At 38.8% G+C, this 72,089-nt stretch overlaps 3 protein-coding genes across 3 annotated transcripts; 1 reads left to right on the forward strand and 2 right to left on the reverse strand.

The window, feature by feature from the left end:
• The first annotated feature begins 596 nt into the window (after window positions 1-596).
• LOC117299512 (CCR4-NOT transcription complex subunit 6-like) lies at window positions 597-16,456 on the forward strand. Its single transcript, XM_033783059.1, has 9 exons — window positions 597-689; window positions 5,918-6,342; window positions 8,342-8,539; window positions 10,455-10,631; window positions 11,797-11,982; window positions 12,974-13,054; window positions 13,719-13,838; window positions 14,674-14,931; window positions 15,283-16,456. The coding sequence occupies exons 2-8, from the start codon at window positions 6,106-6,108 to the stop codon at window positions 14,884-14,886; spliced, it is 1,212 nt and encodes a 403-aa protein (XP_033638950.1). The 5' UTR covers window positions 597-689; window positions 5,918-6,105; the 3' UTR covers window positions 14,887-14,931; window positions 15,283-16,456.
• Window positions 16,457-16,648: 192 nt separating this feature from the next.
• Window positions 16,649-32,278, reverse strand: LOC117299435 (gamma-aminobutyric acid type B receptor subunit 2-like). Its single transcript, XM_033782971.1, has 11 exons — window positions 32,102-32,278; window positions 31,384-31,614; window positions 28,899-28,962; window positions 27,818-27,907; window positions 26,991-27,147; window positions 26,341-26,473; window positions 24,999-25,106; window positions 23,633-23,758; window positions 22,567-22,712; window positions 19,551-19,743; window positions 16,649-18,008 (listed from the first exon to the last, which is right to left on the reverse strand). The coding sequence occupies exons 1-11, from the start codon at window positions 32,276-32,278 to the stop codon at window positions 17,847-17,849; spliced, it is 1,587 nt and encodes a 528-aa protein (XP_033638862.1). The 3' UTR covers window positions 16,649-17,846.
• Window positions 32,279-32,646: 368 nt separating this feature from the next.
• On the reverse strand, window positions 32,647-54,728 carry LOC117299606 (gamma-aminobutyric acid type B receptor subunit 1-like). The gene is made up of 5 exons (XM_033783155.1): window positions 54,492-54,728; window positions 40,127-40,264; window positions 37,749-37,919; window positions 34,104-34,205; window positions 32,647-32,757 (listed from the first exon to the last, which is right to left on the reverse strand). Exons 1-5 carry the CDS (start codon window positions 54,726-54,728, stop codon window positions 32,647-32,649), a joined length of 759 nt encoding a protein of 252 aa, XP_033639046.1.
• Between the last annotated feature and the right edge of the window lie 17,361 nt (window positions 54,729-72,089).

The raw sequence follows: 72,089 nt of genomic DNA on the forward strand, positions 1-72,089 counted from the left end.
AATTCCACAATGTAAGGAATAAAATGAAGTATACAATGGAGTAGTGTAGGATGTTTCTAAATGGGAGATAATATTATTTGCAATCAAAGTACCTCGCATTTTGCGAAAACTTTGCGTCTTAGACATGTAAGGTGGGCTGTAATGGTGACTGTGATGAGACCCGGGGGGGGGGGTGGCATGTGCACAACGGCGTTCTCTATTTATTTTGTTAAAAAAATTCGGGCTTTTCCCCGGTTTCAAAAGAATCCTTCGATGGGGGACATGCTCCTGCATTAATAATTATGGCCATGGGCCCAAGCCATTTATTCTGTCAAAATGCTGCAGGGTCAGGGGTGAAGAAGGTTTGAGGTCATAATATCATAGAGAAGGTATTCATAATGAATAATATTTACAATGTTCAAGTTCAAAGTTTGGTTTGGTTCTTTAAAAAAAGCGATTTTCTAAGCCCCTTTGTTAGGCAAATTATTGGAGTTACAACCTTGTTCCCAAATATCACGAAAATGTTGCTATGGGACTTAAGTACACATAAACTCACTACCCATGGGAACGAGTGTGAGATTGTTTGTTTGTTTGTGCAACAACACAGCTGTCAGACAGTGCATGCAGTGGGTGTTTGTCGTGTAACAAAAGAAGAAATTGAACCTGTTATTGTATTTAAAGAGTCTTCTTGGGATACAGTTATTGAATGTGTAAGTACATGGAAAGAGTTAAATGGGAAAAGTTTCCGTATGGCGCCTTCACTTTTTCATTCGCAATAAAATAATATAGTATCTAATTTACCTGATTGATATATCCCTTTTTGTAAAAATGAGTGAAAAAGTGGTGGCGCCATACGGAAAGTTATCCCATACAATACATACATCATGTATGTATTACAATTACATAGTCGGAGTAGCCTACTATACTACGTACTAGTACTACCAAACCAACGTTTTACTGGAGGCGTATTGGATATGATGGGTTTCAGTTGAAGGAAGATGTTATATCTATCCTCTCCAGAAACATTTATATCCAAAACCAATAAGAGAATGGAGAGGTTATATATTCTTAAGCAAAAAGCAAAAAAAAGTCAGCAATTATTTTGTAAAAAATCTGTCAGACACACATTTTACAGATATTGAGCTAATCGTATTTTTGCGTGGTTTAAACTTCATTCCCAAACGGTCTACCATCCTACGCCATTCGAAACTGCTTTTCAGAAAAATGAGACTACGCGTTTTAATGGCCGGGAAACAAAGGCAGAGCCTAATACACCCCTTCCGAATGCCATCAATACGGAATCTTCAAGTCACCTTTAACACATACCTAGAATCGTACATTGAAGGTGTACTGGAGGAGTTGTCCAAAACAAAAATTAAAAATGTGCGACAAATTTACTAAAGCAGACGTCAAAGTCAAATAAAACAAAAATTGTCATAAAATCATTTGACAAAGACTATATACATGAGGGGACTAGGCAACTATCCGGTTCGCACTATGACTGAGTTGGTTGACGAGGTTTTAACAAGTGAAATCACAGCTGCGGTCTACCAGGCCGTAACTAATCTGTTCAAAGAATGGATAATATCCAAGGAAATATTCAAGTTTCTTGACCCCGGCCCCACAACCACCAGATGATTAAAACACCCAGCCTATCCTACTGCTGAAGATCCATCAGTGGTTGCGGGCCCCAACTCAACAAATTTCAAAATACATGGATTTTTCCTTGCTTCCAATTGTCAAGCAACAAAGCACATACACACGAGACTCTTTACAGGTTCTCCAAAAACATGACACTTTGACATTGGACAAAGACTATCTCCTAATCAACTTGGATATTGTTTCAATGTACACAAACTGTCCACAAAAAGAGGCTACTCAGTTTGTGATGCTTTAGACGAGGAAACCCAGGGCTATACGCTATGCAAAAAAACAAAAAACAAAACACAAAAAACAACACGCACGTTGTCTTTTGGAACTAGTCAATGGCGCAAACGTCTTTGAGTTTAATAACAGATTTTATAACGCCCCTTACAAATATTCTGCTAGCTCATTGGCTTAGAGTGCGTCACATGACATGTCTTAGTTTTGCTAGACGACGGCCGTGTGATAGTGCATCAGTTTGCCGTGCGCTAGTCCGAAGACTATCACATGGCGTGCAGTACCCAGACGTCCGTTGCGTGTACGAGGATGATAAAATTAATAGTCTGTAATCATTTCAGATTGCACGACACTACATGCAGCACAGTAAAAGTTTTTGTAATCTGTATTCGCGTCGTCCGTGGACTGTAGCATTCAGGTCTGTAACTAAATAATACAGTATTTTAGAAATGTTTGGGGTGTTATAAAACAAATATTGACTGCTTTTACTCGTGCAACGGTTAAAACTATGACTCCCTCGGTGGTCCCCGTAGCGTACTACTTTCCCTCGGCTTCGCCTCGGGAAATAAGAACGCTCTGGGATCACCTCGGGAGTCATAGTTTTAACCATAGCACTCGAAGCAGTCAATATTTGTATACTATAGACAAACGATAGGCGTGGCAATGGGTAGCGGATGCAGTCCAGAAATATGTGATATCACTCTGTTCAAATAGGAAAAAGAAACAATTCTCCCGAACAACCCCAAAATAGTGTCCTACATGAGAGATAGAGATGATGTTCTAATCATTTACAATGGCAACCGAAGCAGGGCAGAGGATTTCGTTAGGACGCTAAACAACTTGCATCCAACATTGATTCATCTCGGAGATATCTGAACAACAAGTTGCCTTTTTAGACCTTGTCCTTTACAAAGGAGAACGTTCTCAAAAAGAAGGGAAACTGGATACTCGAGTAGCTATACATGAAGCAGACACATTCCAATATCTTGCTCGAGATTCAGCACACCCTAAATCAGTATTTGGCAACGTTATTAAGGGTGAAACGACAAGATACAAATGTTATATGTACACACTCAAAAGACTATGAGGAGAAAGTTAATTTCTTCAAGACTAAACTGTCAGAACTGGCTACAACACGGAGAATTAACCCGCTTCACACTTACATGTAAAGTAAATGAAGACCACCGGAACTCAATGTTGGCTGCCTCACCTAATTTAAAACAACCGACTAAATCTAATCCCCCACTCGTGTTCATCCTGCCATACTTTGCACAGATCCATCATTCCACCTTTAAACGGGCTCTCCTAAACACTGGCACCTCTTTGAAGGGAATGCTTATAAATCTCAAAAAAACTCTTCCCAGCCCCACCACTGCTGGCCTACAATTGACATAAAACAAGTAATACGATCTAGATTGCCAGACCCTACAGAAAAAGACTGGCTCAAGAAGTTAGCAATACTTGGCTGAATAAACACAAAGAGAAACAAGACTCAAGTGAAAGGGTTAAGACATTAACCCAACATATAAACACGAATGTTCATCACCTTTCACTTAGAGTCCAACACATAAGGAAGAATGGAAAACCTTCAAATTTCCTGCACACAAGTCTACAAAACGTTAATTGATTGGAGACTGTTTGAGCAAACCTGTGGCTTGCCCCCCCCCAACCCCCCACCCCCTCCATTAAACTCAAACATCTGACCTCCCAAGTCATATAAATGAAGCGTTGTGTAAGAACTGCAGTAAGAACTGATGCCTTGCACTCATCAAACATATAACATGCCGGCATTAAATTTTACGTAATAATAATTATTATGAAATACAGATATGACATTTCACAAGTTATGAGAAACTACAACATCTTACTTGTAATGTTTCTAGGCATACTTCATGGAAACTTCATGGAAGATGTATGCTGTTCCTCACCACACCTTTCTCTTCCCCCCCCCCCCCACCACCACTTATCCAACGCCCTTCCCTCCCTCTGTTCGTTTATAACCAAAACAAGCCTCCAGTAGTTTCAGAATAGCCTGTCCCATAAAAGTGCTCTTCATTTTACAATGATTGCGCCTTAACTATTACAGATATCTGAAACGCTGTGAGTATGTACCGGTTTTACTTTTTCTGTTTGTCTTAAGGCCTTTACATACAGTAACAAAGTTGTTTGACGCACCTGTGTCTTGTGAAAATTACAAATAGAACTGTCTATGTGGCTTCACTGTGTTCCCTATAATTCACAGTATGATTTCACTCTTCTTTTCCAAACACAGTAGGTGGCTTAGAGAATAAACTTGCCCTTTAAAATTGTGCTGGGCTAGTCAGGGCGCTAGTTCAGGTTTGCTTTCTTGTCAGCCATGACTTCTATGTGACCTTCCCTTTAGTAGCTAAATCATTAAAGTAAGAAACGTCACTTTATTCCAATATTCCATATTGATGCCAGCGGTTCCTTCTAAAAAGTCTCTGTTAGGGAGGGGGGGGGGACACAGACACTGGAGCCAATTCCATGATCTACATTTACCTGTACATACTGTAAAAATTATGCAATTCTAAAAATATTTACCCCCCTCATAATATTTCAGGAAACTTGTACATTTGTAATTGTGATGTTTGAAATTCCGAAGATTTTTTGTGGGCGTGGCTAACCAGGGCTAAATGGGGGCACATTATCCCCCCCCCCCCAGTTTCTGGTTTTCTGGTTTTTCAAAGCATATAAAACTAGTTCATGTATGCCAGTTGGGGAAAACTAACAACTTTATACTCGGCTCAACAAAATTTCATTACTGCATGCAAAAGTTGTGCATGTATTTGTAGTACATTGTTGACTTTTTGCTAAAAATGTGCTATTTAACTAAAAAATGGCAGCCATTTGGTAAACGGGCACTTTCCATGTTTTGTGAAATCCTTCCAAATCATAATTTGTATGCAACAGGACAACATTTTTGTATAATAGCTGTTCATTTAGGGTGTTTCTTAAAAATTTCTACAAATAAATAGCCGCCATCTTGAATTTTAGCCGCCATCTAGGATTTCTCGCTTGCGAACCAATATTTTTATGAGAATATTGTTTTTTCTTGGAGAGGGCACCATTCCCTACATTTTGATGTATAGATCTCCCCTTCACCTCTGGGGCTGCAGCATTCTTCTATTTCTAGAGGACTTTTTGCCCTTCGGCCCATGGCCCCCTCTTGAACCTGGTTGGATGAACAAACACACCAGATCGACCGTGCACTTTGTACTGCACAGTGCATGTATAAATATAAAATGTACACAGGCCGTGACTGTGTGTAGCTCGGATGCTCGGACTTTGTCAAAACCTCCAAGCCGTTTCATTCCGCGTGCAATTCTGCGGGAGTCGGCGGATTTTTATAACAAACGTATGGAACGCCAAAGAGGCAATTAATCATCGGCAATGGTATTTTGCAACCGGTGATCGTCATCGGTGATGGTCCTACGCGATCGGTGATCAACTTTAGCAATCGGTGATGCATCACGATCAGTGGTGGCATTTTGCAATCGGTGATCAACTTTAGGGATGGGTGATGGTATTTTGCAATCGGTGATCAACTTTTCCAACCGGTGGTATTTTTTTTAAATCGGTGATCAATTTTAGCGATCGGTGTGCATTTCCCACACAATACGTGGTTGTTCGTCTTTCAGAAATGGTGTAATTGCGGAATACAATTAGTATATTCATTGTAAATGGGAATTGTATTTTGAACAACTATTACCGATAAATTTCATGGTGAAGTTTCATCACCATTGCATGCTTTGTGAAATTATGGTAAAATATAAACATAACTAAAATTGTAACTCAACCCAGATTTTTCACACTTCTTGGTTGTTGTGTCTTTGTGTGTGCGGCCTATAGGAACTGATTATTTGCTCCCAGTCTGCGGCTTGTCTGCAGAGGAACGCTTGGTAGGTTTTGACAACCTACACAACTGTATGTGGCGGGTCACGCATGACCCAAAAGCAGGTTGAACGTTGTTTCCTGATGAATTTTTCAAAAAAGTAGATTGAACATTTTTAGTGTTATCCATTTTTCTGCTTTTCAGTGATTTCTGATGTCTTAGTGAGCAGATTTTGCTAATTTACTACACTGACGGTCCAAAAGTGGACATCTACTGTTCGGGTTTCCTGCAAGCAGAAGTGTGGATTGAACGTTTTTTAGATTAATGTATTTTTCACTTTTACGCTAACCGAAAAGCAGTAAATACGCGCAGCGTGCCATTGTGTGAAAGTCATGGCGTCCACAAGACCACCAGTTTGTCTCCAGAGGGAATGGGCCTATGAATCGCACAAGCAACCGATGCAAACTACCGGAGAGTTCGTCATATTGACTTACAACATTCTCAATCAAGATCTTTGTCAGGAAACCAAGGAATTTGGTCAAGACGATGTGACGAATGGTGAGCGCCATGAACTCCTAATGCAGGAGATAGACAATCATAATGACGCTGATGTAGTCTGCATGCAAGAGGTAGGCATAGGGACATACTCCGCCTTTGTAGTCGAACTTCAAAAACTAAACCCACATACATTATCAGAAAGGCTCAGCTTATCTATAAATATTAGGCTTGTTAATGAAACACACAGCTCTGTGAATATTAGGCTTGTTAATGAAACACACAGCTCTGTGAATATTAGGCTTGTTAATGAAACACACAGCTCTGTGAATATTAGGCTTGTTAATGAAACACACAGCTCTGTGAATATTAGGCTTGTTAATGAAACACACAGCTCTGTGAATATTAGGCTTGTTAATGAAACACACAGCTCTGTGAATATTAGGCTTGTTAATGAAACACACAGCTCTGTGAATATTAGGCTTGTTAATGAAACACACAGCTCTGTGAATATTAGGCTTGTTAATGAAACACACAGCTCTGTGAATATTAGGCTTGTTAATGAAACACACAGCTCTGTGAATATTAGGCTTGTTAATGAAACACACAGCTCTGTGAATATTAGGCTTGTTAATGAAACACACAGCTCTGTGAATATTAGGCTTGTTAATGAAACACACAGCTCTGTGAATATTAGGCTTGTTAATGAAACACACAGCTCTGTGAATATTAGGCTTGTTAATGAAACACACAGCTCTGTGAATATTAGGCTTGTTAATGAAACACACAGCTCTGTGAATATTAGGCTTGTTAATGAAACACACAGCTCTGTGAATATTAGGCTTGTTAATGAAACACACAGCTCTGTGAATATTAGGCTTGTTAATGAAACACACAGCTCTGTGAATATTAGGCTTGTTAATGAAACACACAGCTCTGTGAATATTAGGCTTGTTAATGAAACACACAGCTCTGTGAATATTAGGCTTGTTAATGAAACACACAGCTCTGTGAATATTAGGCTTGTTAATGAAACACACAGCTCTGTGAATATTAGGCTTGTTAATGAAACACACAGCTCTGTGAATATTATTAGGCTTGTTAATGAAACACACAGCTCTGTGAATATTAGGCTTGTTAATGAAACACACAGCTCTGTGAATATTAGGCTTGTTAATGAAACACACAGCTCTGTGAATATTAGGCTTGTTAATGAAACACACAGCTCTGTGAATATTAGGCTTGTTAATGAAACACACAGCTCTGTGAATATTAGGCTTGTTAATGAAACACACAGCTCTGTGAATATTAGGCTTGTTAATGAAACACACAGCTCTGTGAATATTAGGCTTGTTAATGAAACACACAGCTCTGTGAATATTAGGCTTGTTAATGAAACACACAGCTCTGTGAATATTAGGCTTGTTAATGAAACACACAGCTCTGTGAATATTAGGCTTGTTAATGAAACACACAGCTCTGTGCAACAAGGACTGCTCTTCTTTTTCTTGTTGTCAGCACGTTGGGGCCTATCGTAGGTTTTGGTTTTATTTGCCGCTGCTGTACAAATTTAAAGCAATGGATTTGGAGTCTTTTCGAATAAAACGTTGTCTGCCAATGTTAATGGCGTGCGATGAGGTATCTTTTTAAAATACAACTCGTCTTTACAAATTGTACAAATATTTCATGAAAAAAAGGGATTAACTGGTGTTCAAGCAGTGAAATATTAGGGCCCGAACCAAAACTGTTTTCTTGGAGCCCAAGTCGGACTCCTCCATTTAGTGCACTGATGATGCTGCAATAACACCATAAATAGGCACACTTTTAAACCACTTCTAATTCAAACAATTTTGTGTACACCCTAATTATGATTCTATATAGAAATGACTTTGTAAGGACTTCACTCAGTCAAATGCCACTAATTCATTTTTTATTGCCCAATCCACCTTTAATGTTTTCTGCTATGCTTATGATCTGTTGCTCTCTATAGCCTGACTGTCACTGGTCTCCAAAAGCTTAATGGTTTCGCTAATGACTATACATCTTTGAGGTTTTGAGGAAATGAATGAAAATAAAATTTAGGCATACAGAAGTTTCACATTTTAATTATTGAAACATTTCTTCTTTCATGAGGTGAGTTGTAAGTACTATGGTCAGACACTTTTACCAGCGATGAAGCATCGAGGCTACATTGGTGATTACATTCAGCGGCCTAATGACCGGGCTTCTCACGATACAAGACCATGGACCGATGGTTCGGCAACATTTCACAAACAGCAACGTTTTCAGTTGATTAAAAAAAGGAACGGCAATTTCAGAGACGTTTTTCAGGTATTTCCTTTACACATATTCCTGCACAAGTACATCAGTCATCTCTAGTACGTCTTTGTACTTTTCTGATTGGGTGCGATTATGACTCCTTCATGTCTGTCTGTTCTATGGACTTAGATTTCACTATTGTAGCAACTACTTGTACATGTATTGTTTATTATACCATAGTCGATATCAATCACATACCCAGGAAAACAAATCCCATTGATAAAAATCATAAGAATTAAGTGATCCCATTGAGAGATGTATGGGATTTAATGGGATTGGTATAGAATTTGGGACGTATTCAAATGAATTCAATGTGATCCAATGGGATCCACAGATCCATTGAATCCAATTGAATTGTATCAAAACAATGGGATCCCATTGAATCCCAATTGTATCAAAACAATGGGATCCCAAAAAAATATATTTGTGTTGCCCATGGTGTAATGTACATGGGGATTGTATACATTGTGTTGTGGATGCATAACTCACACGCTTTGCGTCCTCCAGAATGTTCAGTACCGACCATTTTTCGTTAATTATTATGTAGGGCCTAAGCATATTTGTTTAGCATTCAAACAAATTATTTTTTAAATATATTTTCTATTGTGTACATAGGAAAGTTATTGTCAGTTTGGTCAGTTTTGTGTCTGATTTTGCGTCGAGTTCCGGTTACATGTATTTCAGGGAACATGCGCGCGCACAATCAATGACCTCGCACAGTAACCTTTGCCGTCAGCTGAACTGAACTTCCGTTTAACTATGCGGGATCAATGTGAGATCATACTCAAGTGTGAACGCGGCACAAAAATGCTTGATCTCGCTTTCGGGATCTGGTCCTCCTTGGATCCTTGTAGGAGGATCTAGTGTAAACGCGGTGTATGTGTAAGCATCATGTGGCTAGGCAAGGCACATTACCGATCTTTGAACCATAAAAGGACCCCAACCTTTTTTGTAGGTACTTTTGATGACCATCGGAGCATGGCTTGCACTTTTGGTATTGTCACTATTCAACTCAGTTCCATTGAGTGCTGCTAGTGATACCCCCCCCCCCCAGATGTCCATTTGAATATTGTTGCAACAAACAACTTTTTAATCTTTTGAACTGAATGCATGATTTATGATATCAGTTCTTCTCGTGTAGCTAGTATTGGTTTAAAACGTGGGTCAGTGACAAGTATATTTTGCACTTCTTGTCACGTAGTTTTGTGATGGAAGCGGTTTGTAAACAGCCACCTTGTGAAATAAAGTCAATCGATTGCTTGTTCCATAGAATAGAATTTAGGTTGGTGCCTGAATTGATTTATACAATCGAATTAGACTTTAGACTGATAGACCCCACACTACATTTAATGTGGTTTAATAGGCAGTACAATGCCAATACTGAAGCATCAACTGGAAGTTCCAACAACTTTGTCCTCTCCGACCTGTTTTCCAAAACGTTGACATACGACGTTCTATACACAGACTACGTTTGTACAGTTTTTATGAAGATACAATGATCATCTACCGTTATTCATACCTTTGCAGACTGAACGTTACTTCATACCCCCATCCACACTTGTGTCCTTAAGCAAGACACTCATCAGCTTCGTCCATCGGATGACGTAAAGCAGTTGATCCCACGTGTTGTTTAACGCAGTGTAAAAGAACCCAGTGCGCTTTAACGAAACGAGAATGGGGTTTGCCCCGGTGTTCCTGGCTGTGACTACTGTATGCGCCGTAGCACCTTGTACAAGGTGTATAATGGTGCAACATAATTGGGTCTCAGAATTCATCACTGCCATAACCTATCTTTCTGAAAGTTTGTACATACTCACCGCCATGAGTAACTTGTTTGGTAGATATGTGCGCTAATAAGACTTTGATATTATTATTATTATATTAACATTGTCAATGAATAATGTTGTGACATTTTAATCCCTGTTAGGAAAATGCGCGAAATGGAGTTACAGATGACAAGGAAACAATGTTGAGCCTTACCGACAGTAGACGCTCATTTCTATTTACTTTGTTCCGATGTCACAAAACCAAGCGTCTCCTCGCCGTTGGTAATGTTCACCTCAGCTTCGACTTTTTTAAAAGAATGGATTTGATTTCATTAGAGGTAATTACTTACAGGAAGTTGAAATTGGTAAATAATTTCATTCGGTTAGAAAAAGTAATGTTTAAAAAAAACATGGATGACACATGTTGTGAAATAGCTGGAAAAGCCCAACCGCTTAAAATGTTGTGTGTTATTTAATCTCGATGTTGAGTTTTTTTTGTTACCCATACACCGATGTTTGTGTTAGAACTGCAAACTCAATACTTTCCAGAGTCCTGCGAAAAAAAATTCACATGCATATTACCCGGGTGGGATTTCAACCCACGACCCTTGCAATTATAGAACAGCGTGTTACCAATTAGTACCGAGAATGCCCGGTAGCTAGAGGCAGTTCGAATCCTATGCTTTGGCAGCGGGTACCGCAACGATATTTCAAAGGACTCGGAAAAGTACTGAGTAAACAGTTCTAACACACGTCGGTGTAGGCCTAATGTAAAAAGCAAATAAAATATTCTTGATCTCCGATGCAAATTTTACATTGTAAGGCCGTGTCCGAATTGGCGACTTCGGCTACAGCTACGGCTAGGGCGCGCGCGTCTGCTATTTTTCAACACTGACAGACGCGCTGATGTAGCCGTAGCTGTAGCCGAAGTCGCCAATTCGGACACGGCCTAAGATGTGCCCCTGTAAGCCTTTATGCAAATTGCCACTTTCATTGTATAAATAGCGCCCTCAAGGGTTAAAAGGCAGTGGACACTATTGGTAATTGTCAAAGACTAGCCTTCACAGTTGGTGTATCTCAACATATGCATAAAATAACAAGCCTGTGAAAATTTGAGCTCAATCGGTCATCGAACTTGCGAGATAATAATGAAAGAAAAAACACCCTTGCTACACGAAGTTGTGTGCGTTTAGATGGTTGATTTCGAGACCTCAAGTTCGTAATAATGATGTCTCGAAATCAAATTCGTGGGAAATTACTTCTTTCTCGAAAACTACGGCACTTCTTCAGAGGGAGCCGTTTCTCATAATGGTTTATACCATCAACCTCTCCCCATTACTCGTCATCAAGAAAGGTTTTATGCTAGTAATCATTTTGAGTAAAAATTACCAATAGTGTCCACTGCCTTTAAGACATGTATCTTCCATTATGGCGAATTATAACAGGTGAGCCTTTATTATTTAGTATCAATAAACACATGGAAAATCTCACAATTATGTTTAGGTATCGTTTGCCATCAACGAACTCATCAAATTTTCTGGTGGCTTAGAAACACCGCATATCCTGTGTGGCGATTTCAACCAGGAACCACATCATCCCGGGTACCAGCTGCTTCATGATAGGTGTTTCAATCATTCCATGACTAAATACGTACGAAGTTTTGATCAGAGTGATAAAGAAACTAACAAGGTCAGTCGTTGTTAAGGAAAACTCAAGAAATAACCTTTTTTTTTTCTTCTAAATCCTGAATTCTAAGTTGAGGTGTTTCCTTCACCGAGGTATGATAAACTCACTGTTTGGTGCGTTCGACCCCGCTGTTCTCATTCGGGTGAGCCCCCGACAAGAACTAATCGAACGATAGCACTCGCCCTCTCGTTGTGACGTCATGCACCTGGGGCCAGCCCCAAGTGACCGGTTCCACGAGCAGGGCGCTTGGGGATGACCTTGGTAAAAGGAACAACGACGTCAAAGCTATTCGAACGTACCGGGGCAGACCGGGTCGACCCGGGGAAGCTGTCTTGCGGGAAAATCTACACCAACCACCATGGTGGTAATCAAACCCAATATATGAGGCAATATCCATGCACTTTAGAACAGATGTCGTATGACGACATTCTAGGAGCTACATAATTATACTTGACGCGTGATAATGAATACAAGTTTATGCAGCATGGGAAGAAGCTAATGCTGAACTGTAAAATTTGTTTTCAACATGTCGGGGTTATTTGATATTTTGATGGAAGTATACATCAGTTGAGTATAAAGAATGGCGACACAGTCTTAAACAGCCGTTTTAACACCTCGGCCGTTTGTTGTTTAGCCACGACCTTGCAATGTCAAAACTCGTTTAGAGGGACACGTTGGCTTGTCAGGCAAGGTTAGAAAGATGTTTTAAAAGCAGAATATAATAGTCCACACAAATATGCCTCGAATTGCATGGTTTTCCCGATACGTCGTGAACTAACACATCACGCCATTTTGTGGATTCCAATTTTTTACTCAAAGGCAACGGGTCCCTCTAATCCCTTATTATTTGCGGGGATTTTGCTTGTATTTATAGCAAGATAACAATGTGCCACACCACTTGAACAGAACAATTAATTGTTACATTGAAACCTTCATGAAACTGTTGATCTTGTCAATGACACTTGCACTGAGTCACAGTATTTGTACCTTGCAGACTGTGTCTTTGATGGATATATTCAACGATCATTTCACACACCCATCGGCAAGTCTCAGGAGTGCATACGAAGCAATACTGGTGAGTACATTACATGTATAATGAGTTAAAGCACCATAAACGTCTTTGTAAACTGCTGACATAAGTTTGTGTTATATGCAATGCATACAATGACTTGTATAACCAAGTAACTTATATTTTGCATACACGATTTGAAAGATAACTGTGAGAAAGTGGCCTATGACCAATTGTGAATTCACTGCAATATTCTCAACGAAGAACACAAACTTGTTCAGTGACGATTCTAGAAATCTAGTACCCTAAAAATTTAGATTTTTTAAAAATCTTTAACTATCATGATTTGAGTCATTGCATGGTGAGTAATCAATAATAAATTTGGTGTGCGGTAACATCCTACCATGTAGTTTGTTTCGAAGAGAACTGTTTTGCTATAAATATCATTACTGCAGAGTAGATTTATCGTGGGTTTTTTTTCGAGAGAGACTTCTCAGTTTGAAAACACTGTCCTGCTTGTTTTAATAACTACTACCTGGGCGGAAGGTACAGACATCAGCCGGGAGTTATATCAGTACATACTTAAGCTTATAGTTATAGAATCGTTATTTACTGCACTACCACGGAGTGAGCGCTTAAGGTTGCTATCAACGTTTCGACTAGCTTGCTCTTAGTCATCGTCAGTAATCAAACGATTAAGACATTGGTTACTTATTTGGTTCTGACATAGGGTCACGAGTTGCCCTTCTCCTGCTATGAAGACTCCTCTGATTTGTACCAGACTCCTAAGAGAGATCGTCCCAGTGATGCTGTTAAGATGATGTTTGATGCAATCCCTAGTCACCCTAAGGTAATGTTTCCAGCCAACTCGGGGCTAGTCTGGGCCAAAGACGACAGTGATTGATAGTGGGAAGTGTAATACGCTCAGCTGTGGTTCAATTATACCACAAGAGGGCGCACTTTGACGATATTCAACTGAGCGTAATAGACCTTTTCGCAAATACCGGGGCGCGCGCGTAAAGCTTGGAATTAGGTGCATTGTGGTCTTGCTGATATCCAAATTTGATCCATATATATCCCACAATGCACCTCATTCAACAGTCTGCGCTTGCGCATTGGTATTTGCGATAAGGTCTATAGACTAGTCGTCTTGGGCCAATACTACCGCAGGGTGAGCTTTATTTGACCCATTGCATCAAGCAAGTCGTTTCTTTCTTATCAAATGCTGTCAAACTGGCTTCATCTCTCTAGTTATTTTTTATCCTTGTCAAAAACCAGTCTTCTCAGTTGGTGTATCTCAACATAATGCATAAAATAACAAACCTGTGAAAGTTTGAGCTCAATTTGTCGTCGAAGTGCGAGATAATAGTGAAAGAAAAAACACCCTTGCCACACGAAGTTGTGTGCTTTCAGATGCTTGATTTCTAAATCTGAGGTCTCGAAATCAAATTCGTGGAAAATTACTTATTTCTTTCTCAAAAACTACATTACTTCTGAGGGAGTCGTTTCTCACAATGTTTTTTTTTACCATCAAGCGGTTGACCAGGGGATCATCGTCATTAAAAATGTCCTCTGATGCAAATCCAGAGGTCGTTGGAGGAAATCCTACTTTGGTAACTTTATTTTGGTCAAACCAAAAATAATAGCAATGACATTATTGTTTGTGTTATTTGAAATGTCCTCAGGTTTATCGAAACGATCCTGAAACGTACGGATCTGCGAAGTACATTGCGACTCTTGACTACATTTGGTTTAGCTCAGACGTATTGCAGTGTAATGGTGTGCTGAAGATGGTTGATGAACACTTGATCACTCCGTTTGCTACTTGTCCCAACCCGAGCTTTCCATCAGATCACCTCCTACTCAAAGCAAGATTTGATTTTCTCACACCACCATAAACCAACTCATCAGACACACATGTGTACACCATTGAACAAGTTTGGGTGAGTGACTTGTTCGACTAGACTTGTCCAGACTAGACTTTTCCAGACACTGTGACGAAGCTCTCGTATTAACCATAATCGACTATCCGGTGTATGGTTCTTTGGGTGCGTTCGTTACCAAGTTTCTATTTTGATGATTTGGGGCCTTTTCGGAGTTATTTTTGGTCAAAAGCTGATTGTTTCTTAGGATCTAAAATACTATTATTTACTAAAATAGATCCGAAGTTATTTGTTCGTATGCAAATGTTTTATAGGGCCACTAGCGAAGTTATTTTATTCTTAAGTCTTATTTTGACCCACTAAATTTGTTCGTTAATTTACTTTGATTATCCTGTGTGTATTTCCCAACAGTTTTTTGTTCTATCAGTTTGCCGCCGTTAACTCCCGTAAACCTCTGTACATCACCGTTACGTCTCACTGTGTTGATTGAAGTGATTTCCCCGGTAACAATTTGTAAGTGTGAACTTAGTATGGTCTATAACTGTTATAATTGAACATTATCAATGTGGTGCAACGAATTTGTTCTAGCCTTTACTAATTGTTTTCTTTTATCTTTCCGGTAACCTTGCATTTTCTTTAATCGTTCCAAAAACCTCTAATTGCTTGTTTTCTTTTAATACCCCTCTTGGATTCTTGATTTCTTGGGTCAATTATGTATTTATATATTATTTATCTCTTGATTATTTGTTATTTTAGTTCACCTTCGAGTCCTCGCTGAGTTATAAAATAAAATACCGGGTTGATTGACACAATATTTGTCTACCGACTGTCCATTGTTTGCATCGTATACCGACTGTCCATTGTTTGCATCGTATACCGACTGTCCATTGTTTGCATCGTATACCGACTGTCCATTGTTTGCATCGTATACCGACTGTCCATTGTTTGCATCGTATACCGACTGTCCATTGTTTGCATCGTATACCGTGGCATAATTCTTTAAGTGAATTCAAATAAAACCGTTAATTTTCCTGTCATTTATTTCTGATATATGTATTGAACATCAATAAAAATGTGTTTTGTTTATCAAATAAATGCTGTCGCTCAGGAAGAGACTGCATCGTATTCGAAAAGGATGAATTTATTAAGTATTAACAATTGTATAACACAGTTGTATACGTTTATCAATAAGTGGTGTTAATTAAAATGTGATATACATAACATCCTGCATATAACGAGTGAGCAAAATTAGACCAACGGATGCAACTTTTCTTGTACTATCGTGACTAATAATAACAGGCGTATAATTGCATTAACAACATAGATTAGGGATAAAGGGGTAGCGACAGGGTCGTGGCCGTGGGATAGAGCCCCGAGCCGAAGGCGAGGGCAACAGTGCATGAAGGAACTTTTGACAGCAAAGTCACTATCTCCTATGCTATTTAATACAATGGGACTAGTTCCAAAAGAGGTCTCTGGTAAGTTTGAAATCTTCAATACAACATTATTAGAGGCACTGGACGCTTTTGGTAGTTACTCCAAATAATTGTTAGCATAGAAACTTACTAGGTAACGGGCAATGGAGAGCTGTTAAAAGTATCTAATTATGTGAGAAACGGCTCCCTCTTGAGTAGCATAGTTTTGAGAAAGAGTGATCTCATTATGTTTGAATTTAATAACAGACCTCAGCTGAGGTCTCGATTTCAAGGCATCTGAAAGCAAATAACTTGTGCGACGAGGAAGTTTTTCTTCAATTATTCTCTCGCAACTTCGACGACCAACTGAGTAAAAAAATTCAGAAGTTTGTTGTTTCAATGCATTTTTGTTTAGAAATACCAAATGATATGGTATTGACATTTTTACTAAAGATGTCCAGTGCCTTTAAATCTTGAAGGTATTTGAAAGAACATGTGGGCTGTAATCGAGGCATGCATGCATGCCTATCCACCATTCGCAGAAAGTATAGTTTAGCGACGAGCAGGCTAGATAGAATAATCATTCATAAATCATATTCCAACAAAGTTTTTGTATAATGATTGTCATCGTCTGACTGTATTCATCCCTAATTATGATGCCCTCCTCCATAGTTTTACATTAAAAAAACCACTATTTATTTTAACGTAAATTGTTTTGTAATTCAGCAGGTATGCCGCAATGGGCGGTCAATTTTTAACAATCCATTATAATACATGAACAAGTCTGTTCTAATTTCTGTGCTCATGTGTAATCATCCCTTGTAGATAGTGCCCTCCATCATTTTCCATTAAAAACAAACTATTAAATTATATCTTTTTATTTTAATGTGAACTGTTTTGTAATTCAACAGGTGTGCTGCAATGGGCAGTTAATAATAACAATTATAATAATACAGACAAGTCTGTTCAACGTTTTTGTGCATGGTTGTTTTATCTCTAAATAAATAAAATAATATCTCTAAAAAAAAATACATGTATAAAACAAAATGATGGTTGTTTTATCTCTAGTTTGTTGCCATGGCCTTGCTATCTGGCCTGGCTTGGTTGCTTATGTGCGGGTCTCTTGGTACATGTGTTGTCTAGCCTTCTTGCTAAGTGATCCCTATATATGTGATTGTGCACATTCTTGATCGCTAGGGAATTACTGTACATCTAATTGTCAGAGATTCAACTATGACATTGAGGACTATGTGGTGTTTCGAGAGAGGACTTTGATTTAGTGAATGACGTGCCTCCGTGTTTCATGTGCCTAGCTCAGAGCCCCGATATCTGCTATTACTATCCTGTGATAGCGGTTCTCTGGGTGATAGCGGTTCGTGGTTGATAGCGCGTCGGGGTGATAGCGCGCCCTCTTGTGACAAATCCAGGAGAGTCTTAAACCAACGCACAGATAGTAGCGGGTCTTTCCACATTATTGTGATATTTGAAATGTACATTAAATGAGAATTAAAACAAAGAAGAAGCTTGTCTGTTTGTGTCAGACTCGAATGTTTACGGAGTTTATTGAGATGGTGTTGCGTCCGCTGCACAACCAGATACAACTTGTGCACTTGTTGTAGGTATCTCTCTGCCAATGGCCGTAGGTGTTGGAATCACAGAACCAAGCTTAATTCCCGTAAAGGTGTTTTCTGAGACCTGGTTTTTGCGATAGACGGCAATTACCTGCAGAAAAAAAGGTTTCAAATATAATAATAATATCACCAGTTCTATCATCCTAGTAGCTTTATCACGGCACTGTAAAACAATTACCCATGTTCATAAAACATCAGGGGACACAATTATAGTGTCGTGACCTCTTATTTACGTGTTGTTTTAATTTTTACTGCTATTTGTTGGTGTCAGATTTTAGAAGAGTGAGAATAGAAGAGTTGGAGGGAATGGTTAGTCAAGTTTAAGTTTCCGGCGTACAAAATAGTATAACAATTGAAGGGGTCAAGAGATAAAGGCATTCTTGGTAATAAAAGGATTGTCAGCCATTCTGTTGAGCGTTGTATTAAAGCCATTGGACACTGTCGGTAAACAGTATTGTCCAAGGCCCACAATTCGTGTATGACAATTTATATATAAATACCAAACCTGTGAAAATTTAGGCTCAATCGGTCATCGGAGACGGGAGAAAATATTGGGAAAACGCACCCTTGTTTCTGCACGTTTCGCCGTGTCATGACAATGTTAAAAAAACATCCGTAATTCTCGATATCGAGAATTGATATTGTTTTAATGTTTTCTCAAAAAGTAAAGCATTTCTTGGAATAAGAGAAGTCTTTCACCATTACCGTCTGTAAACCCCGTAAATTATTTGTAAATCTGTAAACTTTTATTTATTTTTTTCTGTACCGAAAGTGTCCAATGGCTTTAATCGTGTCGCTCAATCAGGAAAGTCAGTGAACCAAGTATCTGATATTATTTGTAAGAAATCTCGGAAAAGATACACTGAAATAATGGTTTTAATATCCAAGATATTCTCTTTGAGCATCAATGACTCCGTACCAGCTAAGTACCTTCGTTCCCACGAAATGATTTTGAGGGAACGAAATATTTTTTCCAGGTAATGAAATTATATTTTGAGGTAACGAAGATATATTCAAGGAACGAAATATTGTCAGTACTGTATATCTTTCCCTTTAGGGACTCAATATAATACACGTTTGAATTGTAATATTTGTTAAGTATCTGCAATGGGAAACTTTAGACTATCTGCCAATCACCTAGAGAGGGCGCTCTTCACCAGGTAATGTCAACAACTTAGGAATAGGAGAAGCATGAGTGACGGTCACTGACAATACCTTGTGTTTTGCGTGTATTTGATTTTGTATATAGATTTAGCCAAACTGTTTTTTATAACACAATGCCAGCATAAACCAAACTGTTCTGGAACAGGACGCACTGGACACTAGTTCCCCAAGGTTAATAAGCGGTGTGCATGAGTTTTTGGGATGTTTCTTCTAGTAGGGTAATTAGCAAAAATTCCTAAATGCTGACCTACCAAAAATTGAGAAGAAATCTGAGGTTTTGTTGGATGACAATGTATCTGATTTAATTTTCAAAAGGCTGAGAGACTTCTAAATATTTTTTGAGTATTTTTGAATTTTTAGCATTTACCATTGTTTGCTATACGAGTTGTGCACCCTTACCTGGTAGGTCTGCTGCCCTCTAGTGGCAGAGCTTTCAAAAAGTCTCCCATTGTTTGTAAGCAACATGTACCTTTGGAATGAAGATCATGCATAGAGATGTCGTTATGCACAGCAGGAGGAAGCCAGAAACGAGGGCAAAGGTCACGCCTACCGATGCCACACTGAGGAAGGATAATGGGACTACAACCACGCAGCATATGACGGTGTTGTAGATAGACAACCCAACGTAATAACTGTCGTTCAATCCTTCCATTTTAATGTTCCTACAATCGAGAAGTATATGAAGACAAATTCATAAATACCTAAGACAGTTTATCCATTCTGATTGGTCGAGAGGGCATCACCTGGGGGTGTTTGAACGGATGATATAACACCAGTAAAAAGTGTTGAAACATGGGCGTGACACGCGAGCTTGCACCTGTGGCTTATAAGACTATACTTCATTACTATTGGTCGAGAGCAACGGCCGGGACAGTTGTGTCACATCACGTGATACGCGCGACGCGCACAGCAATCTCCTAATAAGGAGTTGTTTGCCCGAGGGCCTTACCATTTCATAGCTGGAGGGGTGGGGGTGGGGGTGGGGGTGTTGTGTTGACAGAAATCATTGAACAGTTATTATTGTTGCATTTATTTTACTTTTTGACCAAATAGTGTTGATGTTTTTTGACCGAAAATGTGAATGGAAATCAAAGTGTGTTGAATCGGTTTTCAACAAGTGTTTTAAACCCGCCGAGGCCTGGTTCTTGTTCGTCTCGGTAAAATTATCAAGAACCAGGCCTCGGCGGGTTTAATCCACTAGTTGAAAACCTCTGCATTACACATTGATTCCCTTATTACAAACTGTAAACCATGGTTTTTCCCATCATGATCGATACCCCACAACGAAACGTCATGATGTCACTAGAACCGCAGGATCTATTAGGATTACCATTTTAAAAAGTCACAACGTACGCCTTCCAAAAGCACTGGACACTATTGGTAATTACTCAAATAAATGTCAGCATGAAAATGTACGTAACGAGCAATGGAGAGATGTTGATGGTATAAAACATTGTGAGGTTTTGAGACCTCGCGCGTGAGGTCTCGAAATTAAGCATCTAAAAGCACACAACTTCGTACGTGTTGCAAGGGTGTTTTTTCTTCCATTCTCGCAACTTTGACGACCAATTGGGTTCAAATGTTCACCGGTTTGTTATTTTATGCATATGTGAGATACACCAAGTGAGAAGACTGGTCTTTGACGATTACCAAAGGTATCCAGTGCCTTTAACTTCGTTGTTATACTGAGAGGATGTTGAAGATTGTTTTTAACGAGCTGCAGCGGATCTTCATGTGCGGTTTGGTCCACGTGATCCTATATACGGACAATGGCATCATGGGATGAAGGAAGCAGAGGTAAAGGATCGAGGGGCACTATCAAACGAGATTTACACACGATTCGCAGTTAAGGGTTGAAGGACACTGATGGGGGACATCTCCTACCGCACCTTTTCTTGGGTAAACCATACTTAATAAGGGAATAAAAGGGTAGCGAAAAACTGCCGTTTAAAACCGGCAGGGCCATGGTCGTGCGATAAAGGCCCGAGCCGAAGGTTTTTTGTTTTTGGTTAAAAGGCGTAATTATAAAGTAAGGAACTCCGTAAAACTTATCCGGCGACGGCCTTGAGCTCTCTACGTGTGCTGCATTTCTATGACTGAGACAGTTTTCAGATACGCATTCGTGTGTGTAGTAGGCCTATGCATCCTCGAATTCATGGGCTAAGATGGCATGGCGAGATCGATCACCCATAGGAACGGGGTTTTGGGTTAACCCGCACAAAAGTATCCGAAAACAACCAGTTATAAACAGCTCCAGCTGCTAGTTATTTTGAACCGTTTAAACTCCCCCACGTGACGCGCTCTCCACCCAGTAGAAATAGCGAAACTGTCTGAGGTATTTATAGTACGAAAGAGGTGCCCCACTCGGATTCCACGACCTAACCAACTGGAATGAACAAATGGGGCGACGTCTTCACCAACACTCAGTTTCAGAAATTGCGTGGATCTATGAGAGAAACATATGCTTTATATGTTGTAGTGAAGAATGTTCCGATCCACAAGATCTGAATCTTTGCAGAGACATGTCACACGCGGTGACTTACACTCACTACGCGTCGTCAGTAATTGCAAAATGTGTTATTGATAAGTTGTAGTTTAATTTATATACTAACGTTGGTGCATGTCTTTATTGAAAATTATTAGTCTCTCGGCGTTTTGTTTAAAAAATGAAAAGAAAACATTCATCGACAGAAAATAATACCGTAGTCCATGAAAGGGTTTCCACTTTAATTAAGAAAAACAAACGTGCTAACAATAATATAGAGATGACTATTATTGGGTCACGGAGCAAACAAAGGCAAAAGACGAAGGAAATAAAAGCGAATGGGAAAGGGTTGACCAAAATAAACATTTGAACCACGTACATGACAGGCAAATAATTCTTGAATACAAAACTGCGTGTTTCCTCGTTGTTTTTCTGCTCACTTATTTTTATCCGTAAAACAAACCCATTTGTGAAAATCACAAGGTTGGAAGGAACTTTGAGAAAGTGCACTGACAAAACAGTTCAATACAATAATCACGGTTATTTTAGCCAAGTGGTTGTGTCCTCGGTTTAAAACACAAATTGCACGTGTCGTTTGAAAAGGTTCAGCGAGACAATAAGCTTAATAGTTAATAATAAGAGCGAAGTCTTACATAGCGCACGTATCTACCAAACAAGGTACTCAAGGCGCTGAGTATAATAAACAAACTTTCATAAAGATTATTGCAGTGATGAATGCTGGGACCCAATTATGTAGCACCTTTAGAGTTTACATCAGGTTGCTACGGCGCATACAGCAGCCACAGCCAGGAACTTCTCTTTTCGATAAGTGCACTTGGTTCTTTTACATGCATTACACAACACACGGGACCAACTGCTTTACGTCCCATCCGAATGACGAAGCAATTGTTAAGTGTCTTACTTAAGGACACAAGTGGTACACCAAGGAGATGGATACACATCACAAAACAAAAAGTAAGGTGCTCAAATACTATTGTACCTTGTTGACCAAGAGAGGAAAGCCCCGAAGACGACCACAAATGCTTTGTAGATAAGCATAGCCATAATCCATATGGTGTTGTTTTCCGATGTACATACGATGTTTAACATCTCTCGTATCTGCCGGTGTGAAATATCTTCAGCTGTCTGATGCAATAAGACATTAAAAAAATAAGAACAAAATGATAGAAACATTTTATTAGTTTGTATAAAAAAGAATCAGAATTCATCAGAATGAAATGACAGCAAATTCTGAATAAAAATTGTTTCGGGATTCAAGGCGGATTGAACTAGATATAGTGTATAATAGGAAGTCGACAAACCAGACGGTCTGATTTGAAGATACAGCAGGGAAAGAAATAACAAAATAATAAAAACATCTTGTATATTAACACTGACTGATGGTCACTGGACACGTAGTACCGGTTGGACCATTGGAATTCAATATCTGGTTTGGGTGGACTGAGGAATGTACAGAACTCTGAAAGGGGCTGTTGGATTTGTGGTGGAAGGGTAGACATTTTTGGTTTATCTTTTAGAGAACTACATCTTTTTGACAATACATTTTTTGAAACCTTACAGTTTCAGACAATTGGCAAAAACTGACGATCGTTATTCAAAAAAAGATTATAATAAAAATAAAAAAAACATCAAAACACTTCTGCAAAGCCAATGGTTCAATAAATAATAAATAAATGGTAGGCCTACTGTAAATCCTTACAAGGAATACAGATTACGGAGGAACAGTTACGAGTATGTGCACATCCGTCGATTTCACCAAACTCTGGGAAGAATTCTGTCCCGTATTCGAAGACGTTAGGACGCATTAAACCCATCCTAACTAAGAACGGGTTACTCGTTCTTACTCGAGATAGAGGGATTAATCATAGTCGGCTGCTAAAAACAGACTATTTGAACATACCAAATCTGAAAACAAATAAAATGCTGTCCCAAACAAAATTCGTCCTAAATATAATTCAGTTAACAACAAGTTGATGATTTAAAGTAAAAATTTAAAAAACGGAATGTTTGGAGGAAATTTGATTTAAAGTCTTCAAAGTACGAACCTGATGAAGTGCGAGTCTTTCTTCCTTGACGTTTATTGGATCAATTATCAACCAAGGTAGAAGGATTGTAACATCCACAAGTAACATCACGCATATTATTGCAAATAGAGAACGGTCTCTTATCACCTAGTCGATTAGAAAGAGACAAGAGGGAGTCAATTCCAAAGAGAGTAAATATTAGTCATTAAGAACAGGTAAAAAACACGCCCCATTTAGTTTTTCAAATTTCACTATAGTAGTTGTCTTTAGTCTTTACCGTGTCGTTTGGATGGGAGAACGTGTCTTATAGACAAGTACAGCCCGGATATGGAATTACATTACTACCGTATTAGTTGGATCTAAAGCAGTTTCCATTTTGTGCCGTCGCAATGTTGCGCTGTGCCACCGTAGGGTAACAGTTAAGGTAAGGGAGGGTGGCACAGGGACTGCACAATGTTGCGCTGTGCCACCGTAGGTAACAGTTAAGGTAAGGGAGGGTGGCACAGGGACTGCGCAATGTTGCGCTGTGCCACCGTAGGGTAACAGTTAAGGTAAGGGAGGATGGCACAGGCACTGCACAATGTTGCGCTGTGCCACCGTAGGGTAACAGTTAAGGTAAGGGAGGGTGGCACAGGCACTGCACAATGTTGCGCTGTGCCACCGTAGGGTAACAGTTAAGGTAAGGGAGGGTGGCACAGGGACTGCACAATGTTGCGCTGTGCCACCGTAGGGTAACAGTTAAGGTCAGGGAGGATGGCACAGGCACTGCACAATGTTGCGCTGTGCCACCGTAGGGTAACTGTTAAGGTAAGGGAGGGTGGCACAGGCACTGCACAATGTTGCGCTGTGCCACCGTAGGGTAACAGTTAAGGTAAGGGAGGGTGGCACAGGGACTGCACAATGTTGCGCTGTGCCACCGTAGGGTAACAGTTAAGGTAAGGGAGGGTGGCACAGGGACTGCACAATGTTGCGCTGTGCCACCGTAGGGTAACAGTTAAGGTAAGGGAGGGTGGCACAGGGACTGCACAATGTTGCGCTGTGCCACCGTAGGGTAAGGTAAGGGAGGGTGGCACAGGGACTGCACAATTTTTTTGGGGGTGGGGATTTCTGACGAAGTTTCCGTTTGCCTGTTTCCTAAACAAACCCCTTTTCCTAAACAAACCCCTTTTGTTAACATTTGACAGGAAAACATAGTTTAAAAACCATGGCCTGTAAGTTTGAAATAATAGGGGCCGGGTACTTTAATGGACAACCAAATGGGTGCAAATGCCTTTCTTTTACATGTTAGGCATGCCAACACGATGAAACTTGCATTTTCAAAGTCTTTAACCCCTCAAAGGAACTTAAAGGTTAGGCATAATAGAGTCTAGATTGACATAATATTTACCTTCTTTTTAGTTTTGTTTGTGATGACGATGCTGTATACTCGCCACATCTTGGTGAACATTCCGCCAAAGGCAAAGGTAAATGCCAAAGCGATCAGCCATGAACGAGCCTGCAACAATGACACATGATTTCATTCAAGAATATGAGTGTTAAGATTAACGGACTCGAAATGAAACAAACAGATATACACAAAAGGACCTTCAGTGGCTGTGGCCAGAACTGAGAAAGTTGGAAACTCAAATGACTGAAATCAAATCATAAACCATCGTTTGTGATCTTTACACTCAAACCTCCCGGTTAGTGTTTTTGTCGTAAATCGTCAACTTCTGCAAAATATCCAGTGTTTGAGACAGAAATACGCAAGGGTAGAACTTTAAAAAGGTTATATTGCCCTTTCACAAGAAGCTCTTCATCTGTAAAACTTCAAAAACTTCGGCAGGAAGTTTCAAAATATTCCATTTCAGCTTGACCAAGCAATGAGTCAGGCTAATTTGAACCGGGTAAATTTTTCGTACACAGGAGATTGTTTTAAATCGCAGAAGTGTTTATTGGTCAAACTGATGGCAGTTAAAGTGTGGCTCTTTCGCACTTTTCTTAAACAAGTTATAACCTTTTAATGACTGAGCAAACATCGTAGATACAGTTCAGTAACTTGTTTACACGTTATTGTTTGTGTATTTAGCATAGACCAAAATGCCGTTCGAAAATCCCGCGGCCTGTACAACAGTAATATCGATATAATAATATCGAAGTCTTATATAGCGCACGTATCTACCAAACAAGGTACTCAAGGCGCTGAGTATATACAAACTTTCAGAAAGATAGGTTATTGCAGTGATGAATTCTGAGACCCAATTATTTAGCACCTTATAAGGGTTTACAAGGTGCTACGGCGCATTAAGCAGCCACAACCAGGAACACCGGGGCGAACCCCTTCTCTTTTCGATAAGTGCACTGGGTTCTTTTACATGCGTTACACAACACATGGGACCAACGGCTTTACGTCCCATCCGAAGGACGAAGCAATGGTTAAGTGTCTTGCTCAAGGACACAGTGTCACGGCTGGGGATTCGAACCCACACTCTGCTGATCAGAAACACCAGAGTTTGAATTCGGTGCTCTTAACCGCTCGGCCACGACACTTCCACAGTAGAAAGTCAAAAGTAGAGGCAGCTGCTTTTATGAGCTCGATCGTGCTCACGTCATACGTGTCTGCTACTCACACTCGACGGAAATAATTTAAAATGTGCACACCATCTTACGTGGGCATACACTTTTCAAATCAGCGCAAAATTTAACTTGAATAATGAATTGCGGCTTGATATTCTACGTGATTAACTTACCCTGCAGACAATAACGAGCGATTCCTTATGAACCATACCTCCATCAATTCCAATGAGTATGACACACACGTACGCAACCATCATACCACAAGCAATCAAATTGTTCAGTTTAGGGCTCGACATCTTTATCTGTCTGCATAAACAAAATAAATAGATATATCTAAAAAAGTGGAAGAGCAATCTTCTCTATATAATTTAAGTCCTTATATTGTTATTAACGTGACCTTAAAATAATCACATGACCAAAGATTATAGGGCGCACTGGATGGTGTGTAAACATGAAATACGCATGGGCGCCATTTCAACAGTCAAAATGTGTTCTTTTTCATAGTAGGCCTACCAACAATGATCATTGTTTACACGGAGCTACTGTTGTATCGAAATAGTTGTTTGCTAACACGGCACGTGTTCATTGCACATTAAATTTCCACACTAACGTCAGTCGGCGCTTTACTGGAGGGAGCTGTCGTTTCCAAAGACGGATGTTCCTGCGACGGTATGTAGTTTTGAGCACAACGCATATTCATCCCAAGTACTGTTCTACACGTTGAGGGACGACGCATGCGCAGATGATGCCATGTCATTATTACCGCCACAGAACCATCCGTCGTCCGAAACGAAAGCTCCCTAATCTGTGCGCCATGACTCACTTGTTTTTACGCTTCCAGATGTTGAATCCTAGGAACACTGAGGCAAGAATAAGACCCATGCAGGAAAACACCGACAGAACCACCATGATAGCGATGGGTGTGGTCTGGAGTATAGTCACAGTTTCTCTTATGTCTGAATCGTATGGAGGCTTACCTCCTATAAATGAAGCAAAGAATTTAATCAAACCACATTCAATCAAACAATATCATCTAAACTATTCTACTGCCGCAAATTTTATGATTTCGTGTAAAACACGTGTTGGGATATTGCGTTTATAACACCCCATACAATTATTCTGCCCTTTCATTGGTTTAGAGTGCGTCACATGATAAAGAAACGGCGGCCGTGTGCCTATAGTGCATCGATTGCCGTGTGCTAGTCTTCACAAGGCGTGCAGTACCCACACGTCTTTTTACCCACCTCGAACCCAATCAGTTGTGCATCTGTGTATCTGAAACGCGCGTACGAACGTTACGTGTACGAGGATGATAAATAGTCTGTTGGAATGTTATAAAACAAATATTGACTATTTTTACTCATGCTATGGTTAAAACTCCGACTCCCTCAGTGATCCCCGGACCGTTCCATTTTCCACGATCCCCGGACCGTTCCATTTTTCCTCGGCTGCGCCTCGGGAATTTAGAACGCTCCGGGGATCACCTCGGGAGTCGTAGTTTTAACCATAGCACTCGAAGCAGTCAATATTTGTATACTAACCTCTGATCGGTTACACCAATTCGTATAAATGAAAACGAGATGACAGAGTGCACTGTGACTATAGACTGTCAATCTAGCCTACTATTATTATTGACAGAAGTTGACTCACCGCTGTAATACCACAATGAATCCCGTGAAACAGACCACGTGATCTCATGTGCAATAGTATCATATGTTGCAATCAGTTCCTCTTTACCTCCTGTCATATGTAACAAGCAAAGCATACAGTACAATAAATAGATACTTCATTGGTCACGATATTGTCGTTACTAATTCAGCAAAGCGTGTGGAGAAGAAGGTCTTTTGGACGTTGTATCCCATATCAGGCAGAACATATATATCAAATACCTCTATCACACCGAACTCGTTCTCATTACGTTGTCTTGGTGCAAGACGATAGTACGTGGATGGCGAGGAGGGAGGGAGCGAGCGGGGAACGCGATGATATTGAGTGATACATGTATAGGGTGCGTTCGATTGTACCTTCTCTGGGTCGACCACGCGGTGCTAACTCCGGTGAGCCTCTGCGATCACACTTGCCCTCTCGTGGTGACGTCATGCACCTCGGGCCAGCCCCAAGTGACCACTCAACAAGCAGGGCACTGGGGGCTGACCCTGGTGAGCCCCTTGAATGACGTCAAAGCTATTCGAGCGTACCGGGGCAGACCGGGGTCGACCCAGGGGGAAGCTAAACGAACGCACCCTTATAGTGTGAATAAGAATGTCTTGCACCAAGACTATTTTTTTCAGAAAGTAGTGAGAAAGGGTTGGGTTTGGTGGGGTATTAGCGCAAGGTGTCAACGAGCATGCTGCTGGCTACATAAAGACCTTTGTATAACATTTTTAAATTTAGGGTTCCCTGCTCACACATTGACATTGACAATTAGTTCCCGTTCCGTGGACCAGACGATACTGTTTCCCTTCAAGCCTCATGTTTTCGGATGAATGGAAAAAGCAAAATGGCCGCCCCACGATAAAAGGTATATAAAGCTATTGCTGTGTGGTGTAGTCCACATTGTATGGTGCCCATCAGACAACGTATACAGATTACTGGCTCTGATCTTCCAGTATTCTTTCATTTCTGGACGAAATGCCTCTTTACGCAGAAATACAATTAAGAACCTTGTGGTAGACCTATCCAAAGTAAGCTAGTGTGGATCGTACCACTAAAAGTGCCGCTTATAGCTCACCGATATTTTGTTCTATGAGTAGGTTTCCAACGATGTGTCCAGCAGGATTAAAGCGGATGGAACCCTAAAAGGTAAAACAACAACAGTTAATTACGATCCTACAAGCTAAAGTAGTAGACCTGTCTATTTTCTATACCATCCGCCCTGGTAATAGTTAAAAAGCGGGACAGTTCTTTTCAGAACTGAGAAGTCTCCCGAACCTCCGATTATCTACTCCGCGGCAGTAGAATAAAGCAAGACAGTTCCCTAAGAACAACTCTACATGGCAAGTAGATATACACGTGGTATTACCGCAAACCAAATATACATCACTCTGGTATACATATTATACTATACAGTTCCCTAAGAACAACTCTACCCGGCAAGTAGATATACACATGGTATTACCGCAAACCAAATATACATCACTCTGGTATACATATTATACTATATAGTTGCCTAAGAACAACTCTACCTGGCAAGTAGATATACACATGGTATTACCGCAAACCAAATATACATCACTCTGGTATACATATTATACTATACAGTTCCCTAAGAACAACTCTACCTGGCAAGTAGATATACACATGGTATTACCGCAAACCAAATATACATCACTCTGGTATACATATTATACTATACAGTTGCCTAAGAACAACTCTACCTGGCAAGTAGATATACACATGGTATTACCGCAAACCAAATATACATCACTCTGGTATACATAGTATACTATTCTGACTAATGTAGGTTTATCAAAAGAATCTGACTATAGGCTTTTCCTTTACTTAATTAGTCCATTATGATAACGACTGTAGTGGTAGGCTATACCTGCTTCCGTATAAGTGATAACAAATTATTTTAACGAAAGCAAGAACATAACAGCAGTGTTCTTGAACAAAACTAAACGAGTGCGCCATGATAATACATAACAAATTCAGTAAAAAATATTGTGTTTTCTGCTATATATTTTGTTCTCCCGAATTGTTGTTTTATTATTCTTCGAAAGATCGAGGGAGCGTAGTGCATTCACCAAAAGCCTAGTTGTGGGATTGAAAGCGTATCTCGAGGCAAATAAATCGGAGCTTGAGGGATTGAAAACGTATCTTGGCGTGTTTTGTATATGGCATGTTTTGTATAAGGGTCGCCTATATGAATTTCCGAGAAAAGTACACTTCAAGATTACATGCTTCCGTTTTCTCCGACTAAAAATCACCATCATGGCTGTTCGTCACACGGCGAGGTTTTAACCAAAATGTTTGCCTAAAGTAACTCCAAAAAAGACTTGTAAAGTTCTGACGAAGAATGGAGTTAAAATTGTGCAGCAACTCGTGATATTTCGTGGCAAGATATACAGTCAAAAGATGACTAGAACCGGACAAGAGACCAGTACGGTAGCTTGACCAAGCACGGCACCCGTTCAAAGCCCAGGCTGCCACCGGAAGTGGTTTCGAAGAAAAAAAACGTTAAAAAATCACCAACAAATCAGTTGACCACAGCTCAACGTTGCTTTTTGTTGATAAATTCGCGTGACGTCGTGCATGTGAGTGGTGTACGTTCTGCATAATGTACGCATTCCAACGGAAGAAGCACTGCTGGTATTATGATAGCAAAAAGCGATCGAAACAACTTGATTTCGTCCCCTTAAAGTAATATGTTTCAAGTTATGTTTGGAGGGAACTAAATAATTTACCCACATAAACATTTTGACCTGTCGTTTGGCATTTAAGGGCCTCCATAGTTCATACATGCCAATATTATTTCGAAACTCTTGATGCATTGCACTTTTGTTTGTATTTATGTTTTGCTTGTACGGGCGCCAGGAGCGTCATGCCTGATGACGGACTTAAACCTTAGAGGCCATCATCATCATCCTTCGTCCTCTATTTTGTCCAAGGACAGGATGATGGTGATTATGGTGATTATGGTTATGAAGAGGTCAATAGTATTATTATCATTATTATAAGTAGTTAGAAATAAAACAGGAAAAATGTGCCTCCGCGGATTCTGAATACTCCCAACATCCACCAACGGCACAGGATGAAAAACAGTTCAATTAACAAGTTTCTCTCATAAACTATCAAACCCCAATCCACAAAAATGGGTGTTGTGTTTGTTCACTCAAAGCTCAAACTCCCACACATTACACTGCGCACTGTACGTTAACGCGGTAACGTTGCTTTGCTTTGACTTTGTGTACGGAACCACATGGACGCGCGCCGTCAACAGCAGAAGTATATAGTTTTTCAAAACCTAGATGTTGGGGACCTTTTTTTACCGATATTTAGGAAAAACAAAAGGGTGGAAACACATCAAAGATAAAATTAAAAGACAAACCATTAAATCAAAGGCAATATTAAATAGCATTTCCTTTAAAAAGTTATCGTTCAAGTAACTGAGTGTTTAACGGTTGTTGAATTGGGCTCAAGGATCGTAACAGTCAGCTCATAAACCTGGGCCGAGTGTTCCGTTTTAGCTTCATCATAAATTTGTCAAGTCTTACCGACATCCCGGCGAATTTCTGGTTGAGTATACTCCTGCCGACCTTCTTAGCATACGTTTCATCACCGTAGGTGTAATTAGCCAACCCGCCTGCTATTTCGTGTTGTACGTCGTGCATTCCCAACGCGAGAGCCCACACACCGTCATAACTCACAGCAGAAAATCCAGGATCACTCACTGAAATATTCGTCCCCAGAAGTTCCCCCATTTCCCGCCGAAACTCTGCTGGTGTCTATACAAACAAGGTTTCAAAAAAGGTTATTTTATAATCTGCAGAACAAAATAAGGTGCACTTGTCTTATGGTTACCCTTATTTTATTTATTTTTTTTTGTTGGGGGGGGGGGGCAACTTCTGTTGTGATAACTTTTCTAGAGGGGCAGAAGATTTTTGTTTTTACGAAGCTGACACAGCCACGAAAGGCCTTGACAAAAAGGTTATCCTTTCACGCGATGATTGCATTAGTTTGAACTCAGGCGAATAAAACGTACGTAGTGGAAACCCCGTCATTATTGCATCACCGTTGATTGGATTGTTTATTTTAAGCCGGGCTGCGAATAAAATGCAAATGTTGACGTCACAGCCCTGTTTTCGCAGCAAAACAAAAATGTTTCGCAGTAATTCAGCAAAAAGATCACCGATGCAAAATATTCGTTGCGAGTTTGTGACGTCAAAATTCGTATCATTATTCGCACTGGGCTTCAATAATAGGGACTTATACCATTCCACACCGGCCAAACTCTTCGCTGATACTAAACATGCTGAATGTAACGGTGACGTAACCTTCACTGGCCTCCAGCAGCTCCTCAGGTGAGCAACTCACTTCCTCTGCGGGTACATACTGCCAACCTGCAGAGAAGTAACCGGGTACCAGCCACACGTAGGATGCACCAAACATTTTCAACTTGTAGGCCTTCAAAGAGGAGGGGAAATGAGGATATGAATTTAAAAAATCAAAGTTGTTTCGATAAGTGAGTAAAACCTTGTAGGGTCGTGGCCGTGCGATAAAGGCCCGAGCCGAACCAACAGCGCCCAAAAGGAATAGCGAGTGTCTGAGGTATTTATGAGTTAACATGAATCTGGATTTTACTCTTGATGTTTTGGGCGCCTTTGGGCGTCTTAGGCGCACTTACGTTCCTGCACATTGGTTTTTGAAACTGGAATCGTTAAAACCCTCGTTTTGTCGATCAACAGGAATTCATCGACATATTGAGGAGAAGAAAAAAAATAGAGAAAAAAATGTGGTGACAAACATTCTTCGAAAAATTATTTCACTGTGATAAACTTATAAAACATAAGTTTTACACTCACGACACAGAACACTCTCCTAGCCATGTTCTCGTAGAAACTAGTAGCTATTATTCTCACATCCCTTTCCTGTAAAAAAAAGATAAAAAGTGCATTTTGAAAATGGGCAGTTCAGAACTATACTTCATATTTTGTTTTAATTACTTGCAAACTAGCGTCCCCCAAAGAGTCGACTATCGTGGCAAAATTACTTACCAAAACAGAGCGGGGAAAATGGAAAGTGACCTTATGTAAACCATGAAACATTTAAAGGGATGCTGCAGTGAATTAAAATAAAACAGTTAATTTTGCTGTCATTTATTTCTGACATATGTATTGAACATCAACGAAATGTGTTTTGTTTTTTCCCCGACATATCTCACTTGCGTAATTAGCGAATAAGTCATGCCCCCCCCTTTTGTGGATTGTTACCGCCCCCCCTATCATCGACGTCACGTCGGGAATTCAAACATATCGTCGGCAAAAAGAGTCTGGTCCCTAACTACACGCGCCTAGGTACCAGGCCACACAGTGCACACGTCTCTATATGCACACAGCGACGGCTCGGGTTCCCGACATGACGTCACGTTTATGCAAATGAAGGCTCCCTTTTAGGGGCGGGGTGGGTTCCGCTAATCTCTTGAAAACCATTTTAAAAATACTTGGGCATTTAATAAAAAATATAACAAAATATTTCAGGTTAAAAAAGACATGTTTAATCGTTTAAATTATTTTAAAAAACACTGCAGCCACCCTTTAAACTTTACCAAACAAACGAGATGACGAGACAGTGTAAACAAAATTACATAATTGGTTAAAAAAAAAATTACATGAAACTAAATTGATATCACGAATTAAATAAATTAACTATAAACATGACCCCTTCCACTTCTGATATAAACAAGATAATCTACTGGGAGTGTACTAAATAAAGTCTTGATGAACATAATGTTGACAAAGACCTTTTGAAGGCAGTGGACACTATTGGTAATTACTCAAAATAATTGTTAGCATAAAACCTTACTTGGTGACGAGTAATGAGGAGAGACTGGTAGTATAAAATATTATGAGAAACGGCTCCCTCTGAAGTGAAGTACTTTTTGAGAAAAAAATGTTTTCCACGAATTTGATTTCGAGACCTCGGATTTAGAATTTGAGGTCTCGAAATCAAGATCTGAAAGCACACAACTTCGTGTGAAAAGGGTTATTTTTCTTTCATTATTATGTCGCAACTTGGATGACCGATTGAGCTCAAATTTTCACAGGTTTGTCATTTTCATTAATAATGTTGAGATACAGCAAGTGAGAAGACTTGTCTTTGAGAATTATAGTGTCCACTGTCTTTAAAACTGTCACGGTGTAGTCTAGTTAAGTCTAATTTTACACGATGAATTGATAAAACGATTAATTTATTATGAATGTATTATTAGTATTACCTTTAGAAGAACCATAGCTTCATAAGGGTCGGTAAGAAAACTCTCTCCGATTATAATAGAGAAGTTGAACAACGCCGACTCTTCCCGAAGCTGATTGATTCGCTGCAAGGTAATAAATTATATAGCTTTCAATTGTGTGGAATATTACTTGAGGAGTCCATCAAGCGAGTCAGGGGCCGATTTCACAAAGATTGGGACTAAACGAGTAACTCGTCCTAACCAAAAGGTCAGCCACTTTGAAAGTGACTTTCTGTTGCTATTGGCTTTCCCTGCCAGGGTTCTTGTCTTTTGTTTTGTCTGGGTAGTGTTTTTTGTTCCACCCCCACTGGAGGTGTTTCCTACACAATCCTTGTATCTGCCCGCGGCCAGGCCAGGTTTCTCAGTAATTAGCTAATGTTTTTACATATTTGTATTCTCATTACAACAATGGGATTGCTTTTACCTGTAAATCTTTGATGTGCAATTCTGTAATACATGTTTATGTTTTTCATGTTTGCTGGCAAACAAAATGAAATGAAATGAAATGCAAAAAACACTTGTCTTAACTCTTTGTGAAATCCACCCCTGAAAGTCATTGGTGTTCCACCTTCTGGTGTTTCAGCCCCTTCCCACTACACTACCACCCCCCCCCCCTCGGCTGCCTCCTTCATTTCGCGGCTCTTGCTCTGTGTGGATTGTATAATATATTAGATAGTATTTATAATATATGTTAAATTTACATCGGGGATAAAGAATATTAATTTTGGTTTTAACCCATACACTGTATGCTCAGTACTTTCCCCGAGTCCTAAGAAAAAAATATCACAGGCATAATTCCTCAGGTGTTTCAATACCGAAAACATGTCAGGCAAAATTTGACATCACAAGTCCTTAGTGCTCAATTCTTAGGAATTTCTAGCACAGATCTTCACTGTTCACATTAAATATAAAATCAATGCAGTGTTGAATAAATTGTGTTTCTTTATTTTATGTAACACTCATTTTTTATTTTTCCCAATGTGACATTTTAAAATTTCTTTTAACCAGGTTTAGTTTTCCCCAAAAATTCATCATACAATTACAGAGAAAGGACCACACCTTGCTCTATGATAAAATTAAGGAAAAGGTGATTTCCTCACTCACCTTTTTGGACAAAAAATATATATCTTTTAGCTTTTAGGTGAATCTTTAAGATCACAAAAAAAAACCACACATTTGATTGATCGGGATTGTAAACATTTCATTTTAGATAGAAATTAATCCATCTATCAGTGCAATGTGTAGATACAATTAGAGGTGGCTCATTCACCCATATTTACAACTATTACTTATCACTTATTCCTTCCCAAGTACCACCCTCGGGGGACACATTCAAATAAATATACGTTGAGGCAAAACTCTCTGCGTACCAAATTTAATTCTCTTAATCACACATTTCGGTAGAACAATTTAGTGTACATTGTTGGCTTAAGCAAGGCGTAGTGCAATAGTGAGCACAAAATTTGATTTGATCCTTTCACTTTCATTGTTATTTTTCTCAAATATTTTTTTTTTCCTAATACCGATCTGGTTGGTTTAGGGACGAGGGATTTGTTTTGATTGGGTGTGTATGCACATGGTATTTTTACACTCCAAATTCTAGATGATAACAAAGCATATAATATATGTTAAATTTGCATCGGGGATAAAGAATATTAATTTGGTTTTTACCCATACACCGATGTGTGTTAGCACTGTATACTTAGTACTTTCCCGAGTCCTGTAAAAAAAATATCACAGGAATTTTTCATAGGACTCGGGAAAGTATACCGTGCTAACACACATCGGTGTATAGGTAAAAACCAAAATTAATATTCTTTATCCCCGATGCAAATTTAACATCTATTATATCGTTGCGGTACCCGCTGCCAAAACATAGGATTCGAACTGCCTCTAGCTACCGGGCAACCTCGGTAGTCTAGTTGGTAAGACACTGCTCTAGAATTGCAAGGGTCGTCGGTTCGAATCCCACCCGAGTAACATGCCTGTGATATTCTTTTCACAAGACTCGGGAAAGTACTGAGTGTGCAGTGCTAACACACATCGGTGTATGGGTAAAAACCAAAATTAATAACAAAGCAAAAAGTAACCAAAGTACGGGCAGTTTTTGCCACAAGTCTCACTGTTAAAATTCACATCCTACTGCGTTTATGTGAGTAAGTATTTACATGGGTTAATTGTTTTTCTCTGTCCTTGCTCTGTTATGCTCTTACCCTCTGCCCATTTTGGGGGGACTAGCAAAAGTGTATTCCAATATTTTATTCCAATATGTCTATTGATTTTTGTTTTAGTTCTTTAGACTTTTGGATGTTTGGTAACCATTTTAGTTGACGATATTAAACAAAATTGTGAAGTGTTTGTTTTGCAAAAGGAAGGCTATTTGAAATCACAACATAGACAGGTACACTTTGTGCTGGCAAATTCAAGACACTGGTACAGCGCAACCTGCATACCAATTGAACACTCGCTGACTGTAATTGTTGCGTGGAGTTGATTCACAATATTGCTTTATTAACAACAATTTTATAAAAAGCCCATTACAAGGATGCACTCCATCTCGGTTGGCCTACTTCTTTGGTCATTACATCTGTAACAATGATAGTGTTTCTAGATTTGAATAATGCGTTATTCCCAATTGTTTGATAATTATTAGGATGCAATAAAATCGAGTAGGCCCTACTTTTTAAAATAAAGTTTTGTTAGATGGGCTTATTTTTTAATTGTATTCGCCAAACTGAAGTGAACATGAAAAGCAAACTTGCCCTGTTGAGTACTCGGCTACGGTTTCAAGCGGATTACATATTTAACTTATAGCATTTCATAACACTGTTTTGGTAATAAACAATGCACTTTGTTTATGAGACTGCCCATAAAGCTTAAAGGCAGTAATTATCAGCATAAAACCTCACTTGGTAACAAGTAATGGGGAGAGGTTGATATAGTGTAAAACATTGTGAGAAACGGCTCCCTCTGAAGTGACGTAGTTTTCGAGAAAGAAGTAATTTTCCACGAATTGGATTTCGAGACCTCAAATTTAGAATTTGAGGTCTCGAAATCAAGCATCTGAAAGCTCACAACTTCGTGTGACAAGGGTGATTTTCTTTTATAGTTATCTCGCAACTCCGAGGATCAATCGAGCTCAATTTTTCACAGGTTAATTATTTTATGCATATGTTGAGATACACCAAGTGAGAAGACTGGTGTTTGACAATTACCAATAGTGTCCAGTATCTTTAAGTGGTTTCTCGTTGTAGGTATAGTTCAAGGAACACGTTGCCTTGAATCTGTCGAGTTGTTCGTTAAAAAGCGTTTGAAACCGTTTGTTATGAAATGCAAATGGTTGAATAGATCATTAAAAAGTAGAATATAATGATCTACACAAACATGCCTTTTGTGGAGTCAATTTTGACTCCATAAAATGGCCGACCGTGTTAGTTCGCGACGTAAAAGGAAAACCGTGCAACTTTGAGTGATACTAATTTTTGTGTGTGGATCATTATATGGTATTTTAAAATAGTTTTCTAACCAAATGCATTTCATAACAAACGGTTTCAATTGAAGCTTTTAAAAGACCAACTCGTCCGATCCAAGGCAACGTGTTCCTTTTTTAATTCAAAGATTACATACTCCCCTGTGTGGTTCCGTAGCTTCATGTAGCGTAGCAATTCGTTTCCAGCCGAACTGGCTGACAATCTGAGCTTGCGCAGAGCCGAAAGCCGCTGAGGATACGACCATTCGATAGACATGTGGGTATCTCTCATGGTCAGTCAGGATAGGTGCTGATGCGCCTGGGGAGATCTCAAACAAATAAAAACAACAAAAAACTCATTTTAAGTCAAAACTGCATGAGTAAAACAACAAAGCTTGTTATTCATACCGTGAAGTATCCTGGTTAAAATGTTGATGTAGGCTTAATGCTCCAACGTCAGCACCGTGTTGACATTGGTCCGGCCATGTCGCGTTTACACTGTGTGTGATATCGCGGTGATTCCGCTGTGTTAAACCATGGAGGCATTCTCCATAGTTAAACAGAAGTTTTCTGCAGTTGGGCCCAATTTCATGGCTCTGCTTACCGTATAAGCAATCGGCTGACGGAAGAGGAATGGATATGCTTAAGTCAAGCGTATTTCACATACCAGCACTCACACTCCATAATAGATTGCACCAGCGAACATCTACGGCTTCAAATGTTCCCGGGCCCTAAAGCTCCAGACCCCGCCGTAAATGTTATGACTTACAATGCCCCCCCCCCCATCTTTCAAGACAGATTGACGCCCGTGGTCACCCTAGTGTCGCACTTATACCTAATTTAGCATTTCCATTAGAGCATGGGTGTTATTATGGGCAAATGTTGTACATACACACAAGCGAAAAACTCTTAATATACGACACGCCACCACAAAGCAGTTTGCAAATTGCTAATTTTAATACACGAAATGTATTTTATTTTAACCGTTACAAGGAACTTTTAAAAAAAAATTATATTATATCACGAGGTGGGTACTTTAAGGTGCCTGTACTTTATTTCTAACCAAAAACACAATGTCCACAGATTTACATTCAACTTACACAGTTTGAAGATGGTGATAGTAAAAGGTTGTATAATAGGCTAATGTATCGATGGCGGCACTCAAATTGAATAGAACTATAATTATAACAATAAATTGTTTGTGTCTGTACCCATAGCCATTATTATATAATGTTAAATTCTCACTAAAAATCATTGTTATGCTACACTTACGGTATACACTAAAAAAAAACTCAAGAGTTGAATTCAACACTTAATTGCATGCGTTCGGTGAGTGACTACACTTCGAAAGTGTTGGATCCGTTTTGTTGGTTTTATCTAGCATTTTACATTTGTGATCCAACGCATAAAGGGTTATTTCAACAATTGAAGTGTTATTTCAAAAAAAATTCAAATATATCCCTTTGAATTGTTGGATTAGCTTTACGTTAAACTGGCACTTTTATTGTTGACCGATTACTTTAAAACCCTAGATTTAACATGTGAAATGCTGGATTCTACACTTTCAAGGTGTAGCCACTCACCTGCTCAATGCAAAAGTGTTGAATTCAACCCTTTCGCGCTAAGCACTAAGGAATAATATACAAAGTGTACTGTGCCTACTCTTAATGGGCTTACTGCAACAGTTTGATCAATTATACTGTTAATTAACATAATTTTCCCGCGTTTTCCTGGATCCTTCCCTCGACCCCTTTCTCATCTTTTTTTCTATAAATGGATATGTATTTGTTTGTACTTGTTGTATGCCTCTGAAAAAGGTATAATGGTTTGGATTGAAAGTTAAGGCCATCTACCCCACTCATTATGTGATATGGATACATTATAGATTACTGGCATGACTGTCATTCCGTCAAGGTCACCTTCTTAAAAGATCAGGCACAATAACTGTTTTCATATTGCAGCGAAATATTCAGTGCAAATTAGCAGTATACTAATCATTATTATTACTGATAACGGTTAAAAGAAACTCCAATTGTCCATTGGCAATCTTGTTGCGAGTATAGGCTTGAAGCAAATAGCATTAATTTGATACAGAACCCAAGAGAGGATTAGCTCACGAACTCAATATTCGAAAAGCTACGGAATCCCCCAAAGTAAAAAAAAAAAAAAAGGAAAAAAAAACAAAAAAAAAACCAAGGGAACATTGACAAAAGTCATAACTTTTACCTAAATACAATTCTTATAGTTTCAACAATCTCATCCTTGTTTTTAGCTACTTTGTACAAGGAGCTATATGACACTGGTCCGTCCCACTATTTATACACGTTCGGGCTGGTCCGTCCCACTATTTATACACATTCGTGCTGGTCCGTCCCACTATTTATACACGTTCGGGCTGGTCCGTCCCACTATTTATACACGTTCGGGCTAAAATATGACACAGTAAGGGGCCTAATGACCAATATTCCACTTCAATTTGTTTCATATGTGCATGAATGTATATCATACCGATGACAATTCTACGATGTATACATACCTCGACAAGATTCCATTGGCCAACAACTTCTGCAAGGACCGTAGTCATTGAAGACATTAGCGGGCCGTAGATAGCGACTTTAACTGGTGGTGTATACAGAAACTCAAAAAGCCTGTTGAGCGCACTCGGTACGTTTTGCTGAAGAAAAACAGGTGAAAAAAATAAGCAATTGTTTTGAATTTTACTATTTTGTTTTGTCGGCCACTAAAAATAGTGTAAAGACTACTAGTCTTGTCAGTGATGAGTCGTTAACCAACGGTTCATTTAAAGGTAATACTAGAAGTCTACTGGGCCAGCGCCAGTTGGTGCCAGTTTGCGCCAATGCAATTTACTGTGGCGCCTAGTGTCGCCAATAATGTGCCTAGTGGCGTGTAGTGGCTCAAACTGCCTCCCAACTGGCTCGTGGTGGCCCGTAACGGCACCAAATTTGAATGTGGCGGCAAGAAAATTTCAAAATGTTTGAAATTTTCGTCGCGCCACTTGCATCGAGCAATCAGCGCCAAGTGTCCGCCAAGTGGCACCAAATGGCGCGAACATATCGCCCTTTGGCGCAACCAATCCGCCTATTGGAATCCACTGGAATGTTGCGCCAATGAGATTTCGCGCCACCATTTAAATTATATTTGTTATAATTCCTGCAATATTAATGCAAAGGTTCATATTACTGACCGAAGAGTGAAATTCATTTTAATGATTGAAAATATTAACAAGATCATCTGTAGATTAGAATGAATTTCAATCTGAAACTTTGAGAGTTTGTTATATTAATGCATTGAGTTACATGCGGCTTGTGTTGGAAACCTGAGTTACTTTGTTTAGAGATAAAATCCACAATGTTTTGTACGATACAAGCCTTCTCCTAAAGCGTGTACAGAGAGAGTCGTTTGGTCGTATATCTTTGTGGCCAGCCGATTTAATATGTATACGACGAAGCTGCGATGTCGAGGACGTTCTTGACAAAGTCCAAGGAATAAATCAGAATCAAGGTTATTACATAACCGTCGCATGGTCATGGGTGCTAGTAATGAGTTTCTTTTGTAATCATTGCAGGTTGCTTTAAAAATGCCGTATAATGTCAACACATGATCAAATAAATCTCGCTTCAAGGTTGAGGCAGTTGTCTGTAATTCAGTTATAAAAATGAAGGAAACCCATTACAATGAAAAAACAACAAACATTTATTGTTTAGTGCTATTAAGCGAAGGCCGTGAAATAAGGAACAGAAAATAAAGACTTGGTAAAGTAAGTGCACTTGAAGGCAACAATTGAAACACACTTTTAACAGTGTGCACTAGATAGCATATATTGAAGTCTAGCATTATTTAAAAATCGCAATAATGATTTGGGACGGTGGGTCAAACCGGTCAATCTCGGTTGAGATTATCCGAGAAAGTTTGCGATTCGGACCCGCTGTGGTATAGACCATGTGAACATTGTTTACAATTAGTGTGCATTCTTTGGATTTTCTGGCAGGCAAGATACTGCACTGGTCCTATGGGAAAGTTTAAATTTTGTGTAATATCTGTAGGACCAATAAAAATTGAATTGAATTGAATTGAATAATGTTCTATCCAATATTAAAAGTATATAGCTGGACACTTTCTGAGATGTGCCCCCTTTCATCGTATCAAAAGTTGAAAAGAATACGGTGCAATCTTCATTAAATATTGGATGTAATGTTTTCTTCCATTAGGTTGTGTACAAATAATGCCTGCAGGAAGTCCAGGCTCTGTGGCTCTTTTGTAAACATGTCACAGTAACATCGTTTATGTTCATAGTTTAGCCCATTACAAGAGTATTACAAGTTTTTATCCAGTGAAAACTCAGCTAAGGTTTTATGGAGTAAAACGGAAATGTTGGATGTCGTCATTATAACTTTAAATAATAGCACAAGCATAAGAAGAAAAAAACATTCGGCTACCATAAAAGCCCTCGTTATCCCTCGTTATCTTCTCACTAATTGCACGTAGTTACGAAATGGTGATTTGTAATAATACAGACTGCATGGAATGGTTAACCGATGAGCTTTGCTTAATTAGCTTAATGACCATTTTAGTCACCGGCGATTCAGTAAGCGAAGAGGTTTGGGTAATTGATGCATATAATATCAGTGCATGAAACAAACCTTTAAAGTCACCTGGAAATAAATAATTTTTTTCAAACATTAGAGTGTTTATGAACAATAAAATAGTTTTTTGAGTAATTGTTTGTAACGATTTATTATGTTTAAAACATAGATAAAGTTGTTTGGGGTGACTCCGCCTACCCCCCCCCCCCCTTTTGTGACTTCAATCGAGGCAAACTTTGCCTCGATCGAACATCAAACACACATACGCGCAAGTACATGCAAAACCTAGTGTCGACCACGTGTATTGCTGCTGGATGCAGCAAAACAACTAAAGATGGGGTCAGTTTGCAAAGCGGTCCAGCAAAGTGTTTCCAGCGCTGTGCAGCAAACACTTCGAGCAGTCGTGCTTCGAGAATCCGGAACACACCACACATGACGAACCTAAAGGAGCATTTGCCTACGTGAAAAAATCTGGTATTGTTTTTAGCTTGCGCCAAACGTCACTGTCTTTTGTTGGCACTGCCTGCGATTCACCGTGCTGGGTAATCCGAGTCTGCTCCGTGACCGTAGTTCTGTATGTAGGCATGATACCGATCAGGTACCCAGACGTAGTGTACGGGGCCAGACTACACTTTTCTCTTCAAATATCGCGCCTCGAATAACATCACGAACAACGCCCTCTCGGGTCGGGCCTACTTTTAAACTTGTAAATAAAATGGAAACTATTTTTTTAGAACCTCAGTTAACCGTTTATTCATATTCCACTAATCAAAACACATATTTTAGTGACAAAAGCTTTGTTTTGACAAAATACCACTTCCAGGTGACTTTAAAACATGAAACATAGATCAGTACTGATTCCTACGACAAATGTTTAATTTTACACCAACAAATTAATGTGGATAACTTTAAAAAAATACCTGATGTATCACCCTTTGTTTTTTTGTTTTTCGGGTTTTTTTTTCTTCTCCAAATATCACAATAAAACATATGAAAGGGAACAAAGGGTGATGAGAGGAGGGCACCAGGAAAAAGCCTAGGCTTATACAGAGCCTGGACCCTTTAGAATATAAATTAATTGGTTTTAGTTTATAACAATAACAGTGTTGATTGATGAAATGAAAGTACAGTGAAAGGTATAATGCAAATAGCAAAAATAGCACAAAACAACGTTTAGAGTCGATAACAAAAAGGAAAATTAACAGAACAGATTTAGGAAATTACAAGACTAGATCAAAATTGGAATGGAAAATCATGATACGCGTGTAGTGACCGCGGTGCCTTTTTAAACGATACTGGATTTAAGTAGGTTTTTCAAGTATTTTTTTAAGCTGTGCACAAGTTGTTTAAGTAATGTAACTTTGATGACAGGTGCTACCGAAATGAGAACTGTCGAATAAAGCAAGAGGTAAAAAGTTAACGTAAATGCTTATCCATCCCTCAAACTAGCGATTGCAGAAAATAATATAGGTGTGTTTGAGAAAACGTAACGAAGAAAGATGTGATCTCCACTGATGACCCCGCGTTTGTTTCGCGTCTCGTTTTTCCCCTTGGGTTGAGCTGGCTTGAACGCGATTGGCGATTAGCAATGACGTTAAGATCCACAGGCAATAGCCAACGCTTTGGCGCGGTACATGACTTCTATACGAATAGAATCACAAGTTTAGCCGAGTAAAAACTTTATATTATTTTTTATTGATTTATAACGAATCTGTCTAAAGGATAAAAAAGATCATTCATAAATACCTCAGACAGTTTCGCTATTCATATTGGTGGAGAGCGCGTCACGTAGGTGTTTAAACCTTTGTTTAAAACCGGTTGTGAGCGGAGACTCCGCGCTAGTCTTGATGCAAGACGTTTCTTGTTACGGGCGATGCAGGCCGGGCGCTGTCGGTGAGTTGGCCGCGCTGAGTGTGAAAGGAAAACCAGCGAATTATGCACCAAGACTATACGCGCATGTCCGTACATGTACATGTAACATGTATACTGACATACCATGGAGGTTGAAACATACAGAGCTCAAGCACTCGGAAATGGTGAAGTTTTACAGAGTTTCTTACTTTATTACGCCTTTTAACCAAAAAGGTATTCATGAATGGGAATCAAAGTGTTGGGAATCAAAGTGTTGGGAATCAAAGTTGAATCGGTTTTCAACTAGTGGTTTAAACCCGCCGAGGCCTGGTTCTTGATAATTTACCTCGACTTCGTCTTGGTAAAATTATCAAGAATATAATAGTAATAATAAGAAGAAGAATTGAGATAAACAAAAAGTACAACTACTTAAAGTACAGTATCTTATTATACCAAAGTTAATTGAGGGAGAATTTTGACTAGAAGAAGGAATAATATTGCAATCTGACTTTTAGAAAATTTTATTTGTCGGATATTTTTTGTTTGAAATTTGTGTATTTATGAATTTGGGTAGATCAGCAATGTTCCCATAGTCATTTTTCGAGTGTTTAAAACATTATTGTTATTTCAATGTCTTAAGATTCATTGCGTGTTTAGATCATGCCATACGTACACGCGAGTGAATTTTTAAAGGCTACGAATAATGAATATAATATGAAAACTTAAACTGTAATGTCGAACTGTGTTGGCAAGTACGTAAAGTATAATCATGAACTACAAGAAACGTAAAGAATAAAGGGTTTGAAGATGGCCGTCCCCATTCAAAGTAATTCGGTGACTTGGTTACATTAAGTATTTACTAGGTCGAAAGACCTTAACATAACACATTTTCTTTAGCTCAAAACCCTGTATTATTTTGTAAGGAATGTAGGTCTAAACCTACAGGCAAAAAGAACCTTTTCAATAAGTAGGAAATAAGACTAAAAGCTGAGGGAACTCACAGACATGCTCGAATTAGGAGAGTACATCAAATTATATACCCTAGTCAAATATGCCAGTTTTCAGCAAAGTCGCTATAACCCAGTTACGTTAAGTGGCCTCGTCTGGGTGTGTGTGTGGATGCGGGTTGGGGGGGGGGTGTTCGTTGTTGCCCAAAGGAAGTTTGGCTCAGTGTGTGCCGGTGTAAATAGTTAAATGATTGTGATTGGGCATGCTAGACAGCCTGTCCCTGGTAGACCCGCTATAGGCTCGAAGTGATTGCGAACGCTAGCCTTAGGCAGATCCCCACTAGATATGGAGAATCGTAACCCTGGGCGGGAAAGAGATTGGTCCGTGAGAGGATCACAGTGGGCATCCTCTCAGATGATCACAGTGGGCCTCCTCTCAGATGATCACAGTGGGCCTCCTCTCAGATGATCACAGTGGGCATCCTCTCACATGATCACAGTGGGCATCCTCTCAGATGATCACAGTGGGCATCCTCTCAGATGATCACAGTGGGCCTCCTCTCAGATGATCACAGTGGGCATCCTCTCAGATGATCACAGTGGGCATCCTCTCAGATGATCAAAGTGGGCCTCCTCTCAGATGATCACAGTGGGCATCCTCTCAGATGATCACAGTGGGCATCCTCTCAGATGATCACAGTGGGCATCCTCTCAGATGATCAAAGTGGGCCTCCTCTCAGATGATCACAGTGGGCATCCTCTCAGATGATCACAGTGGGCCTCCTCTCAGATGATTACAGTGGGCCTCCTCTCAGATGATCACAGTGGGCATCCCCTTCAGCTGATCACAGTGGGCCTCCTCTCAGATGATCACAGTGGGCATCCTCTCAGATGATCACAGTGGGCTCCCTCTCAGAGAGTAAGGATTCAGCGTGAGTTGTATACTCTCCCTGTGTATCACTACACAAGTTGTATGGGAGGGGATAGGCCTTACAGCCCACCTTAAAGGGTCTATGTACTTTTTCCTAACACAAAAAACAATGCCACAGATTTACATTAAGCTTACACAGTTTGTGAAGAATTATGATAGTAGAAAGCTTCCCTTGAAATTTTACTTACTGAGGTGCTGTACTTTTTTTTAAATTTGTAAAAATAAAAATTAAAATTGTCTCAGTTTTACCTTTTAAAAACCAGTTATGCTATGATCACCTCAGTAAGTAATATTTGAAGGGAAGCTTTCCACTATCATTATCTTCAAACCCTATGGACATTTTGAAAAAAAAATACCCAATCCTTAAAGGATAAGTTCCGCGAACTCTACCACAGTTCAGCTTTGTGTAAATGACCATCAGGATGTTGTCTTGAGTCAGAGAAACGACATTGACAAAAATCGGTACTAAGCCAACAACTGTTTTCGAAATATATTTTACAGGTGGAATGCCAAATGTATAAAGAAGTATGCAGTGCTGATGGGTTTTCAAGCCAATGGCATAAAGCTTCTTAGAGTAAGTTTTACTATATGTTTTATTTTTTCCTGGGTGGACATACGCTCCGGAGCTTCGTTGATATCTCAAAAGCGCAACTTTTTGAAATGAAGTTTTCACGGGTTGGTTGGTTTCACTGTGACTCTGTTCAGACAAACATTCACCCTGGAACAGACTTCAAGTGATCCCGAACAACAAGCCTACCGTCGCTGTTGTTAAATAACAGAAATGCTGGAGAGCAGAGAGAAAGTCCAACTGTTTCTTACGCGAACTCTCAATATTTAAAGGCAGTGGACACTATTGGTAATTGTCAAAAACTAGCCTTCACAGTTGGTGTATCTCAACATATGCATAAAATAACAAACCTGTGAAAATTTTAGCTCAATCGGTCATTAAAGTAGAAAACACCCTTGTCACACGAAGTTGTGTGCGTTTAGATGGTTGATTTCGAGACCGCAAGTTCTAAATCTGAGGTTTTGAAATCATATTCGTGGAAAATTACTCCTTTCTCGAAAACTATGGCACTTCAGAGGGAGCGGTTTCTCACAATGTTTTATACATATCATATTTTATACATATTTTATATCAACCTCTCCCCATTACTCGTATTCAAGAAAGGTTTTATGCCAATAATTATTTTGAGTTATTACCAATAGTGTCCACTGCCTTTAATTGGTCAATTTGGAAAATTTAAAACTGCTTCCACGATAACCTTCTTTCCCAAACTTAACAGTTTAAACACCAGCCTGTTTAGTACAGCCTAGTTGCGTGTTAAATTTGGTTTGCTCAGTTTTGGCTTGAATATAATTACACTATTAATAAAGACGTAGGCCAATAACTTATAAGAGTCAGTTCAGGTAACTAATTGACATAGTTGCTAACGGTCAAAAAAAGATGTTTTTGTATACTTTGTGTGTGGAAGGGCCTTGGGGTGCTAGTAAACAAAATTGCATTTTTAATTCTATATATAGCCCGTTGCCATGGTTACGGCTCATTTAGTTTTTTGGCCATTTTAGGCCGATTTTGGGGTCTGAAAAACTGTTTTTTAGCTCATAATTATTTACAACTTCACCCCACCAAAATGCAAAATTATTTCAAAAAACCTTTTATATCACAACAAAGTATCATCCTTGGCCTTCCTTGAGAAAATAAATTATTGCTTTAAATATCACCCTTATGCTGTTTTTGCATCATGCATTACAGTATGTTTTTAGAATTTGCAAAATCAACATTTTTACCCTATTTTTGGACCCCAAAATATCAACCTGCCAGGGGTCTCAAAAAATTTTCCTTTTGGCTGTGGTTAGGGCCAACATTGGTCTTTTCATATCTGGTGAGAAAAACTTGGGCAATTGTATCCTGTTGTGACAGTACTGCCTCAAAACTAGACTTTTTTCCCCAAAACGTAAAAAATGCCCTTTTAAGGGTCTTTTCACATTGACATATGTGTCAACGGTTAAGGAATATTTTTCTAATACTTTGTGGATGGTGGGGACTTGGGGTCAAAATAAACAAAAGTTACATTTCAAATCATATTATAACACGTTGCCATGGTAACAGCTCATTTGTGCTAAGGCCACTTTAAGCCGATTTCGGGGTCTGAAAAACTGTTTTTTTAGTTATATTTACAACTGTACCCCACCAAAAAACAAAAGTATTTCATAAAACCTTTTCCATCACTACAAATTATCATCTTTGGCTTTACTTGAGACAAAAAATTATTGCTATAAATTTCACCCTTGTGCTATTTTTTAGAACGTGCCTTAGAGTATATTTTTAGAACTTGCAAACTCACCATTTTTACCATATTTTTGCCCTCAAAATTTCATTTTTTGTCAGGGGTCTCAGAATATTTTCCTTTCGGTTTTGATTAGGGCCAAAATTGGTCTTTTTATTTCTGGTAAGAAAAAATTGGGCAATTGTATCCTGATGTAACAGTATTGTCCCAAAAATAGACCCTTTCCCCCAAAAAAACATAGAGAAATGCATTTTAAAATATTTGCTTCATTTTGAATTTACAAAATTAAGAAGTAATATTTGCTTCATTTTGAATTTACAATATTAAGAAGTAATAATTCCATCAATCTGGCAGCTTTTCGTAAGCACTCTGTAGGCTTAGTGCATTACCCAACATTGATCAGGACTTGTTGATGACCTAAATCTTAGAATTTGCCCCGCCCCGGCGCCCCACCCCGGCCCCGCCCCAATCATATTTCTTGACATTGCATAAAACAAAGTTTTCAGTGTGAACAGCGCCTCTTTTTGAAAGTCACATTTGTTAATTCCCCTTGCACATCATGTAGAGTAAGAAAGTTTGTGCTGTCTTAATTTTTATTTGTTCTCAGAATATTTCTCATTTGGTTGTGATTGGGCTATCATTGTGGTTTGCATGTCTGCTGGGGCGAAACACTTTGGTTTATTGTAACTGTTGTGACACTTCTGCCTCAAACAGGTAATTTACAAAAAAAAAAAAAAAAAAATGCATTAGGAAGTTATCCCTGACTTTGAATTGATAAAACACAAAAACGAGCATGCTTGTTAAAAAATCTGGCACTGTTTCCATGCTCTTTATGTAACAAATACAAAGTTTTTATTAAAACATAAGTCATAACCATGCTTTGCCACTGAGAGTTCTTGTTTTGTCATGACTACTTTACCAAGTTGTACAGGTATGATTCACATTGCAAGAAAGGAAGTGGTGCGATGAGCATTCTTTCCAAGTTGTTTATACATGGCCTTATAACAGTCTCCTTGGTCCCTGCCCACTACCAAACTAAACATGTTCATCCCCATCAGAACAAAGAGGCTCTAAAAGTGAGCAAATACTGTATCCAAAGTATCTAAATTGCCATTCACCGGCTTTAGCCTCCTGTAAGCATTTCCCCAATCCATGGTGGGGTTCCTGTCAATTGTACTGTTGCAAACAATAAGAGTTGGTTTATTTATAGTGATAAACAATTCAGCAGGTAATGTTTGACAATTTTTTTTTTTCTCAGAGACGTATATAACAATTATGAATTAGTAAGATAGTGAATGGAAAAAGTAATCAGACTAGCCTGAATAAACTGTTGTCACTGCAATTGCATCTTACTTATTTGTGTTGAGCAGGTTCAAGTATTTACAACTTCTTTCAATGTTGTTTCATTAAAGGAACACGTTGCCTTGGATCGGTCGAGTTGGTCTTTGAAAAGCGTTTGTAAACGTTTATTACAAAATGCATGATTAGAAAGATATTTTAAAAGTAGAATTTAATGATCCACACAAGTATCACTCAAAAACATCTTTCAAACCATATGCATTTTATAACAAACGGTTACAAACGTATTTCAAAGACCAACTTGACCGATCCCAGGCAACGTGTTCCTTTTAAATGATCTCATACGCTCATCTTGCAAATCGTTAGTATCATTGTTTTTAATAAGATCTTGGCAAACTTTTTCCAATACTTATATTGTTTATGATCTCTATCTCTATGAAAAGTTTTACATTTGGTAGCAGGCAGGGACCAAGGAGAGTAGGCCCTGTATTAAAGACAACTTGTAAACACTCTACTTGCAATGGGAATCATACCTGTACAATAGGTAAAGTAGTCAAAACAAGAACTATCAGTGGGCAAAGCATTGGGTATGGCTCGGTTGGATACCATTATGTTTAAATAAAAACTTTGTATTCATTACTCAAAGGGCATGGAAACAGTGCCAGATGTTTAACAAGCATGCATTGTTTTTGGAAAAATTACTATATTTAAAGCCATTGGACCCTTTCTCTCCATACCATCCGTTCGAACTAAATCTTTCGGTTCAAGGACTTTCTCTAATGCCGTCCCCCAACTCTGGAACTCTCTTCCCGGCTACATCCGCTCTCCACAGAGCATAGAACAATTCAAAACTCTGCTTAAATCACATTTGTTTTCTATTGCCTACTGTTCAGTTTAATCCTTTTGTTTGCTTATTGTTAGTGTGTTTTTTGTTAATTGGTTGCTTTTTATTTGCTTATTGTGTTTGTAAAGCGCATTGGTATTTCCTTCAGTTATGCAATGCGCTATGTAAGAATTAGCTATTATTATTATTATTATTATTATTATTTCGGTACAGAAAAAAATAATAAAAGTTCACAGATTTACAAGTTACTTACAGGGTTTACAGAAGGTAATGGTGAAAGACTTCTCTTGAAATATTATTCCATGAAACGCTTTACTTTTAGAGAAAACATTTAAACAATATCAATTCTCGATATCGAGAATTACGGATTTATTTTAAACACATGTCATGACACAGCGAACAAAAAAAAAAAATGAGCCGTAACCATGTCATGGCCAAAAAACAAAATGAGCCGTAACCATGGCAACGGGCTTTTCATAGAATTAAAAATGCCCTTCCACCCACACAGTATTAAAAAAAAATCATTTTTTGGCCGTGAGCAACTATGTCAATTATTTACCTGAACTGACTTATAAGACAAACTTACAAGGAAAGTCCAGTTATGTTATCAAAAAGGGGCAGACATTTTGAAACAAATACAAGGGATATATAGACATAGGTCCAGCATTTTTATTCAATTTAAACTCAAAATTAAAAAAAAATCCATGGTATAAATTTTTTGCTGAAACTTCAAAACAAATCCAAAATTTTGGTCCAAAATGCTGAACTTAGGCTACCCCGTTTTGATTATTTCCACTACGGGTTCAAATTGGAAAAAAAGTGCTTGACTGCCCCTCTTGATTTTGTTTCAATTTAAGTCCAAATAGGAAAATTATGTGTTTTATTAACTTTGGGGTCAACTTTGATGAAAATGCTGGACTACAATCTTGAGATTGATTCAATATGTTTGACCCAAATTTGATAAAAAGCTTGGACTCACGCCTTGTGTTTTCTAAGGTTTCGGACCAAATCTCATAAAAATGCTGAATTTACCCCATTTGTCTTTAAATTTGGGGGCAAAATTAAATAAATATGTTGTTATTATCACAACTCGACCGATCCCAAGGCAACGTGTTCCTTTAAAAGGACTTAAATTCGCTAATTGCGCCACAGAGCATCTAGTATATATATGCAAATACTTCTGGGGCAAGACAATGTACACCAATTTGTCCTGTTTCGTAACCATGAAACTTATTGCAGTAGCTTCTCCGGGCCGCCATTGCTACATTTATTGTAGCCTTTACTTTTGCCAGTATGGATTCACAATGAATATACTTCAAGTATGCCCATGCTATACTTATTGCAACCTATACTTCTGTCATATATCTATTCAGTATGAAAACTCTTCAATTTTTTTCATGCTATATTTATTATAATCTTTATATACTTCTGCCAAAATATATTCACAATGAACATTTTTCAAATGTTCCAAAGCTATACTTATTGTACCCTATACTTCTGCCAATACTTATCCACTATGAGTATTCCTCAAGTTAGTGTTCCCGTGCTATATTTATTGTAACCCATACTTCTTCCATTATTTATTCACAATGAGCGTTCTTCAAGTGCTCCCATGCTATATTTATTATAACCTATATATTTCTGACATTACTTATTCACAATGATCATTTTTCACTAGTGCTCACTAGTGCTCCCATTCTTTATTGACTGTAGCCTACTTCTGAATCTGAAGGTCACCGAACAAAAGTCAAGGTCGAGTTCACTGTCGATCTGTATAATTATTATCCGATCTGAGTGTGTGAATCTTTCAATGAGGTGTGTGTTATGTAGCACTATAGGCCCAGCAATCAGTTGTACTCTGTGGAAGTATACTTTCTTCTAAACGAATCTCGTTCCTCAGCCTAGTCCAAAACTAGGACCACGGTTTGTTTACAAACCGGATACAATATGTATACCTGTCACAATACTTTTTGGTATTTTATTTTAATTGCCTGGACACTGTTTTATGTTATCGTGATTAATCGATCTGATATCTGGGCTCAATCAATTTTCTGGGTCAAAACACAGTTCAGTTGTTATTGCCAAAATCGTTTAGTCTTTTTTTGGCATTATTTTAGAAGAATTTGCACAGTTATACAAACAAATTGGACTCATTCGGGAACCGACTTCCATTCGTCCTGCACATTCTTGTTGATGGTAGTTTTAGAGCGTTGAGCTCTCAACTGCGCGCTCTGAACTGCGCGCTTGGATTGGGAGGGGTTGATCATGGTTTGGGTCTCGTACTGGCCCGTGTCGACAGACAGGCACCTCTAAACCATCATTTATGGGAAATTAATGCTTGGGCAATTTTGTGTGATTTTCTTTATATGCATTGTTAACGAACCGAAGCTAGGTTTTATTTTAAATAGTTTTACTTAGCGCTGAAACAGACATTTTGAAGAATGGATTCTACAGGATATTGCAAGGCGTTGCCGGGACAACGACGTGCTACGTTAATCGCCATTTTAATTATAATCTTGACGTTAAAATGTGAAGTGGAACTGAGGGTCAGCTTTAAAAATATTAAATTACCAAGATTTCTAAATTTAGATTTTATTTATTCAAACCATATTAAATGGGTGAAATGTATGGGGAAAAGAACATCGCATTACTTTATTGTCCTCAAATACTCTAGTGTCGCAATACACGCCGTAGCTGCTGGAGGTGCCCGGAAGGAAGTCTAGAGATTCTGGAAAAACCTCGTCTCTGGAGGTCAACTTATACCTATTGGACGAGTGACCTCGAGTGACCTCTGTCGTGTTCAAGCAAAATGTTGTCATAACGTTAAAGGGTGGGGCAGAGGGGTTGATTTCCCCTAATGTTCAACAAATCAGTTAAAAACATGAAATTGATAATAAAACTAGTATGCGGTTAGTATTGTTTTGCTTTCTCTGTCTAATAATTTTTGTTCTTTCTTATGTTCGTATTCAGGTCCGTCGATTTATATTAAGGGAATCAATACAATGATGTAATATCATAGATGCGACTTCAGCACAGGCACATTAATTTTACCAGGTGTGCTGGGTTGTAAGCACGTCGGCTTGATCCAATGTCATGTAACAAAACAAAACAGAAAACAGGCAAGAGCGCGGCGCTAAAATAGTGGATTTCAACTTTGAATGACTGAATGTGTTATAATTCTTTTGATTGGATAACGATTAATCTTTTGGAACAAATGCATTAATTGGTAGCAAAGGAGGGTTGTATTATTCTTGAAGCACACCAGTCCGTCCAAATCGGAGGTGCTAAATCAACCACAGCACCCACACCAAAAGCTAGCATAGTGGGTGAATTATATACTATTAGCCTGTAATAAAAACTACTAAAATTTCAACGGTGAAATTGCTTTGTAAACGTCTCTTTTAAAAAATGTGTACTTTGTGGAAGTGTCGTAAAAAAACAAACAGTGCACTTATCGAAAAGAGAATGGGTTCGCCCAGTGTTCTTGACTGTGGTACCTTGTAAACCCTTTATAAGATACTACTGCACATAATTTATTTGGGTCTCATTCATAAATTCAATAACGTATCTTTAATTACACTGCATGGAAACTATTAGTAATTGTCAAAGACCAGTCTTCTTACTTGGTGTATCTCAACTTATGCATAAAAAACCAACCTGTGACAATTTGAGCTAGTTTGGTCGTCGAAGTTGCGAGATAATAATGAAAGGAAAAAAAACACCCTTTTCACATGATGTTGTGTGCTTTCAGCTGCTTGATTTCGAGACCTCAAAATCTAATTCTGAGGTCTCGAAATAAAATTCGTGGAAAATTATTTTTTTCTTGAAAACTAAGTCACTTCAGAGGGAGCCGTTTCTGTCAATGTGTTGTACTATCAACCTCCCCCCATGACTCGTTACAAACGAAGGTTGTATGCTAATACCGGTAAATATTTTGAGTAATTACCAATAGTGTCTACTGCCTATATAATGTAAAATGAATATATACTAAGTGCCTTGAGTACCTTGTTGGTCGATACGTGCGCTATATAAGACTATATTGTTATTATGTTACCATAACGAGTAGCATTGACCTTTTGTTGAGTACGCAGTCATGATACGAGTTTAGTGTCACTAACTATTCACTAAACTTACCTCTGTATCTGCCCATTCCAACACAAGCTCATAGTCTGCCAGCACATCGCTTCTATTATTGATATCTTCAACAGCTCGTTTTGAACCAACGAAAGAGGTTCGACCAAACTCCCGACTTGAACCACCAGAGAGCGGGAGAAGGCCCCCGATGTACAGCGGCGTTCGGACACCCTGGACGGGTAGCAAACTGATGACCACAATCACACTCAGTAAAGCTACCCACAAATTGGTCGTCATCTTGTGATTTTCCTTCACGGATAAAATATGAAACGAGCACATATGTTGGAGCTACAACGTCGATTCAGCTTTTAAATCAACATTGACGTACAAATTAAACCATCAATCACATTAACCCGTGGTTTTACATTTTTATGGATTGTGTATTACGGTATCAATTCGGTGACTGTCAGACCATTCCATTTCATTCGTTGGTATTAAAATGTCCACAGCAGTGAGCGTGAGCATTAGGCCTTTGCGTGACGATTTACTTCTGCGTAAGCTATCGAGCTCTTCAAAAACCAAACATAACACGAAATTTTACTGACTAAAAAAGGAGGCTTGCTATCATCACAGAGCCTCCGTGGTCAAGACAAAGACATCGTTGCTGGTTTATCCAGTACTGCCAATTAATTTTCGGATACTCAATTTGTGTGTTTTCGTAATAGTGTTTTATTTTCCCGTCAATGCGTCCACTTATGACCAGTCCTATTATTTTCAGCTGCCGACCCTCAGAAGTTGTTTTAAATTGTAATTACCTTACTTGTGACCTTTTATTTCCAAGTCCCGTTTAAAAAACGAAGGTCGCTTCATTAGGGGCAGGTTTAACATGAGCTACTGCCAGTAAAGCTCCCCACGTACCGGTAAATCTCAGGTCTCCTATAGGCACGCATTTCCAAGTCCCGTTTAAAAACGAAGGTCGCTTCATTAGGGGCAGGTTTAACATGAGCTACTGCCAGTAAAGCTCCCCCACGTACCGGTAAATCTCAGGTCTCCTATAGGCACGCATGCAGGTTGTCGTTCTCGGGTTTGTCACGCGTTTTAGCTAATCGGAGTCAACCAGTATATTAGTAAAGTTTATATAACACTCAAGCAGATCCTTGCCATTTGATTGGAGGATTGTCCGTCACGTGATAGCAAATAAAAGTACCATTGCACGCTGAGTCACTCTCCGTGCTTTTTCGTTCCATCCGAAAAGTACCATTGCACGCTGGCAGCGTGCAATGGTACTTTTCGGATGGAACGAAAAAGCCGAGTAAAAACATCACTGCGTGCGCGTGTCTTTGGTAACGCAGCAGGTGTTCTGCAAGAAGGCATAGTAAAATTACTAGCATTCGGCTTCTACAGTTGAAATTGTTTGTTTTGAAAGTTGTATCTTTCAATCAAAATTACAAGGTTCTACTTGGATGTTATATAAAACAAATAATGAATGTTTTTCATTCGTGCAATGGTGCGAATATGTTCATTCGTTGAAAGCTGGAATGTTCCATTCAACTCGGCTCCGCCTCGTTGAATAGAACATTCCATCTTTCAACTCATGAACATATTCGCACCATTGCACTCATAAACATTCATTATGTGTATAATAGTGGACGGCCGACATTCATAACGGGAAAACTTGCCGTGTTTTTGTCATTTTACGTACGAAGCTCTTTTTAAAATTTGAGTTGCACCGATTTTATTTAAACATAACTACATGTTTATAGACACTGGACACCTTTGGTAGTTCTCAAAGGCGATTCTTCTCACTTGGTGTATCTCAGTTTATGCACGAAAGAACAAACCTGTGAAAATTTGAGCTCAATTGGTCGTCGATGTTGCGAGATAAATATGGAACAGAAAAACACCCTTGTCACACGAAGTTGTGTGCTTTCAGCAAAATCTCATTCTGAGGTCTCGAAATCAAGTTCAAATATTTCAGTGGAAAACGACTTCTTTCTCGCAAACTATACGTTCAGAGGGAGCCGTTTCTCACAATATTTTAAATTATCATGCTTGTTACCAAGAAAAGCTTTATGCTATCAATTATTTTGAGTAAATACCAAAAGTGACCACTGCCTTTAATAAGTTGTCAGGGTAACGTACAACAGAGTAATTATAACACCAAAATCAGCCTAAAACGAGAGCTCATTACATTGCCAGCAGTGCTTGGAACACGTCGTCGGTAACTACACATCCCTCAAAAGACCCGCTGTTATCCAACACTTGGGAGGATCATCTTTTCGATGTTACCTAAGAATATGATACTTCTCATTGCTATGCGTTCATCCTGCATGCGTCCATTGCTAAGCGCACATTTACTGCACAGTGGTGTACCACAACTGACGTCACATGGATTACACAGAGAAAGATTTTATCACGGGCTTTTCTTTAGCAAAACTCAAAGTTTTGCGAAAACTATGAGTTACTTAATATGGTAATTACTCAAGTTAATTGTCAGCATAAACCTTTTCTCGTTCATTGTTCCACTCCATCATTAAAATAACGTACAGGTGAGACCACTAAATAGTTCAGGTAAGGAAGGTCTCCCTTAGTGTATACAGCAGTATGTTGACTCTTACTTTGCAATCCCCTTTTCAATAATATTCATCAAGGTTATATCCACAACTTCTTTAAAGACACTGCTGGACACCCATAACTGCCAAAGACCAGTCTTCTCACTTGGTGTATCTCCACATATGCATAAAATAACAAACCTGTGAAAAATTGAGCTCAATTGGTCGTTGAAGTTGCGAGATATTAATGAAAGAAAGAACATCCACACGACACATGAAGTTGTGATGTGCTTCCGATTGCTTGATTTCCTTATGAGGTTTCGAAATCAAATTCGTGGAAAATTACTTCTTTCTGGGAAAACTACGTTCCTTCAGAGGGAGCCGTTTCTCACAATGTTTTATACTACCAACCTCTCCACATTACACGTTACGTTTTATGCTAATAATTATTTTGAGTAGTTACCAATAGTGTCCACTGCCTTTAAAAGCCGCCTTCGGTATCATACATACTTCTGCCTTTCAACAAAAATATTAGCATAAAACCATACTTGGAAACGAGCAATGGCTCGGAGCTGTTGATCATACAGCATTATGAGAAACGGACACCTAAAGGGGGGGGGGGGGGGGGCTAAAGGTCTATGCCATTAAAGCGCCAACAAGAAAAACATTTCAAACCCGTGCATTACGGATTCCACAATCCGTTGGTCAGCAGTTCGTTGAACAAGTTTGCAACCCCTGTAGTAAATGATTCGCAATCCTTAGTAACTGTTTTCGTAATACATTGCCGGAAAAGTTATAAAGGCAATCGGGAAATTTGTGGGGCACTATACCTCACTTCAACCACGAAAGGGTCGTTTAAGCCTAGTCACACAAACGGTTGCCGTGGTATCCGTTGACGTCTGGCAACAACATTGTTATCATTTCAAACAATTGTGAATATCCCCAGTCCTTATGTTATGTTACGTATATATGTTTCGATGTATAAGTAATAATAACCTAAGCATCTATATAGCGTACTTCTGTCAGTAAGTACGTAAAGTACTTATACTGTTGATTTTGAAGAGGCCACGAGAGTGTTATAAAACATTCAACGAAATATATAAATGGCAGCGGTATCCAGCTCGTAACTCGAGTTTTCTGATGAGAGTTTCTTTAAAGGCACTGGGCACTTTTGGTGAATTGTTGTCAAAGACAGTATTTTCACTTTGTGTATACCAACCAAAGCATGCATACAAGACACATCTGTGCAACTTGACTACATATCGAATCCGCAAGAGATTACAAAATAAAAATATATATATTTGTTTAAACCTAGGTGCACTCATGTAATTGTGTGCTTCCAGATGCCCAATATTTAAAGGCTTCAGACCTGAAGTCTTTGAATTTTATTTGAGTGGGAAATTAAAAGCTTCTCAAAAACTAGGTTACTTCAGAGGGAACCATGTCTCATCTCACAATGCTTTTAACATCAGTTCTCTTCGTTGCTCAATATGTAAGGTTTTTATGCAAGCAGTTGTTTTGAGTAATAACCTACAGTGTCAGGTGCCTTTAAAGTGAAGATATAATAATTCAGAGATGCTAGAAGATAATTGATAAATATATTCTTACAAGTAGACTGTTGTAGATGCGGGAGTCTACAACCAAAACCCTGTGCGGGGTGAATAGTTGCGCGCCTTGTTACCAATTATCATCAATGTTATATTTTGGAAAGCTGTAGGTCTATTTGACTGAATAGCCATACAACAGTTTTTTTTATAAAATGCATATGGATAGAAAGATGTTGTAAAAGTAGAATACAATGATCCACCCAGCATGCCTCGAAATTGCACGGTTTTCCTTTTTCTTCGTCGACTAACACGGTCGGCCATTTATGGGAGTCAAATTTTTGACTCCAGTCCCATACATGGCCGACCGTGTTAGTTCGCAAAGTACAAGGAAAACCACGCAATTCGAGGCAAATTTGCGTGGATCATTGTATTCTACTTTTACAACATCTTTCTAACCATATACATTTTATGACAAACGGTTACAAACTCTTTTTATAGACCAACTCGGCCGATCCAAGGCAACGTGTTCCTTTAATGTCCTTTGCTGACGTAGTTCTGAGCAGGCGCACATCACCGAGAAAAACGAAGGAATTACCAGGGGGCTTCGACATGTTGGATTAGACTGTTTGGAGACAATGGAAGGTATAGTTCTGTAGCTCCATTAGAATTTGTGATCAAAAGAGTAATACATTAACCTTCAACTTGGCATGAAGGCAGGAAAGATCAATCTCCATTATTAATGAAATGAGGAGAAAATTATTTTAATTTGAGTTAGCGTACTCCCACAGTTTTATTTAGTGAAAAGTACGTCAAACTGGGTGAAAATGATAAGTAATGCGAGTGATTAGTCAATTGACGATCTCCTTTGAGTGAATGACAAATTACAATTGGTGCAATACGAATCGTTTAAGTTAATATAAGTTCAAGACTACTTTGAATAATGGACTAATTTGAAGGACGGGCTAATTCGTCAATTGACAGTATCGTCACGAAACAAGACATGGCGAAATATTTTTTCATGACAATCCAACTGACTAACTTTTTGCGTTACGACTAATTAAGAGCGCGATCCCGTCAGTTTAGTGTAAATCTGGACATTGTGTTTTTTGTCCTACACAAGTTACATAGACCCTTTAAAGCCATTAAATACACTTTCGGTACAGAAAAAAAAATAAAAGTTCACAGATTTACAAATAATTTACAGGGTTTACAGAAGGTAATGGTGAAAGACTTATCTTGAAATATTATTCCATGAAATTCTTTACTTTTTGAGAAAACATTAAAACAATATCAATTCTCGATAGCGAGAATTACGGTTTTATTTTAAACACATGTCATGACACGGCGAAACGTGCGTAAACAAGGATGGGTTTTCCCGTTATTTTCTCCCGACTACGCCATGACCGATTGAGCCTAACTTTTCACAGGTTTGTTATTTTATATATAAGTTGTGGTACACGAAGTGTGGGCCTTGGACAACACTGTTTACCGAAAGTGTCCAATGGCTTTAAAAGCCAATAATTATTCACACTTTTTATTTACTTTTTTTCCCCCTTTTTTTGTTTTGCAAATTACCATGGTAATTTTTCAAATGTCATAAAAAAATTGTGAATAAAATGAGGACAACTGCTGGCTATAGAGTCATACACAGAGTCTCACGGAACACTTAAAGTCACTGCAGATATTTCTTCCACGTAGGGCTTCACCGGGAAACCATTCTTTCTCGTTTGCCTTGAAAACAGGAAAAACTCAAAACAAATGGGACCAGTTGAAGACATTGAAGATCGGTGTGTGGTGTGAAAATTTCAATGTCCATCAAGTTTTAATTTATGTTTGCATACTTAATATAAACAAATGAAGATGATTACGGCATCGGTTGATATATCGCATCATTATTTTTTCCCAGTTCATAGAAAAAGGCATAATACCATGAAACTGGTAAGAGGAGGATACGTGTACTACGGGCGCAATCACGAAAACATAGGCCTGTGTCGTGCTATAGCTGCATGTATTCGTTTGTACGAAAGGCCTATCGTTTGTGTGCACACATAATGTGTTAATGTGCAAACTGTATCTAGGATAATGACTAACAACACTTAGTCTTGTTATACCTCGGTAACAAACTGTGAAGTTTGATTGGCCGAGAACCAATCATGTGACGCGCAACAACAACGCATGTTACATGGCTCGATGGGCCGGGTAACATGAAAAGTGATCTTGATCGTTCCCAGGGTTGATCGATTTCCAGCGCTGTGTACGAAACAGCCGCGGGTTCGAGGGAATTGTTTCTTGTTCGTCTGCTTATTAAACAATGAACAGTCCGTCGTAGTAATGTTTGAAGATGACAACAGAACTTCGAGTAGAGGAATAACAATTATACAAAGGTAAAACAAAACAATTTTTGCACGCTGTGACTGGGGTCCATGGGTTGTGTGCACCCTCGAGGGAAAATGGCAGCCTCGGCTTCGCCTCGGGTGCCATTTTTCCCCTCGAGTGTACAAAACGCCATGGACCCCGTCACAGCGTGCAACAATTGTATAATGCACACTGTCTTATTTTACTTATTAAAAGATAGTCATGCACAGGTAGTATTGACTAATTATATTTAATTAATTAGTAATGTGAGCGGCAATTAATTTGTAATTCTGACTAGTTTTAACGGTAGTGTGACTGATTAATGTTCGTGCAATACTAATTAATTTCCTTGCATTACCAATTAATTTTCGTGCGTTACTAACTAATTTAATAATAAGGCAAATACGACACTTTTTTCATGACTAAATTATAATTAGTCAAAACTACCTATGCATGACTATCTTTTGATTAGTTAAATAAGACAGTGTGCATGACTAATTTTTATTAGTCAATTGACAAGAGAACATTTGCAGTGAATGGGTAACTCAATTGATCCCTGAAAAAACACGACATGTTTGAGCGGATGAAGGGTTCGTTCTCCGAAAGCGTGGAGTAGAAAAAGTTAAAAATAATATCGAAGTCTTATAATATTATAGCGCACGTTTCTCCCAACAAGGTACCCAAGGCGCTTATAGTAGTAGGCCCACATGTAGCCTATAAACCGGTACAATTTTACAGAACGATAGATTATTGAAGTTATGAATTCTGGGTTCTTTTACGTGCGTCCGTAACACACGGGACCAACGGCTCTATGTCCCATCCATGGTTAAGTGTCTTGTTTAATGACAAAAGTGTCACGAATGGGACTCGATCCCCCACACTCTGCAGATCAGAAACCACAAGATTTGAATGCAGTGCTCTTTAACCGCTCGACCACGACACTTTCGAAGAGTTTCACCTCCTGATAAGTTACTCAAAGAAAGCAATCTAAAGTGGGAAGAACACATGTGATGTCACTGTGATGTCACAGTTGCCAGAATATTAAAACTCATCTTAAGGAAGATTTTTCTTACCTCGTAAAATCTATGAAAGGCCGGTCATACACAAATATAACAAATCATGTTTGTTTTTAATCGCAAAGGTATTTACAGCTCCACAATATTAACATAAAGAATGTTTTGATTCGATATTAAATTTTCTTAAAGTCCCCGACATGCCATTACACAGCTTAAAAGTATTGAACATTAATTCACGAAAACGCTGCCAATAACTTACGAAGTTTAATGACATTGAGCCGTATGATATCACGAGCTTCTGTTACATTGCAGAATTGGTTTGGGCAACAAAACAGTTGCTCCACAGTGTTTAAAGCACTTTACGTTAAATCCTTCATCATAAACCGACAAATCTTAAGTTTGAGGTAAACAACCGATTAATACACATTTTGCATGACATCCATTAAAAAATAATAATAAAACGCTCACTGAGCTTAATCTCAAAACGGGAAAATAGTTTTATTGATTTCCCATCAAATGACTTTTTAAGACTACAATATTTAATGGGATGTTTTCTACTGTCATCATCATTAGACTATGGTAAGTTTTATGTCAAAATGTGGTCTTAGACGAGTTTTCTCTATAATTATGTTCCTTTAAAAGTGTATGATGTCCATTTACAGAAACCATAACAAAATATTTGTTGACCAATTATGATGAGTTATATTCCCATCGCAATCGTTCATGGCCTGCATACAAATTCAGTTTGCTATACTCAACAACATGCATCAACCATCACATTTTGTAGAAAATCAAGCCATTTATATCAGTGCCGAAGGTTATCATCACTTTACATAAGTGCCAATTTCATAACTAATATTCCCCACTGTATAACATGTACAGAATGGGGAATACATGTAGATGCTTTAAGCACGCTATCTCTCAAGAAACCTGCATATGGTTTATGTCTATACGTGCCTTTGTTACTTGCTTCTACGGTTACATATCATCAGTTGTGATCCATCGATAGGGGCGACCTTTATTCAATCAATCTAACATTTATTTCCACATTCACATGGAGGCATCATCCTAAACGCCGAGGCTTGTGGTGGATGTGCCCGTTACAACAATATAAAACCAAACAGGATAACAGCACTAAACAAATACTAACTGTTACGGTAGATAACTGCACGCATGGTTAAACAAGGTATATATAACGCCATTGTCATGTCAAACCCGCATACATCAGCAAATCTAGTACGACAACCTTTAATAAAATCAACAAGTAGAGTGTGATGGTTCTATATAAAAACAAAACACTTAGTCTGAATCTTCAATCCGTTAAAAAACCAAGATTGTGATAGGCCTAGAGTATTAATTATCTATTCCACAACGAACGGTGTAATTTTGTGCATTTAACATTAATAGCATCGGTAACTGGTCATAATACAGGTGCTTGCGAAAATCCCCCGGAAAATGGCCGAATTATTTGTTTAGTCAACAATTTCATTAAGGTCCATTTGTTTTGTATTTCCAACAAAAGTCACAACTTGTCCCCGGGACATGGACGCCAATACTTTGAACATGTCACGTATTCAAATAAATTGACGTTAATACAAATGTTCCATTTTCTCTGCAATGAGCCACACCCCCAAAACCTCGGTTGCTGATAAGGGAATCAATGTGTGGTGAAGAGGTTTTCAACTAGTGGTTTACACCCGCCGAGGCCTGGTTCTTGGTAATTTTACCGAGACGAAGTAAATTATCAAGAACCAGGCCTCGGCGGGTTTAAATCACTAGTTGAAAACCGATTCAACACACTTTGATTCCCATTTATAAATACCTTTTCAGTCAAAAAACTTCAACACTTTTTGGTCAAAAAGTAGAATAAATGCAAAAATTATAATTGTTCAACGAATTCTTTCAACACAACACCCCTCCAGCTATGAAATGGTAAGGCCCTCGGGTAAACAACTCCTTATAAGGAGATTGCTGTGCGCGTCGCGCATATCGCTTGATGTGGCACAACTGTTTCAGCCATTGCTCTCGACCAATAGGAATGGAGAAACTGTCTTATAAGCACATACACAGGTGCAAGCTCGCGTGTCACGCCCATGTTTCAACACTTTTTACCGGTGTTATATCATCCGTTCAAACACCCCCACGTGATGCCCTCTCGCCCAATCAGAATGGATAAACTGCCTTAGGTATTTATAAATGTTTTTTATTAACTGCAGAAGATCTGGTCTCCATGGACTTATATAATGTGTTGGATACCTCAGTCGGCATGTCATTATAACCCATGAGAGAAACACCTTTCTTCCTCAAACCATTCCGCCAGACTGTTACTTCATAACATGGAAATTTCTGAATTTGCCTTATAATATGATATAAAAAACCAGGACAACGTAGGCCTAATTCGTATTATGATACGGTTAAGGTCTCCGTGACTCCTTCTGCTTTTATAAAAACTCAGTTAGGTGCACATTAAATAGATCATTTTAACCGGGGAGCGGGGCAATTATATAGGGCTGTTATAATGTATGAACCATTTGGTGTTTTTATCTTATTATATAGGGAGGGGGTACGAAGGGGAAAAGTTTTCTAAAAAGGGGGGCTCCGCATTGGCTCGCCCCGCTGGTTATGCCACGTTGGGCTGTCTGATTTCAAGTTGGCTTGTGACAAACAAGAACAAAGAAAAGAATATAGCGGGGAAGGGTAATGTTTCATTGCAGATGATTGTTCCTGACAACACAAACCAGACATAAAAGTAGACTTTGTTGAACTATATTTTTAATGAAAAGCAATGTTTAAAAACATTGCTTTTCATTAAACATTAATCGTGTCTGTTTTTGGAGGCGCTTCTTGTCTAATTGTAACGAAATTTCCGCTTCTTGTACAACCCCCGTCCGTTAGTTCGTCGTTCTGTCACCGTCTAGTTGAGTGCTTCTGGATTTAAACAAATATTTTGTCTTTAGTTCCGAATACCATATTTTCCCAGTTTATACAAAAAACAAACACTCAAATTCTGAGCGCCATTTTGTTTTCTGCTCAGAAAATTATTTATTCTCGACTCTGGCCTCTGTCTAAATGTTTAAAGGGAAGGTACACGTTTGGTAATTACTCAAAACAAATATTAACTTAAAAACTGACTTGGTATTGGAGAGCTGTTGATGGTATAAAACATTGTGAGAAACGGCTCCCTCTGAAGTAGCATAGATTTTGAGAAAGAGGTAATTTCTCACTAAAATAATAAAAGACTTCTAATCAGAAGTCTTTATTCGTCCAACAAGGGTGTTTTTTCTCTCATCATTTTCTCGCAACTTCGATGACCAATTTAGCTCAAATTTTAACAGGCTTGTTATTTTATGCATATGTTGGGATACACCAAGTGAGAAGACTGGTCTTTGACAATTACCAAACGTGTACCTTCCCTTTAAAAGGAACAGCTTTAAGGGAATCAAATTACATACAAAGTAAATAAATAATAAATGCAAAGAAATATCAGTGTTCATTTTATTATAAACTTGTCATTCTTGTGATAAACTAATGTAAACAGATACGCTTTGATTACGGAGTTACCCTAATTCAAAACTTTGTGTGCAAAGAAAACTTTTAAATACAGTTTTAAAAGGCCAAGCATCAAGTGTGTGGCCACGGCATCTCGAGCCTGTCCCGTGCCCAGCACGCAAGAATACAACTACTCGGTGCTGGTCAAGCCAGCGGCTCAAAGGGGCTGTCATTCTTCTGAGCAGATTTTTTATCTTCCGGCCACCAGGACGGGTATATGACAGTAAAGGTCCTTTCAGAACTACAAGTCTCCCGAGTCCTGAAAAATCTACTCCGGGTTATAATATAAACAATGAGATGTTTGTGTAACTCCGATTTGACTAATACACACATGGGAAAGATAGTCTCAAAATACGATTTCCCTGTCTCGGTATATCAAAATTGACTCGGCTTCGTAAGCCTAATCAATATAGCTAGTTATTTTAAAGGATACGATTGTCTATAGCTTCATTCCCACAATAAAGCCCGGTTCAATTCCTGCGAATGCCATGCGTACTTGACGTGAACAACTTTGTTTTCGCTGCGATATTCGCAAGAGAGTTGAGCAGCTCAACTCATGCGAGTTCGAGTTATTTGTTGGGAATTTGTGATGTGATTTCAACACTCGTATATCTCATTTGTATTCGCAGAAAGTATGAACCGGGCTTTAGAAGAAAATCGTTCCCTCGAAATTGTTGAATTGTTCCCTCGAAATGGATAATCAACTGGGTATTGTTTCATTGAATACAATACACGCATGATTCTTCTGTATCGGATTAATGGAGACACAACTCTGTATTTGATCCAGACTGCCTTTTCAACTTTTGGGGAGTTATTTCTTGACTTTGGAGAGGACGTCACCATTGGCATTTGCTGTGATTGAAACGTCTGCTTTGGTTGGCTTGCCCGCAAATCCCCCATCCCCCACCTGCCGGCTGGATCCGGTCGGACAGAACATCACCTTCAATTACGTGGAAAGGTAAACCAAGACAAACATTTCGATTAATAAGACTGACAGAAAACTGACTGAGAGGCAAGTCCATCTTTTTTAAAGGCTTAAGCCCGGTTCATACTTCCTGCGAGTGCGAATGCGAAGCGAATCTTGACGTCACAAATTCGCAACGAACAATTCGCAGCAGTTGCCCCTCTGCTCTACTCCCTTGCGAATAATCGCTGCGAAAGGAGGATGTGACGTCAAATTCACGTCAAATTCGCATGGCATTCGCGTTCGCATGAAGTATGAACCGGGCTTACCAGTGGTTTTTATTATTTCATTTAACAGCCCAACCTCGACGCTCGGCAATGACAACACTAAACAAAGCAAAGCAATGGCCTCACTATACAACAAGGACGGAACGTTTTCCTTACAATCCTTGCGAGGCTAGCTTTGATAAAAGTGTCGAGATTATAAATCTATAGTGACTCTTGAGTAGAGTTCAAAATAGCATAAAACAAAAAATAAAATGTCCTTTCTGTTGAAGTGAAAGGTATGTCCGCCACTACGTACTTTCGTTGTTTGTGCCGCTCCCTATTATGTATTTTTATTGCAGACTAATTTGATTTGTAGTTCATGGTCCTACAGACACATTGAGATATACAATTATTCTCGAAAGAATGAACACAATCATGATTACTATTCCGTGTGTTCACAGTACTGGGGTACTCTTATTGGACGTTTATTAATGAACTTTTGTTAGATTCTTTTGTTCAATTTGCATATAAAAGTACGTTCTCTGATATTGTTTATAACTTCACGTGTGAAGCTCTAATTGAATCAGAAACTATTCACTTAAAGTTATACAAATAATATGGTATTGGGTGCTTGGAAGTGAAAACATAAATAACAGAGTTTTAATAATTTTTGTATGGTGTTTGCCCGGTACTTTTGGCAAGTTCAGCTATACACACACTTTGATATTTTTGTTTGCTCTATCTAACTAAACGGAATTGCCCTACAATATTGTCATTTGAAGTAAAAAGCACACATTAATACAAATACATTTTTGTTAGTCCACAGTTCTGGGTACTTTTTATTACTGGACATTAGTTTGTTTAGATTGCTAACAGCTTTTGAAAATTAAAAGATGTTAGCAACCAATTGTCTGTAATTGCCCTGAATTTTGACAATGGGTCAACTCAGTGTATCGAATCAGTACAATGTTGTTATTTAAAGGGACACACCGGCCGAATTGGGCTATTTGGGCTACAAAATAGACTAAGAAATGTATTCAACGGGTTTCAAGGAATGAAGAAGAAAAAAAATCATCAAATTTGGCCGTTTTTGAGCATTTAAAAACAAAAACGAAGGTCTCGTGATTGTTCTAACCAAAAAGTGGTACAAACAATTACGTGACCTTCCAGGCTAGTTTTACGTCCAGCCGTCTAAAAGTAACTTACCAAACCAAATTTAAATCTTTTTTTTTACAAAATTATTAACGAGTAATTGACGAAAAAGATCATGTATTCAAATTATCGCTACAAAATGTAAATAATGGTGCAAAATCTAACGTAAGATTCGCATTCAAAGAGTCCGTGTAACGGAAGCTCGTTATATGGCCCCACAGCGTGGAGCAATCGGAACGTAAGCCTCTAGGGCATATCACGTACCGCACATGCCGTGTCTCGTGGGGGGCTGGAGGTGTAATCCCGGGTGCTATGAACTCCCAGCTTGCGGGTCTCGCCGTGAGCTTGGGAGGGGTTGGGAGCCAGACATCAGAGTACATGTTTGTCATCGTGGGTTTGTCAGTCGGTACACCTCGTGTCAAATCCGTTATTTCTTATGATCGCAACGTTCCAATATTATACTCTGTTTTGTTTCATGGCTCCTAATTTCTTTTTGCTAGGAGTTTTCAGGAAACATTAAAAAAAGATTGACGATGTCAAAACGTAGGAATACCGCATTTTGTTATATTGACAGTATATAGGATTTGAGGCATTGCATGGTGAGGTATCAATGTATATTTGGTTTGCGGTAACACCATGTGTGTATCTACTTGCCAGGTAGAGTTGTTCTTTGGGAACTGTCTTGCTTTATTCTACTGCCGTGGAGTAGATAATCGGAGGTTTGGGAGACTTCTCAGTTCTGAAAAGAACTGTCCTGCTTATTAACTATTACCAGGGCGGATGGTATAGAAATTAGACTGGACTACTACTTTAGCTTATAGGATCGTAATTAACTGTACTGCCGCGGAGTCAGTTCTGAAATTGGTCTCAACGTTTCGACTAGCTTGATCTAGTCAAATTGGTCTCAACGTTTCGACTAGCTTGCTCTAGTCACGACTAGAGCAAGCTAGTCGAAACGTTGAGACCAATTTCAGAACTGACTCCGCGGCAGTACAGTTAATTACGATCATAATAAGCGTAACGATTCCACTAATATAACACTAATATATAATAATACTAATGATTATGATGAATGAGCAATGACATTTAAATAAAATGTATGATAAAATAGTTTAGGATAGGCTTAATAATAGCCTGGAGGTGTACTTTTTCTTAAATTTTTACCTGTGTTTATTTCTTAGGGTATTTCGTATTGTTATGCGGCCTCGAAAAGCTTGCAAAGAGAGCGCAATATAATTAAAATAAATTATTAGAAGTTTTATTCAAAACACTAAGTAGACATTTTTAAACAAAATAATGAAGAATAAATAAAATAAAAACAGCCACATAAAAGTACCGCTCAATAATACACCGTCTTTGAAGCACTCTGGAGATTGATTTCGGGAGCTATTGGAATTATCTGATCCGTGAGTTCACTGTGCAGTTGCATTATCGAATTGTTGGCCTTGACTTCTGTGTCGGTGGGTTACACATTATGTGATAACCATCATCTTTAACAATTCGGCAATTTACGATTGATTCCAGTTCAGTAAGTGGTTTCAAATTACATGGATTACGGATTTTCCCTTTGAATGCCAAAATATTGTGCAGAGGGGCCTACTCGGTCTCATCGTGACATGGAGTTCTCCGGGGATGAGAACCAATTCTTCCAGACTCAGGCAATGGTAAGTGAGCCTCTTATACACATGTCTCCGGAAATAGTTCTCAGACAAAGAAGATGAATTGGAAATCGTACGACTGGTTCGTTCAATCGTTTAGGGCCGGAGTATTCTATAGCTTGGCAGCTAGAAATTTACACCACGGAAAGGAAAAATTAATTGTGTGAACCCGGCATAAGGGCAATCCACCTGACGTTATCATTAAGAGGAAAACAGAGAGCAAGAAACACTACATTGGTAAGAAAAAACTCATCCAAGTTCATAGAATTACATAAAACTTACAATATTTATGTCTGACATGTCATTTAAATAATAATAGGCATAATAATAATAATATGCGTTTAAAGCGTTTATAATACCTCGACGCTGAAAGAAGAATGAACACAGGGATTTTTTTAAATCTCGCGCACGAGAGGGCGCTGTTACAGTTCTATTTCTATTAATTTTATTTTAATTATGTTGTCTACATAGGCATGGAGAGGCAGAAACAGTTCATGGTCTAGGCTATATAACATGGTTTGGAACGCATCTATAACCACATTGGTTGGCCTATACGGACTTTCTGTGAATCAACTATGAGTGATTGTAAAGTTGTCTGGCATGGATTGTGCTAATAATGGACATTATTTTGTTTCCTGACCGAGGAAAATACTGTTACAAACGCCCTGAAAAAAAAATGTATCTTGGATGCTTCTTTATTACAGGGATAGTATTTTCAAGTTATATTGTAAAATGTTTTGACAAGTCTAATTATTAATTTCTAGATTTTTGGCCGCGGTACGGATCGCCATTTTTCATACAAACTTGCGAACACCACCCTAAGGCAGGTTGCTGCATTTTCTTGTGCCTGTCGCCTGCCGGTGTCCAGGGATTTCTCTTCCCATCCCCCCCCCCTAAAAAATAAAAAATATGGAAAGCTTTAATACCCCCGGTCATCTACTTTTATGCATGTACGGTATACTTGTCGTATCTCTATTGGAAATGAATGTAGGAGAAAGGTGAAGCAGTATCGATCCAAATCCAGTAATTAGAGTCCCCAGCACCACGCACCTGCAACCTATACATCCCTCTATATTGGGAGATTGATTGCAGTATCGATCTAGATACATGACGGCTGGAGGCCAGTCTCTGGCGTTATTCAAGTGTGACGTCAGACGTTCAGGCTAGTCCGCAGAGGGAAATATTATGGGAAAACGTAACATTGGCTGGAGGAGGCGGATTCAAAAGAGGGCGCATCAGAAGAAGTGTGTGGAGAGTTAAAGTTGAACAGTTTGCCTTGGAGGAGGGGGAGGGCACAGAACTTCCTGATATTCATCTCACACATGCTATATTTATTTTGTGCAATACCATATCTAACACTCCGCACGCTGATATGGTTGATAACCACACTCACAGTTGCATAGTTTGGTTCAAGCCCGCGGACTGCACAGCCTCCAGAGTTATAGACTTCTCAAACATCGACAACTTTTGCCACTATGAGGGGCGGTGCACCTTGCACGATTAATTGAGTTTCACCCAACGGTGCGTCGTCGACGAATCGTCGAATCGTGAATTGCACAAAAGAAGTTCTATTTAACCGATCCCTCTCAAAACATGGAAATAGTTGTTGACGACAATATCACTATAGGGGCAGAAATTAGCTGAAGATCATCCAAACATTCGCTTTACATTTTTTATTTCAATATTGGTAATACTCAAAACAAAAGCATTAAAAATTACTTGGTACGAGCAATGAGGAGCTGTTGATAATACAAAACATTGTGAGAAACTGCTCCCTCTGAAGTAACCTAGTTTTCGAGAAAGAAGTAATTTTCCACTAAAAGCACAACTTCGTGTGACAAAGCTTGGTGTTTCTTCCATTTATTGTCTCCCAACTTCGACGACTAACTGAATTCAAATTCACAGGTTTGTTATTTTGTGTACAACATGTTGAGAAACACCAAGTGAGAAGAATGGTCATTAACAACTACCAAAGGTGTCAAGTGTGTTTTCAGTAGGTTAACAGATATTAGTTTGGATTATTAGAAGGCGTGCTTAAAAAGTGCGTGTCTATATAGGCCGATTTTAGTAGGCCTACAGCGTTACGAGGGTTGTTTATTATAAATAAATTATTACTAGTTAGTTCAGTATACTTGGTTATTATATAGTCTATACCACGGATGACGGAGAATATTCACGGATAACGGAGAATATAAAAGATAAGATATTATTGATAAGTTTTCAGTTGATTGATTTATTTTCAGTTGATTGTTTAATTGTTTTATTTGCTTCATTTGCTTCATTTATTTCTTCAAGTGCTTTCCCAAGTATGCCTACGACTCATTCTCCTCGGGATGGAGGAATTTATGTCGTGCCCCAAATCTCATCCGTTGATCGCTGTGTGGGCCGAAAAATGTGATCAACTGCTGGGAATAGTGTGATGAGTGCTCGATTTGAGTGATCAATGAATGATCAACGCTTAAAGGAACACGTTGCCTTGGATCGGACGAGTTGGTCTATAAAAGGCGTGAAACCGTTTGTTATAAAATGCATATGGTTAGAAAGATGTTTTTAAAGTAGAATATAATGATCCACACAAGTATCACTCAAAATTGCACGGTTTTTCTTTACGCCGCGAACTAACACGGTCGGCCATTTAGGGAGTCAGAATTTTGACTCC

The sequence above is a fragment of the Asterias rubens genome, chromosome 14, assembly GCF_902459465.1.
Source record: "Asterias rubens chromosome 14, eAstRub1.3, whole genome shotgun sequence".
Classification (NCBI taxonomy): domain Eukaryota; kingdom Metazoa; phylum Echinodermata; class Asteroidea; order Forcipulatida; family Asteriidae; genus Asterias; species Asterias rubens.

Excerpts from the sequence above, each read along its gene's own strand:
- LOC117299606 (XM_033783155.1), bottom strand. The coding sequence starts at position 54,728 with ATGACGACCAATTTGTGGGTAGCTTTACTGAGTGTGATTGTGGTCATC. Across the intron at positions 37,920-40,126 it reads GCCAATGGAATCTTGTCGAG|ATCTCCCCAGGCGCATCAGC; the intron begins GTATGTATACAT and ends TATTTGTTTGAG. Across the intron at positions 32,758-34,103 it reads AAGCTATGGTTCTTCTAAAG|GAAAGGGATGTGAGAATAAT; the intron begins GTAATACTAATA and ends TTTTTTTTACAG.
- LOC117299435 (XM_033782971.1), bottom strand. The coding sequence starts at position 32,278 with ATGTTTGGTGCATCCTACGTGTGGCTGGTACCCGGTTACTTCTCTGCA. Across the intron at positions 23,759-24,998 it reads CAAACAAAACTAAAAAGAAG|GTGATAAGAGACCGTTCTCT; the intron begins GTAAATATTATG and ends CTAATCGACTAG. Across the intron at positions 19,744-22,566 it reads TTCCTCTCTTGGTCAACAAG|GAACATTAAAATGGAAGGAT; the intron begins GTACAATAGTAT and ends TCTCGATTGTAG.
- LOC117299512 (XM_033783059.1), top strand. The coding sequence starts at position 6,106 with ATGGCGTCCACAAGACCACCAGTTTGTCTCCAGAGGGAATGGGCCTAT. Across the intron at positions 6,343-8,341 it reads ATGTAGTCTGCATGCAAGAG|GTGAGTTGTAAGTACTATGG; the intron begins GTAGGCATAGGG and ends TTCTTTCATGAG. Across the intron at positions 11,983-12,973 it reads GTGATAAAGAAACTAACAAG|ACTGTGTCTTTGATGGATAT; the intron begins GTCAGTCGTTGT and ends TGTACCTTGCAG.